Below are 72089 nucleotides of genomic sequence, written 5' to 3' on the forward strand. Positions count from 1 at the left end.
GGGCACCAGGCATATGTATATTCTTTAGTGAGTTTTACTTCCAGATTGTGGTGATATTTTTCCTTGTTTGTTGGAGGAGGTTTGTATAATCTAAATATTATATTGATTGGAGAGTTCTGGTGGCGGTCCTTAGTTGATAGGCCCCAGAGTTTATGATTCACAAGTCAAGTACATCTGGCCATACCTCCTACATCAACTGACCAGGGAGTAGCAAGGTCAAAGTGACAATTGATGAAGGCTGAGTGTACTCACCATAGCAAACAGCACAGTGATGGCCTGACTCACACAAACCTTAGCACTGGCTAATCAATCTTGGTGTTCCCAGAAAGAAGATAGGGTGCCTATGACTCTTTCGCTTGATCTCTACAAGCAAAGGGACTCCAGACGATGGAAAGAAAGGTTACTTTGAATGACTAAAATAGAGAATCAAGGTCTCCTCAACTAATTTCCTATCTTGAGCCAGTTTAAAGACATAGAAGCCCCCAAATGAATGGGAGGCCAGGTCCCTTGAGGCAGAACCTCCTACAATATCTAAAAGTTTCCCTGTGACTGTTTTTCTTTCCTCCAGGGACATAGAGGTTTTTTTTACAAGAGTAACTTCATATTAGAGAAAAGGAAGTGATTGGACCTTCTCTGGCCCATGAGATACTGCCTCTGAATTGATGTTGATTTCAGAAGATCCCAGGCAACATTGTGCCCAAAGTCAAAAAGGCTTATGAAGGTCAGGTATTGATAGACTTTCAGCCAAAGACTGACTCAAGTGGGTCCAATGGGTCTCTAAACTTATCCTATGGTTATTTTCCTGTTCCAGAATGCATAATTGGGACAGTTATATTTAAACTTTGGCAGAATCCCCACATTGGTAACTCTACGGTTGGGAAGGCCAATTGCAAGTGAATAGAGCTTTCTCCATTGGGGAAAGTAGTGAAGCAAAACCAACATACAATGCCTGTGGGATGACAGAAATTTGTGCCACAATCAAGGACTTGAAATATGAGAGGGTGATGGTTCCCACCACATCTCTTACTTCTCCTGTGCAAAAGACAGATGGACCATGGAGAACGACAGTTGATTATTTACAAACTTAACTAAGCAGTGACTCCAATTGCAGCTGCTGTACCAGATGTGACTTCCTTCCTTCAGTAGACTAACATATCTCCTTGCACCTGATATGCAAATATTGGTCTAGCAAGTGTTTTTTTTTTTCCCCTTGACACCTTCCCACAAGACACACCAGAAGCGATTCTCTCAGCTAGCAAGGCCAGCACTGTACTTTCACTTTTTTTACTTCAGGAGTTCATTAATTCTCTAGCTCGGTGTCATAACTTAGTTTGCAACCATCTTGGTCACCTGTCTTTCCACAAGTAATCATACTGGTCCATTATATGGAGGGCATCAGGTCTATTGGACCAATAGAACAGGAAGTAGCAACCATTTTGGACTTGTTGGCAAAGCGTATGTGCATCAGACGATGGGAAAGAAATTGAACTAAAATTCAAGGATTTTCTATCTTCAGGAAGTTTCTAGGAGTCCAGGAGTATGGGGCAGGTAGAGATATCTCTTGTAAAGTGTATGATAAGTTGCTAAACTTCGCCCCTCCCACCATCTGAAGCATGCTGCCTAGTGGGCCTGTTTGGATTTGGAGGTAGCCTGTTCCTCAGTTAGATGTGTTACTCCAGCATATATATCAAATATCTCAAAAGGCTGCTGGTTTAGAATTGGGCCTGGAATAAGAGAAGGTTTTTCTATTGGTCCAGGCTGCTGTTCAGGTTGCTAGCCAATTGTGTCATATGATCCAACAGACCTGATGGTACTTGAGGTGTCAGTGGCAGATAGGGATGTTGTCTGAAGTCTTTGGCAAGCCTCTATAGGTGAATCCCAGTGGAGGTCTTTGGAATTTTGGAGGAAGACCCTACTGTCATCTGTAAACAGTTATTCTCTTTTTGAGAAGCAACTCTTGACCTGCTAGTATGCCTTAGTTAGTAGAAACTAAGCATTTGACAATGAGCCACAAAATTATCATTTGACATGAATTATCAGTCATGAACTGGGCAGTGATACCTGACCCACCAAACCATAACATTGGACATTCACAGAAACTATATATATAGTGATGGGATCTAATCATGTCCTCTGGCACAAATGAGTTATATGAAGAAGTTAACCAAAGCCTATGTACTACTATTATGTAGTAGTTTGAATGTAATTGGCCTCCATAAGTTCATAGGGTGTGACACTATTAGGAGGAATGGCCTTGTTGAAATAGATGTGGTTTCATTGGAGGAAGTGTGTTACTGTGGAAGTGGGCTTGGGGTCTTATATATGCTCAAGCCATGCCCAGTGTCTCAGTTCACTTCTTGTTGCCTGCAAAATGTAGCACTTTCAACTACTTCTCCAGCACCATATCTGCCTGCATGCAACCATGTCCCACCATGATGATAATGTACTAAACCTCTGAAAATGTAAGCTACCCCAATTAAATGTTTTTCCTTTATAAGAGTTGCCATGGTCATGGTGTCTCTTCACAGTACTAGAAACTCTAACTAAGACATATTACAATGCCTTCTGTCCCCAAGCATGTGTGTTAGCCTTTGTTGGATGTGCTCTATGACTGAATAAAAAAAGAGAAGATTAAGGCCTGGTTTACAGATGGTTTTGAATGCTATGCAGGTTCCACTCAGACAACCTTTCTGGAACAACCAAGAAGGACCCTGGTGAAGGGAAATCTTCACAGTGGGCAGGACTTCAGGGAGTGTACATGGTCATGATCATTTATTTTATTTGACATAAAAAATGACCAGAAGTGATAATATATGCTGATACATGAACTATAACTAATAGACTGGGAAGTATGATTGGAAAACTGGTGTGAAAGACATTTAGTGGAGGAGTATTGGGCAGACCACCCCAATGGTGAAGATTATTGTGTCTCATAGAGTTGTTCACCAAAACTTAACATCAGCAGAAGATTTTAATAACCAAGCATATAGGCTGTGAGTACTAATTGATTTCTTATTCCTGCCACCCTCATCATTGGCTCAATGGGCATGTGAACATAGTAGTCTTTGTGGCATAAATGCAAGGTATACATGAGTTCAACAACATGGACTTCTATTCACCAAGGCTGACCTGGTACAGCTGCTGCTCAGTGTTAAATCTGGCAACAACTGAGACTAACACTGTCCCTGGTATCACACCATTCCTACAGCATGAGCAGCCAGAAACCAGATGGACTACATCGGTCTACTTCATACTGGGAGAGGTACTTATTCTGGTTGTAGATTTACTTTTCCTGCAAGTAATACTTCAGATAAAACTACCATTTTTGGACTTACACAATGCTTCAATAGTATTTCACCTATTGTTTCTGACCAAATAACTCATTTCATAAATAAGAGAAGTATGATAGTAGTTGTAGTAATTATACTTTGAGTGCTGTGGTAAAATATCATGACCAAAAGTAAGTTAAGAAAGAAAGTTTATCTTGACTTATGGTTTAAGAGGGTGACATCCATGATGGTAGGGATGGTATGGCAATAGACAAGCATAGCAGCAGGAGCAGGAAGCTAAGAGCTCACATCTCAATCACACACAGGAAGCAGAGAGAGGATAGGAAGTTGGGTGTGTCTGTAAGCCCCCAGGTACTTCCTTGTGATGTACTTCCTTCAGTAGGGCTGTGCCCCCTAAACATTCTATGATTCCCCCAAACAGCACCACCAACTGTTGTCCATTGCTTAAATACACAGGACTGTGAGGAACATATCTTATCCAAACCATCATGTTCTCCAGCATCTTGAAGCAGCTGGCTTGAATAAATGGTAGTATGGCTTTTTAAAGACACAGTTTACAATGCAGGAAACTGGTTAGGACTAGAAAATGTTATGTCGAGGTAACTGGACCTCTGTTCTCTCTCCTAGGTGGATAGGTGGATCTTAGCATCTAACTATTTATTTATTTATGTGGTAGTAGCTGTGTCGATCTCAGGAAACTAGAAATGATTTCATGCAGAGGGGAAAGGGCATCTCTAGTGGAAGTAGAACGTCTGTAATATGAAAATGGACAGGGGAATGCCGGGAGTTGAGAGGTATAAGGAGGTGTGGCAGGACATAGGAGAAAGGAATCAGCCAAACATAAGGATACTTGAAAACACTACAAGGAAACATGATACTTGATAAGGCAACAAAAATAAAATTAATGGCTTGAATGGAGGTAATGTGTAGGCAGAAAATGCTGAGCCTGGAAGTCATGGGATATTTAACAAAAACCTGTGTCAGGGATAAGATAGCCCCCATGGGTTGTTTCTCAGCAAGTCCCATGGGAGGGGGCAAAACATGTCATGGCTATTGTTTGCTCACCAGTACTAGGTAGCAAGACCAGATTGCTGAAGACGCCCCATTCCTTGACCACAAGACACAGAAAATCAAGTAGAATGTGGCTAGAAATTTCTTCTGGAGTTGTTATCAACAATCTTACTTAGCTGTGGACACTGTGTGCAACAATATTGACTGGCCAGTACAATAACGGTAGGGGATAGGCAACAGCGAGCTGACTGGAAATTGATATCAACCAACAGGAAGGAATTCACAGTCAAGAGCCTGTGGTTAGGGAAACTGTATTTCCCAATAGGGAAGTACTGTCACTAAATGGACATGGTGTTCCCATCAAACTGCAGTGCTAAGCATAAGCAGCTCTGAAGAACTGTTTATGTCCGTAAGATAGTAGTTATCAATTTTATCAGTGGATTTTCTTTCTTTAGTGGTCAGTGGTGATTGAAGAAATACAACTGATCAAAGTTCAATAGTGACCACTGATTATTGTTCAGCAATAAATGCAGTGTCTATGTAGCCACGTACAGTGACTATCACAGAAAAGAGGGTGGAAAAAAACTAAGAGCTGGAGGGAGACGGATGATATGGAGTAATGACTTCTGGTTGTGACTCAACGGTCATATCAAGCACTCCTGGGCTCACGGTGGCAGCTAGGATTATTTATATAAGACATGGATGGCATTAGGCCTGTGCTGTCCACACTCTGCTCAGGGAAGGAGAGAGACTCGGGGAGTCCTACCCCTTCCTGAGTCTTTATTTACGGCAGTTAGTGGTTGATAGGGAAAGAAGACACATTTTCTTCAGGTATAGCCACTGATAAGGTGCCCATAATCCTGTAAAGAAATCCTAATGAAATTCCCTGGGTCACAAAATGAAAAAACTGAGATGTGGAAGTGGAAGAGGACCTAGCTTGGAAGAGAAAGCGTATTAGTGGGAGTGGAAGGAGGAGAGGATAAAGGGCTGAAGATGATCAAAATACATTATGTACATGCATGAAAATGTCATAATGAATTCCATCATTATATGTAATATAGGCTAATGAGAACTTATCCCCCCCCCCCCCCCCCCCCCGGAAAAGATGCAGTTGTTTAGCCAGCTAGGTGGCAGCAACCTGGAATGCTGAGGTTCTCCAGCAGGCTAAACATGCTCAGTTCAGTGCCCAATATATAGTTTCTCCCATTACTCAGGATTCACAGGTCCAGGATGGAGATGTGGAAATGGAAATGGTGCCTCATCCCCAGGGAGCCAACAGCTAAATCTTTTCTTTTTATTCCCACAATTTCATGCTCTGCTGGCCTAGAAGTCTTGGTTCCAGAAGAGGGAGTGCTTCTCCCAGGAGACACAGGAGACATCCCACTGAGCTGGAAGCTAAGACATCTCCCTAGCCACTTTGGATTTCTGATATCCTTGAGTCAACAGTCTAAAAAGAAGGAAAAACAGAGTTAAGAGGGGTGAGCGACCCAGACCAAAGGGAACTTGGATTGCTTCTCCACAATGGAAGTAAGGAAGAACATATCAAACTCAAGAGCTATTGTGATTAAAATCAATGGGAAGCTACGGCCCAATCCAGCAGGAAGATACACGACCCAGACCCTTCAAGAGTGGGTCCCTCCTCCAGATTAAGAACCAAGACTGGCTGAGGTGCTTACCAAAGGTGGAGGGGCTATGGAATGGGTTGTGGAAGATACTTATAAACTCCAGGTAAGGCCATAAGACCTGCTATAGAAATGAGAGTTGTTATTGCCAAGAATGGTTCTGTCCTAATTTTGTTAGGAATATGTTTGAATATATAGACACATATATTAAGCAAATACTTGTGTTTTCTTTCCATTTTTGTTCCTTTACTCTGTAATGTAATGACTGAGATAATATCAGTAATTAAATGTTATTTAATTTATATTGTCCTAGTTAAGCTATAGGCTACTAAAAGACTATGCATTCCTCAAGGGACCTTGCCATTTATTCTGAAGTAAGAATGGTGCATTTTCAGTGGTTCATGAAATAACTATATAAAGTTAGGAGAGTTATGACTTGTCATTGTCCTCATCTGAAAATGAAGAATGGCAAAGAAACACATTTCCAAGAGAGCCCCTCCCCTGGAGTGGGCGGTACTTAGCGTGGTAACCACCTAAGCAGAAGGAAGTCTGAGGTGGGACGTGCTGTTTGCTTGCCTGCCTTCATTTCCTGCGGGTGATAGCATTCATCTCTAGAACGGCTGTCTTTCTCCACTGACAGCTGGCTCCAGCTTCTCCAGGATCCCATGTGGACTGAAGATCAGTAGCTCTCCAGGAATCTTCCAGGCACCAGATTTGGAACTACTGAGGTATCTGGCTTTATAACTTGAGCAGCTCCCAGGTTCCAGCCATTGTCGGACTGGACTGTGCAGACCCATCCAGTGCATTGTAAGTCCTTCTAGAAAAGCCTCTTTTCTATACACACGTTTTATGGGTTCTATTCCTCAGAGAACCCTACCGAATGCAGTCTGTTTATCTCTCTTCTTTCCCCAGAAATTCCTGTCACCTGGGGCTTCCTCAGCTGTCATCTTTCCTTTCAGTATAGCTCAGTGGGGCCTGCTCCAGGAAAAAAGATAAAGAACATTACTAAATGACCCTTGATTTGAGGAACTAAATGGATTATAGTTCAACCCAGGTCCTGGGGCCCTGGGAGGGCCCAGCAACTCTTTCCAGTTCTTCCCTGCCCTTTATTTCTCCTCCGTCACGTTGCCTTTTCTTCTATAACCATTTACGACAAGAAGTCAAATTTTACTTCCATTATTTATTAGATTTATCTGCTCCCCATCTTTCCAGTTCTTACTCTGACTTTTTAGAGAAGTTTAGTCTTGTGTTTTCTGAGGGGATCTGGCCTTAAAAATTCTCCCTCGTCCCACAAGACAGAACGAGCAATCTGCCAGCCTTAGACTTGAGTTTCTTTTTCAGCTGAGGGTGACAGGAGATGGAGAAAGCAGAGAGAAGGGAGTCTGTTCCCCAGGCCTCCGTGGAGAATGGCATCGAGAACCCAGGGCTGGAACTCATGGTAATTCGGTGTTGTGGACTGTGGTATGGCTTTAGCTGCTCTGTCGATTGACTCTCTGACAGGCCTGCATGGCTGATCTCATGTTTACCTGTGTTTGTAGGAAAGAGGAGATCCTGAACAAAGCAAAAAGTTAGAAGTGACGCAGAGACATCGCCTGAAGGATGGCCTGGGGTAAGGATGGTCCAGAGTCCAGCTTAGTTAGCACCCAAAAGCCTGGGGGTCGGGGAAGAGAAGTGAGTGAGATGGATCAAAGCTGCTCATTCTCAGACTGCTGAACTCACAGACAAACCAGGATCACTGCACGCTCCCAACGTGTACATGTTTGTGTTGTAGAATGAGCCGAAGCGTCAGTCCAGGACAATGACAAGCCCATTAGTGTCAGCCTAGATGACATGAAAAAAAATAGCAGCAGCAATAATAATAGTAACAATGGCTTACGTGTTTTTTTTTTTTATGGCTAACATTTATTGAGTAGTACTATTATGTGTAATTTTGTGTAATTAATTTTCATGACAGGAAAGTGCTAATTTTAATACTTTTGTCTAAATTAGAGCATTGAGACTTAGGAATGAACCTACTCATATCAATTTAAACAAAACAAAATAAATCTCTCTGAGGCCAGGCCTTGTTGTGCACGCCTTTAATCCCAGCGCTTGGGAGGCAGAGGTAGACTGATCTCTATGAGTTTGAGGCCAGCCTGGTCTACATAGCAAGTTCTAGACCAGCTAAGGCTACATAGTGGGACCTTGTCTAAAACAAAACAAAACAAACAACCCCACCTCTATCATGATCAAAGAACTTTTCTAGAATACTCATATCTAGGAGTAGAAAAAAGAAAAACAGAGGCACAGAGACAAAGAACTTTCTGTGGAGGCTAACGAGAGATGGTGAGTAGGAAGCGAAGGGCAGGGCCTGCTGAGGGAGCTGCCGTCCACAGTGTGGTGTGCGCAGGAGCCGGGGAGGGGGAGTGACAGAAGGTATTTAATGAGTTTGAACACGGGCCTAACGTCAGAGCGAATGTCAAAGTCTGGGGAAAACTGCTCAACTCCATGGAAGCTGTGTTCTGTGGCATGAAAGGCCAGGAATTGAGAAGCATGCCAAGAACAGAATCCTGGAGAGTTGGTGAAGAGAGTGTAAGCCTATGTTCCAGAGATGCTCTAGAATGAAAGACTTTTTCCCTAAAATTTAATTAGCTCAGTAACATCTTCACCTTTTAATTGTCTTATGTTCTATATTCGCTACAATTTGTTTTATACACTTTTGTATTTATTTACTTATTTTGGAAACAGTCTCTTGTAGCCCAGATTCTCCTCAATGTCATTATGAAGCTGAGGCTGGCATTGACCTGTCAGTCCTCATTTCTACTTCAGAAGTGCTAGAGTTACAGACCTGCACCATCATACTCTGGTTATCTACAAATTTTTATATAAAATATCTATATCAATTGACACATGTTTTATATTTCAATGTATTTTTGTTGTTCTCCTTTTTTTTTAACTTTTTCTGAAGACAAGGCTGGCTTTGAACTCAGAGATCTGCCTGCCTCTGTCCCCTGAGTACTGGGATTAAAAGTGTATGTCACTACACCCACCTGCTTTTCTAATTCTAAAAATATTTATTTTTATTTTATGTTTATGAATGTTTTGTCTGGAAGTGTGTATGTCCATCACATGTGTGTAGTGCCCAAGGCAGCCAGAAGAGGGCACTGGATTCCCTGAACCTCTGTGTACTAGGATTAAAATCTGTGTCCTATGGAATTGCAACTAGTGCTCTTAACAGATGAGCATCTCTCCTACCCTCTACTTATTTGTTGTACTACCTAATTACTACTCTAACAATCAACTGTATTTTTTTGTAATCCCACAACATTTCATACTTTGGTTAGCTGTTTAGCAGTCAATAGTGGAAATTTTGCTTAGAACTGTATCTGAGCGCTATGCAGGAATGTACTGATTTCTTTTGTTTGGCTTATTTTTTCTTGTTTGGCTTTGGGTCTTTTTTTCTTTTTGTTTTTTGATAGAATATTACTATGTAGTCACAGCTGGTCTGGAACTCACTTGATAAACTAGGGTGGCCTTAGATTTACAGCTGTTCTCTTACCTCAACTTCCTGAAGGCTAGGATTATATGCAGGCCGTTAAATGCATAAGAGTGGAATTTCTGCTGATAGAGTGGTGCATGTCTATCAACCCATTACTTCAGAGGCTGAGGCAGGAGGGTGAGTTCTGGTCTTAATGAGTGTGAGAACAGTCTGGGCAGTATAGTAAGATCCTCTTTCTGGAAAAAAAATATTTTTCCCCCTTTGAGCACAGTTTAGACATGGGTGTTATAGATACATTTTCTTACCTACCAAGTAAGATTAGCAGTTGGTGTACTTTTTTGTGAAGGATAAAGTAATAGACAGTTTAGTTTGTAGGGTGCATAGTCTCTGTTGCATTTACTCAACTCTACCATTTTAGCAAGAAGCCACAGATAACAATAAACAAATGGGCATGGACATGTTCTAATAAAATTTTATTTGAAAGTATGTAAATGGACCTAGCCCATCCCACCACTACAGTTGACAGTCCTTAATGTAGAAGAGCTAATACAGCAAGCTCATATCTGTAGGATTGACATATAGTGTAAGTACTCCAATGGTTGATTGACATTACCAAAGGATGCCACTGAGGAAGAGGTGCACATTGGCTTGCTGTGATCTGATACCTCAACCATCACACACAGCAGGTGTGAAGAGCCCCAAGAGCTTGCCTTCTTTAAATTATAGTATAGCTTCTTGCTTCCCACTCTGGCTTATTCTCCTCTACTTCTAAACACAACCTGCTCATTATATCTATGTAGTGGACGTGGGACTTTTAACCTCATCCTCTCGTTCCTTAATTATTCAAACAGCACCTACAGTTTTGCTTGCAAAAGAAATATATACAGGGCCCCAACCTGAAATTGGCACGGGGCATAGTCATGAGATAGAGCAGCTTTCCTGGGAAGACTCCACTGCCTATCAAAATATCTCTCTCCAAGATGGAGATGAATTCTGGAAGGAAGAAGCTGAGGGCAGGTTGTATAGGTTCTTTGTATTTGTCTGTCTATTGGGGCATTCTTATTGTTTTAGTCAGGATGACCTCATACTGCTGTTTCCTGACAGATTTTCCCCTGGATTTCCAGTCCCTACTCAGCTCTCCACATTGTTTATTAACATCTGTTTGTTTTGGAGACGTGGTTTCCTGTATAACACTATCATCCATCTCTTAAGTTCAGAACCAGCTGTGTACATAACTTTGACTATGGAAAAGTGGTTCTTCAGATGATAGGTCTGTGGTTAGGAAGACCAGGACAAAATCTCTTGCTTGTGACTTATTTCTGCTATACCAGAGCATGTCTCCTGTTTTGCAGTAGCTTTTTCCATTGGTATTTAATTGGGTGTAAAATAAGTCTTTTGAAAGACTCTGGTCCCCTGTGCTAGGCGATCCTCAAACCATAAATTGATTCTGAGTTGACTCCTGTATTTCCTTTTTTCATTTTGTCCTTCAAGCTGGAGTAGCAAAGACTCAGGCAGGGCCACACTGTCTCCTGTCACTAGAGCTGGATTCTCTGAAATGAAGAGCTCCAGGTTGTAGCAGTTACCTCAGTTAGGAGAGTTCCTTCATCTTGCAAGTGGGTTACTATGAAAATTCATGAATGTCTTTGGTGCTGGAGCTGGTGATCACTAAAGTCATGTTTAGCTAGTACTTCTGACCATGTTCACTGATTTCTTTCCCACCTATCACTCAGTGATATAGTTATCTTTAGTCCATACCCAGAAAGCCTCCCATACGAACCCTTGGAGGGAGAGGCAAGGTGTCAGTGTTCACTCATCTAGCGATTAAATGTCTCAATTAAACTTCTGGTTATCGCACAGATACTAAGGCTCAAAGTGTACCATTGTGCAATGTAAAGAGCTTGTACTGTTAGTGAGATAATGGACACAGAGCTCACGGACTCTTGCTCATGTGCTTCTATGAACTGCTTGATTAGTATAAAAGGTTGAAAAGTCTTTTCTTATTTGTTTTGGAACATTTCTCTTTATAGCCCATTGTTTTGTTTGTTTGTTTATTTATTTTCTCCAAGACAGGGTTTCTTTGTATAGCCCTGGCTGTCCTGGAACTCACTCTGTAGACCAGGCTGGCCTCGAACTCACAGAGATCCATCTGCCTCTGCCTCCCAAGTGCTGGGACTAAAGGTGTGCACCACCATCATCTGGCTCATTTGTTTTCTGTTTGATACCAGAGGCTCAGTTCTAACCTGGTGTTAGATTCCATTGTTCATGGGTTTTGCGAAAAATTTTAAGCAATTTCTGAAGCACACACTGAAATTTAGTTCCTAGGAAATGGTGGGTTTGTGGGTGAAGAGGTAATGGCAGAAACCCTAAACCTGTGGTTTCTATCTACTCTTAAACCAGTATATGGACCCTCCTATTTTGCAGTGGCTTTTCTCAATTGTTATTTAATTGGGAATAATTTCAAGCCAGCTTCACCTTGTGTATTAGGAGACAGGAGGCATATTTAAACTAGAATAACCAGAAGGAAGTTCACTCATAAAGAGGCCATTATGTGCAAATAAAGTATAATGACACATGTATGAAAATACCATAATGAAACCCAATACTAACTGGAAAAAAATTAAGGAAAGAAAAGCAAGACAAAAAGAAAAATAAAAGAGTGGCTGGAGAGATGACTCAGAGGTTAAGAGCATGTACTGCTCTTCCAGAGAACCCAAGTTCAGTTCCTAGCACCCACATCTTGTGGCTTACAACAGCCTGTGACTCCAGCTTCATGAGACCTGATGTCCTCTTCTGGCCTCTGCATGTACAACCCCCAGCCCCCCAAATACACACATAACAACAAATAGACAATCAAAGACCAAGATGGATGTTTGAAAGTGGTATGAAGTAGAGCAGAACCATGGGGAAGGATGGTATAAGTCCTAAGGTTTGAAACAGTGAACACCATCTATTTCTTGACCAGAAGGGGTATGGTGCAAGAGAACCTAGTAGGATAGTCAGATCAAAATCCCTTCCTGCTTACTTGTGGACCTCAGCCATTCTGTACTGAGATCTCTTGTGAGGTCCCATTGGCATAACTCCACTAGATAAGCCAAAGGGTTTGTAGTCCAATGGTATAGCCCTCAGACTGAACTTCCAGGCCCCAAGCAGGGTAGTGTGAGGACTGGGAGAAGCAAACAAAGACCTGGCACTCCCGGAAGTCTAGAGTTAGTCAAGTGCATGGCTTGACGAACCTTGTGAATGATGTTCCAAAGATAATGATGCCTTCAGGTCCTGACTCTGAAAACGAACTTTCTGGCTCACCATTTTCTCCACTAATGGACAATGGCAGAGTTCTTGAGATCCCAAACACCCTCTGGAGGTGATGGGCTTAGGCAATCCATGGGTGATGAGGACAGTTTCCTTCCCTTTTTGACTTCTCTGTACCTGAGGATGTACCTTACCCTGCTCAGGTAAGCCAGGGTTGGACTCCCTGTAGAAGAAAAGGGGAGAGAGATAGGGGTGAAGAAGGATGAATATAGAGCAATGGGTATGACAGGTTCAATCTCAAGTAAGGTGGGAGAGGTAATAGGGAAGGAACTCAAAACTGTGTTGACCATTTAGTTAGTGGCTGGTCCCATTCCCAGCTAAGCACCACACCTTAGCACCATAGTCACACAGGACACTTCTAGCTGGGCTCATTTTCTTTGTTGAAAGTGGAATCTTTTTGCTCATATGGGTGCAATGTGTTAAGGACACTTAGGAGTGGCAAAGGGAGGTGATCCTGGGGTCAGGTAAGGCACAGCCTGGCAAGATAAAGGAAAGCTTAGGTTCAGAACAGGCTACTCAGATTCGAGATTTACTCCTTCCAACCTCTGTGACCTTAGGACATTTACTCAACTCCCCTGGCCTTCAGGTTGCAATAACAACCTCCAGTGGTCTTAGAAAAGCCCTGTTAGTATTTGCCAAGTTCTTTGAGCTCAAAGTCATGGAAAACACTATACAAAGAATCTTGAATAGTTCTTGCTGGGCATCTTCTCTCAGACCTGTCAACACAGAGATTCTTGATGCTGGTTTGTTTTCTCTCCTATCTGCCAATGTATGCACAACTCCTAAGACTTTGTGTGATTTTAGGATGCTATGGTAGAATTGTCTCTAAGAAGGACAAGCAGAATATGGAAGCTGAGCAGCATCTGTCCTTAGGAAAAACACAAAGAGTAAGACCCTGGAGTGTTTAAGTGTCCACCACTTCTGTGGTAGGAAATTATTGAAGAGGTAGCTACTCTAGGCTGAGTAGGGCCATTCTGACCTGATGCCCAGACACAAGGTTTGAGCTGGGCTTTGGGGCCTTGCTGGAACACTATCGAATATCTGCCAGCTGAGTAATTGTCTTCATTGACTGAGAGCAAACTCTGCCTTGGGCCATCTGAGCTCTAAGAGGTGTACAAACAGAATGAAGTAATTCTCCACGTTTTAATTTTGGTTTCTCATCAGGAGGAGTCTGCAGCCTTTCATCAAGGCGAGAAGTTTCTTCGAAAGACATGCTGTTTTATTCAAGAAGATCCTTCTCGGTCTCTTGTGTTTAGGTGAGATCATGAGAATTCATGGAAGGAGAAAACACAAACATTTTCAGAAATGTTAACTTGTGTCAAGATTATTGCTGGGTAAAAAGTAGTATCACTCATAAATTAACCTATAGGCTGTTTGAGATATAGATCTTGACTGGCTGTAAGTAAGCCATAATTTATTGCCTCATATCCAGAAGGATAAGTAAAACTTAAAGATAAGCTATAGTTCAAAACTGTACTATTTGACAGGCTTAAAAGTTTAAGAATATATACATATATGTATATATTCTCTTTTTTAGTTCTGAGGTTTGACTCAGGGCACAAGTCTGTAGTCCTTATGAAAGATGCCTGTTATACACAACTTATTTACTGGTTTGTAATTAAAATCAGTGCAGCACATTATTTTTGAAAGTCAGAAAACCTTGTTTATAGTATGTTGTCAGTGACATGTGGGGTTTGATTAGATGCAGCTGGGACAGTGAGATCAAACATGGTTCTTGGAAGGGTGAATCTGGGAGCACTGAGAAAAAAGCACCCTGTGTCATTTGCTCTTAGGTGCAGCCTCCTTTACATGGCTCTGCTCAAGAGAAAAGTTTACTCATTTGACATTCCAATGTAGCAGGGGTAAAATTAAGATTCAAGAAGAGATGCCCGGTATCCAAAGAGTCTAACAGTGGATGCTGACCAAATCTAAGGGGAAGAGCAAGGACAGCAACTAACACACGGAAGGGATAAGAGAGGTGGTTCTGTTCTCCACAGAAGCTCAGCTCACACTCTTCTCCTTCTCCTTGTAGCTTACACTGCCTACTTCCTGGCAGCCTGCATCCTGAACTTCCAGAGGGCGCTGGCATTATTTGTCATCACATGCCTTGTAATCTTCATCCTGGCTTGCCACTTTCTGAAAAAATTCTTTGGTGAAAAATTAGTAAGCTGTCTGAAGCCCTTTAAAAACACCCGCCTGAGAATTTGGATGAAGTGGTAAGTGTGTCAATCAAAGAACAATGTGCAGGAGAAACTGTTCAGTGGCTTAGCCTACAGTCTCTTAGCCCCATCGATGTCGGCTGGTGATTGGGCAGAATATCAGGGTGGGGAGTGAACTGGTGAAGTAAAGCTGCTCATATCCTGGAGGCAAGGAGGCAAGGAGATCAGGAAGGCAAGGGACCTGGGACAAGGGCATGTCCCCAGTGACCAATTTCCTCCAGTTGGGCCCCACCTCCTACAGCTTCCACCACCTCCTAATTGTGCTTTGAATTGTGACTGTACCAATGAAAAAGCTCACTGACTGATGAGATGGAAGCCCTCCCTTGCTCCTTCTCCCTTTCTCTTTCTTTCTCTCCTTTTTCTTTTCTTTTTGTGGGACAAAGTCTCTAGTCCAGATGGTCTCAGAGCTCTCTATGTAGCCGAGGATGACTTTGAATTTCTGATCCTCCTGCCTCTACCTCTTGAGTGCTAGGATTACAGGCTTGTACTACCACACTCAGTTTATGGAGTGCCGGGGATTGAACCCAAGGCCTTTTGCACACTAGGCAAGCCATCTGCCAGCTGAGCATCATGGCTATCTCATTTCACATTTTAACATTTTGACAGTTCCTGAGAGGGCTCCAGGCTCTTACCTATACAAAGTGTAGAGACCACAGAGCAACCGGCCTTTGAGCCACAAAGCCCAGTCCAGTTCTTACAGCCTTGGGTCAATATTGCTGGTGTAGAGATGGGACTCTAGATCAGGGAAGAGTTTCCATCTGAAATCCCAAGAGCCTACGACAGAAGTGAGAAAGTCCATGCTTTTCTTTAATGGAGTGGTCAGAGCAGAAGCTTGCACTTACATGAAGCTACCAACCAAGTTGCTTCTTTCTTCTCTCTTTATCCTCCTCCTGTCTGGTCCTCCAGAGCCCCTCTACCTACTTTTGTTGTTCGCAACCTCTCAACCTTCCTAATACTGGGACCCTTTAATATAGTTCTTCATGCTGTGCTGACCCCCAACTACAAAAGTGATTTTTTTGTTACTTCAGACCTGTAATCTTACTACTGTTATGAGTTGTCCAATATGCCACCCCAAAGGGTCATTACCCACAGCTTGAGAACCATTATCTTAAAGTCTAGGAGCAAACTGGGTCATCAGCATAACTGAACTGGCTTCTGCAGCAGTTATAGCTAATTTAACGATTCCATGTCCACATGCATCGACTGTAGGCCACACTATGGAGAAAATTCCTCTTTTCCAATTATCCAACGAATGCACAGAAAATAGGTGTTCAATGGTGATAGTTTGGTGAAGTAACAGATAGCCATGGAAGTTTTGTAGCACTGATTTGACAGTGTGTGTGAGGAGAGGCCAGAGTGAGTTTATTCATGAAATACATTTTTGGAACTCAGAGTTTATTCACTTAGGGAGAGGTGTGTAGAAAAGAGCTGTGTATGAATTCCGCTCCAGTCCTGCAGTTCCCTTGCTGCATCGCTGTGGGGTTGTCTCAGTGGATGACGTGTTTCTTTTGGTATTGCTTTCATCTGTGATCTCCTTTCTACTTCTTTTCACTTAGATTTGAGAAAATTCCTCTATTGTCTTGTTTGGCTGTTTGTTTTTGAGAAAGGGTATGGAATGTATGGAATGAGCCAGCTTGGCTTCAAACTAACTGTGAAGCAGAGCATGACTTTAATCTCTGTTTCAGTTTTGCTTTATGTGTATGAGTATTTTGTCTGCGTGAGTGTATGTGCACCATGTGCATGCCTGGTGACCACTGTGTTCAGAAGAGGGCGTCAGATCCCTTGGGACTGGGGTTACAGATGGTTGGTGAGCCACCATGTGGGTGCTGGGAATTGAACTTGAGTCCTCTGCAAGAACAAGTGTTCTTAGCTGCTGAGCCAATTCTCTAATCCCAACATTAAAATCTTGGTCCACTTGCCTCCATTTCCTAAGGCTTGCACTACCATGACCAGCTCCTTATTTATTTTGGTAGGCTGGGAATTGGGCCATTCTAGGCAAGTGCTCTGCTAACCTATGTCCCAAGCCTCCAGTCTATGTATTGAAATATGTTTAGTGAATGTAAAGACCATACGTCCATAAATGACTTATTTAATTCTCATCCTTGGAGTGGTTAAAAATTGAGTAGCATTCCATATAGGACCAATGCATTCTCTTCTTGGGTTTTCAGTATTTTGTTTAGTCATTAGAAACACCTTCAGGGATGAATCTTTATATAGAATTTTATTGATATGGTTATATGAGAAAAGGGAAGCCATGTGATTTGTATTGTTGGATTAGGCACTTATTTCTGTAAATTGGGGGAGAGCAGAAGCTAGGGAACTATCAGATGATTCTTGAGGTCCATTTCTGTCTAATCAAGAATAAGCTGTTGAGTTATTAACTGACCCTAAGACTAAGCTGCCTATCCGAGGACTCTTGGTTGCTTGTTTGCTGAGTTGGTGACATAGCTCTGGAATTCCACCTTTAGGGTGTTCACAGGAGCCTCTGTGGTTGGCCTTATCCTGTGGCTGGCTCTCGACACAGCTCAAAGGCCAGAGCAGCTGATCTCCTTTGCAGGAATCTGTATGTTCATCCTCATCCTCTTTGCCTGTTCCAAACATCACAGCGCGGTGAGTTTGGGGTATTAAGTTGGGCATAGCAGCACACAGCCAGGGCTAAGTAGAAACTACAGAATGTATGTTTCTGGTATTCATGATAAAGACATAGAACTGAGTGACAACTCCTGGAACTTTCCTCTGACAGTTTTATTTCTAAGAGAAGTTGGAAAGTTTTTAGAGACTTTAGACCTGTCAGTTACTATTGCGGTATATATGAATCTAGACAGCACTAGAGAAAAAGAAAACATAAAGAAGGAAGGAAAGAAAGAAAACAGACTATGATGGAGAATCAGGTGGCACTGTGTAAAAATGACATTTGTGGAACGTATTTGTATTCATGTGTGATAATATCATGTAACTTATTTTAAAAATCTGTATGGACATACTTGTCTCTTTGAATAGTCACCCTATTTTTAATTATCAGTCTCCCTGTTCCCTATGCCATTGTCTTAGGGTACTATTTCAGTGATGGAACAACTTGACCAAAAGCAGCTTGGGAAGGAAAGGGTTTATTTGGCCTATTTATTCTTTCACATCACGGTTCATCACAGAAGGAAGTCAAGACAGGAACTCAAACAAGGCAGGAACCTGGAGGCAGGAGCTGATGCAGAGGCCACAGAGGGCTGCTGCTTACTGCCTTGCTCCTCATGGCTTGCTGTTTACTTTCTTAAAGAACCTAGGACCACCTGCCCAGGCATGGCACCACCCACAATGGGCTGGGCCCTCCCATGTCAATCTTTGTTTAAGAAAATGACCTACAGACTTGCCTACAGCCCAGTCTTATAGAGGCATTTTCACATTGAAGTTCCTTCCCCTTAGATGACTTTAGCTGGTGTCAGGTTGACATTCCCAAGCTAACCAGCATAGCCATGTTATCCCAGACTGACTGTTAACACCCTCACTGAGCTACATTCCCAGTATAAAGCTGAACCAGGCAATGACTGAGTAAGGTTTGGAACTCATACTGGCATATTTTCTTTTTGATCCTAGGTGTGTTGGAGGACAGTGTTTTGGGGCCTGGGCCTTCAGTTCGTCTTTGGTATTTTGGTCATCAGGACGGAACCTGGATTTAATGCATTTCAATGGTTGGGAGATCAGATCCAGGTACAGGGAATTGAATGCTTCATTCATCTGGAACCCCAGAGGATGTAGATTTGAGGGAAGCATGAGGCTTTGGGACCATGTCTTCGTGCTGGTATGGGGAATCTGGTTGGGTAAAGAGAGAAAGGAATGGGGTTCAGGTGAGAAGACAAGTGAAGGGAACTGATTTGCCGAGTCTGCCGTCTCATGACTGACTCTTGGGACACGGCCTGCCCACAGGTGGCCACATCTGAGGCAAATCACATCTTCCTCTGTGTCCTGCTTGTCCTAACTCTCATCCCTTATTCTCCCCACTTCAGATTTTTCTGGCTTATACTGTGGAAGGCTCCAGTTTTGTTTTTGGTGATGCACTGGTCCAAAATGTCTTTGCTTTTCAGGTAATTCCTATTTTGTGGGGAGGGATGACATTGTCAGTGAAAGGGTACAGGGATAAAGCAGAGGTTGATATGTGTGCTCAAGAGATCAGGTGTTCTCTAGAATTTGACCCTAGAAGGGAGTCCACTCTTTTCCCATGATCCTTACCATCATGAAATTGTTTGAAAGGCAGGTTCAAGGAGAGGCTTAGGAAATATCCTGTGGTTTAGTACTGATAGGCTTACAGGTTTGCAGTACATTTTGAGTTTATTCCTAAACTGCATTGTACCAGATATTCTGGGAATGCCCAGAGCTGGATTTAGCTGCCTACAAGAGCTTGCTTGTGGCACACACAGCACATGTAGTATAATAATCTCACCCCTTGCTGCCATTCTCATTGCAGGCCTTGCCAATCATTATCTTCTTTGGATGTGTGATGTCCATTCTCTACTACCTGGGCCTTGTGCAGTGGGTAGTTCAGAAGGTAAGTTCATGAAAGGCTCTTCAGCTTGGACCTGTCAGGGGAATGAAAGATGCTGAACCAATGAAAAGGCACCTACCTTTGAGCATCTTGATATCAAATGATTACCCAGGCCAGAGATAGGCTGGGACAGAACATAGGGAAAAGCTGGGCTGGACTGCACTTTCACACTGAGTGTGACATGCTCAGTCTACAAGTCCCAGGGCCCGAGTTCTGGCTGACCTGTTTGTGACTTGTTCTGTGACTCCGCCACACCATTTCCCTAGCTCTCAGTTTCCTTACGAGAAAAGGAAATAGGGGAGGGACTTTGCTGGACATTATCCAAGATTCCTGCTAATGTAGATGATTTAGTTGTCTGGATTCTTTTAGATTGCCTGGTTTCTGCAAATCACCATGGGTACCACTGCTGCAGAGACCTTGGCTGTGGCAGGAAACATCTTTGTGGGAATGGTAAGTACCGTGGGCCTTCTGTTTTTCTTCTCTCTCGAGAACTGAGAACTTGGCAGAAGACAAATTCAGAAAGAGGATTTTCCCTTCTTCCCTCCCCATCTCCTTCCATTCTTTCTTCTTTTTTCTTGAAAGAGAATCTCATGTAGTCCAGGCTGACCTCATACTCACTGTGTAGTTGAGGATGACCTTGAATTCCTGATCTCCCTGCCGCCATCTCCCAGGTGCTGAGAGTATACTCACACGTCACCACACAGCACAAAAGCCCATTTTTCTTATGAAAAGTCTGAGAAACGGTACTTAGCAACTGGTCCAGCTTCTTACACAGGAGTACAGGTGAAAGTCTTAGTCCAAACCTTATCCCCTTCAGGAGCTATGAAGGATGTTTGAGATGCTTTCTGGTTTCTTGGTGTGATGTCCTGTGATCCCTGTTTTCCGAGGTCTCTGAGGAGGCAATGGCTTGTCTTGCTCAAGACTAACAGGGCTCTTCTCCATAGACTTTCTTAGTGTGTCCTTCTGTGTGGAGTTGTAACAAGTCTTTCTCTGCACCATCAGCCCCAAATAACAACAAAGAGACTTATTATTAATTGTGAAAGCTTGGGCTTAGCTTAGACTTGTTTTTAACTAGCTCTTATAACTTAAATTAACCCATTTCTATTAATCTACGTTCTGTCACATGACACCCATCCTGTTTCTTCCATGTCTCCTCCTGTCTCTCTCGCATCTAGATTCCTCCTCCTTCCTCTCTCTCTGCTTGGAATTCCACCTATACATCCTGCCTAAAGTATTGGTTGTTCAGCTCTTTGTTAGACAGATCTCACCAAACACATCTTCACACAGTGTACAAATATGGTACAAACGTGAAATAAGAGTGGTGTTTGTGTGGAATAGGTGTCTTTCTCTATTGCTGTAATAAAATACCCTGAAAAAAGCATATTAAGAGAGAAATGGCTTATTTTTGACTCACAGTTTGAGAGTACAGCCATCATGTTGGGAAGGTCTTGGTGACAGGAACTTGAGGCAGCTGATTAAGTTGTATCCCATCAGGAAGCAGAGAATGATGCCTGTGCCCAGCTAGCTCTCTCTTTCATGCAATCCAGAACCCAAGCCTAGAGAATGGTACTACCCACAGTTAGAGTGGGTCTTTCCACCTCAATTAACCTAATCAAGATAACCCTCAAGGAATTTCTAGAGTCTTGTCTCCTAGAAAAGTTTATTAAATGTTGATATTCAGTATTAACAATTATAGTTTTAAATATATGCTACTGATTGACCAAATCAACATTAGGGACAATAGTTCTTCCAATAGACAAGAAGTTAACATTGGGGTCTTTTCCTCCCAAGGTCTTAGGCTGATTATCTGCTTTTGATATGTTTTCACAGTACTTCTGATTCTTCTATTATATCCCTCAAATTTTGCTAAAATATCAACAACAAATTATTTGCATTAATGGTGTTAGTGGCTAGATCCTTTTGTTGTCACTCATTAAAGTCAAATGACATCCTAGATCGAGCTAGGTAATTTCCTAGTTGAATCTTCCTAGTTAATGAACATTTTACAGACATTCCTTTAAAACGTTATTACATTTATTTAATGACTGTGTGTGTGTGTGTGTGTGTGTGTGTGTGTGTGTGTGTGTGTAAGCATTCCTGTGCCATGGCACTCATGTGGAGGTCAGAGGACAACTCGTGAAATCAAGTTCTCTCTTGTACTATGTGAGTTCTAGATATTGAACTCAGGTTCTCAGGATGAGCTTTCTTGACAGCCTGATATTGTTACTATTTCTTTATTATCTCATGAAGCGTGCTTAGATAAGTTATTTCCAGTTCATTTAATGCATGCTTTGTAGCTGTCTAGTGTGTGGTCAGCAAGTGCACTGTACTCCAGAATTCACATGGTAAACAGAATAAATGAATACTGGTTGTCTGCAGCATTTTATAACATGATATAGAAATAGGTGGAAACACAGTCAGCAAGGAGATGGTTTGGCAGGTCTGAAGCCTAAGGGCAAAGCTTTTTGTCCACTGGCTGGAAGGGCATGAATCTGATGGATCCCTTCCATGCAGATAAGCACTTCGAGATGGACTATGCTACTCCTGGTATGTGACTGGTTTTTTTGTTTTTTTGTTTGTTTGTTTGTTTGTTTTTAGACAGAGGCACCTCTGCTCATCCGTCCCTACCTTGCAGACATGACCCTCTCTGAAATACATGCAGTGATGACGGGAGGCTTTGCTACCATTGCAGGCACTGTGTTGGGAGCCTTTATATCCTTTGGGGTGAGGCACCATTCACATAATCACTCCTGTTGCACCCAAGTTGAGCCCTACAGTGGTGCTAATGCCCCATCTGGCCTTACAGATTGATGCCTCATCCTTGATTTCTGCCTCAGTGATGGCCGCCCCGTGTGCACTTGCCTTGTCCAAACTGGTATATCCAGAAGTAGAAGAGTCCAAATTCAAGAGCAAGGAGGGAATGAAACTGCCCCGTAGGTGAGTCAGGGGAATGTATAATTTGGGAGATGGTAAGGTGTGCTACCTAGAGAGGCTCTGTGGTGGTGGAGACTTCCAGTCTCCCTGAAGGAAGGACGTCATTCCATGTCTCCTTTTGCTAGCTCTGCATCTAGCTTGTCATTTTCATTTTGTTTTGATGTAACCTTCCTACCTGGCATTAACTCCTTAGACACTTCCTCCTGGTCCTTAGCATCAGACTGCCATGGCAATTACATCCAAATCACTTCAGAGTAATCTCCACTATGGAAATTACAAAGGGATCCCATCACTTCTCACACTTCAGGAGCAAGGGAGCTTCTCTTCTCTGAGGAGCTGAGGTAGCATATACTTTCTACCCAATAACCACAGGGACGAGAGGAATATCCTGGAAGCTGCGAGCAATGGCGCCACGGATGCCATAGGCCTTGTGGCTAATATCGCAGCCAACCTGGTTGCCTTCTTGGCTGTGTTGGCCTTCATCAATGCTACTCTTTCCTGGTTGGGGGAAATGGTGGATATACATGGGCTCACTTTCCAGGTAAGTCTTATTATACGTGTTGGCCACGTTTTCTGACCCACAGTAAGCTAAGAGAAAGCCCTAGCAAGAAGATAGAAGTGTAAGGAGAGGAGGGCTGAGTCTCCAGAGAGGCTCCTGGACCTGACCTTGTCTGCTCTTCTGTTCCCTGGGGTATTTCTCTTCTATCAGGTCATCTGCTCCTATGTCCTTCGGCCCATGGTTTTCATGATGGGTGTAGAGTGGGCAGACTGTCCACTAGTGGCTGAGATAGTGGGAGTCAAATTCTTCATAAATGAATTTGTGGCCTATCAACAACTGTCTCAATACAAGAACCAACGTCTCTCTGGAGTAGAAGAGTGGATCAATGGCGAGAAACAGTGGATTTCTGTAAGTGACAATCCAGAAAAATCACGAAGTGGGAGGTTTGGGCCATGGATATCTGAGGGAATGCACAGAGTTCCACACAGTTATTTCCCAGTGTCCCAGCCTAACCACAAGACAAGCAGAACCATGTGTCTCAGTAGTGAGCTTCTCTGCCCCAGGTCTGTGTGTTATTTCTCCTCTGTATTCTGGCCCAACTTTGATCTATAAGGTAACTGGAGCTTCCTTACATTGGCACAGTCCAAGGAACACATCTTTTGGATGTTCTGAAGTCCCTTTATTTACACTTTCAAATTGCTGTGAGTTGATTTTATTTATATCTGTCTTTGTGTTGCTGGGTAATTTTCTCCTTATCTTTAATAAGAACAGTGCTCTGGGCAAGGAGTCTTGTGGTATTACCATATCATGGCAGCTGTTGTAACTTAGGGGCCAGCTATTTTCTGAGGATCTTTTATGGTTCTTTAGAACACTGGAAGAATGAGTTGGTGTGCCCTGGAAAATCTATCATGGTTGTGAGACAGCAGGACTGAATTTATCTACTTGTTTTTTTCCCCCTAGGTGAAAGCTGAAATTATTACAACATTTTCACTCTGTGGATTTGCCAATCTTAGTTCCATAGGAATCACATTGGGAGGCCTGAGTGAGTTGTTCAATTCCCCCAGGTCCTCAATATGACAGACAGATCCCAACCTTTGCTCACTGCAAAGCTGAGGCTAGATAGAGAAGCTGGTGTGAAGTGGGCCTCTTAGGCCACAAGGAACTCATACAGTCAGGCTGACTGGGGTGAAGTCCTTGACAATCAAAGCTTTATTTGCCTTCGCCTTCTTACCAAGGCACAAAAAGGATTTATTTTTATTTTCCTTACAAGGGAGAAGTTACTAAAATGATATTTCTGTCTTTCCATTAAACTGCCCAAGATATATTCTGAAATTAAGCTGCTCAATAGTTTTGCTTTTTCATGAAAGCAGTATTTGTACAGGAATCAAAAAAAAAATATGAAAGGAGACAAAAAAAGCAAATAAATAGAGCAAGTGAGTAGTATACATTGCCGGGTTGAAAGCTGAGGGTCCTGGAGTACAGAGGACTTAGTATTTGAGACAGGCATTCAGATGGCCAGAGAGATTGCTGAGCGTGAGTTATGGCTGCAGGAACACCTGGAGAGGGGGAGTGGTCCAGGAGGACACAGTGGGGGAATGTCTATCAGAATCCCAAGCACTTGGAAAAGACAAGTTAGATATGGGTCTAGGAAGAAATAGAACATGAAAACAATGTGTGAAAAATGCCAGTTCTGGCAATCCTATTCTGGGGTGGAATTATTAAATTTATTTCATTGCTAGCCGATTATACAGTTAGAAGGCGAAACATTTCCTTCTGGTTTATCTTCCCACGTCTGTTAACCACCTGTCCATGTTGTTCTACTTCTGCTGCCTGGTAGCTGTGATTCTGGAGGCGGGGGTGAGGTGGATGCTGCCCTCTCTAGTCCGCTGGCTCACAGCGGTCCATCTAGCTCCAGTCTAGACTTAAGAGTGTAGATCTCAACTGGCAAACACCAGGCATGCACCTGCTTGGAGCAGCTCAGAGTCTTGCTTGACTCAGATATATCTTGAGTAGATTCCAGAACCACTGAGGTGAGGGTCAGCTATACAGTCCTCAACCCAGGAAAAGCACAAGTTATTTATCAAGACTAATGTATGCACACACCTCCTACATCAGTTTTAGAAGCACTATTCATCTGATGTGGGTTTTTTTTCCCACCTCTGTTCTTCTGAATGGGGACTCTCGGGCTACTCCTCCTTGCTATGTGGGAAAGACATCTCATTGTTCTCTTCTGTCGCCTCTAGCATCAATGATACCCCAGCGGAAGAGTGACTTGTGCAAGACTGTGGTCAGGGCCCTCTTCACGGGTGCTTGCGTTTCCTTTATCAGTGCCTGTATGGCAGGTAGGTGCCTAAACGCTGTCTCTGGTGGAGATTACAGCATCTCTCTCTGTCTCTCTCTGAGTATTCACGTAACTAACTATCCATCTCACAGACACCTAATCTACAGTGTTACCAACTCCCAACCAAACAATAAAGCACTTTGGGGACCATGTACCAAATATTCCTCCTCCATGTAATTCCTATCTCCTTCATGCAGGAATCCTCTATGTTCCCAGGGGAGCTGAAGCTGACTGTGTCTCATTCCTAAGTACAAGTTTCACCAACAGAACCTATGAGACCTACGTGTGTTGCACAGAGCTTTTCCACAGGTGGGTGAACACCATAGTTCCTGCTCCCTCCTCCTCTCTCCTCTCTTCCACGAAGGAAACTTCTGGATGTTGGGAGATGAGAGGTCTTGGGTTCAGTCCTGTGGAAGCTGTACGGAGTATATGAGACACAACATGAATGTTGGTGATGGCCTCCATCTGCATTCCTTTCTCTTGTTATCTTCAGTATTAGCCCTGCTGAATGTGACAGGTTCTGGTTAACTGTGGTGTGTGGGTGAAAGGAAGGAAGTGTGGTCCCTCTGTTATTGCGACTGAAATATAGTTCATAGGTGATGATTTTACAATAGTCCTACTTGGCAAAACTCGGAGGTTTTCTTTTTTGTTTTTTTCAGATAGAAATGAAGCAGACCATTAGACTTGGTGGCATGCCCCTTTAATCCCAGCACTCAGGAGGCAGAGGCAGGTGGATCTGTAGTTGGAGACCTTCTCTCCAGTCCCCGCCAAGCCCTGTTAGACAGCCCACTTATAAAATAAATACATAGACATTTATATTATTTAAACTGCTTGGCCATTAGCTCAGGCCTACCGTTGTCTAGCTCTTACTCTTATATTTAGCCCATTTCTATTAATCTATACTTTGCCATGTGGCTCATGGCTTACCAGTACCTTACATCTTGCTTCTCATGGCGGTGGCTTGCAATCTCTCTGCATCCCCTTCCTGTTCCCAGAATTCTCTTCTCTGCTTCTCCCACCTATACTTCCTGCCTGGCTACTGGCCAATCAGCATTTTATTTACACAGATCTCTGTGAGTTCAAGGCCAGCCTGGTCTACAAAAGTAGTTCTAGGACAGCCGGGGCTGTTACACAGAGAAACCCTGTCTCCAAAACCAAAACCAAAACAAAACAAGACCAAGAAGAGAGAAATTTAATTTTACAAGATAACCTCGATGTTCAGATAGTGTAAGATGATCTCACTCAGTACATTTTAGGATGTGAAAAGGACCTGTCATTGAGACAAAAGAACTAGTTTGGGGACACATAAAAGGAAGGTATGAGGAATTAGAATATTTGACATTGCCAAAGCTGAAGGTGTGTGCTGGTAGAGGTCTGCAGGGGACTGGGGAGAGCGTTAGAAGGCAAGGCTGAAAGATTATTGAAAGGCCTTGTATGAAAGCCTAGAGAAGTTAGATTTTGACCTGCAGGGTTCTGGACCCCGGCATAGCAACCACATGCTGTAGCAGTCTCAGCAAGAGATGATGAGGTACTTATAAGGGTTTAGGTATACTAGACCAAGCAGAATCAGTTAGGACTGGTTCTCAACTAGCCAGGAGGAGCAAGGCCCAGGGTGAGGAAGAGAAGGAGCTCCCTTTTCTGTCCTGAGCTATGTGTCCACCACAGTGAGGAGCAGGACTAGCAGAGGAGCAGGAGTAAAGGAGAAAGGCGTGGTCCCCTCCAGTCATGGATTTGTTAACTTGGAGGTTCCTGTGTGAACGCCACGTAAAAGTCACTCTCAAGTCAGGAGGGGGGCTCAGGAGAAAAACCAGAGCTGGAGTCTGCTTAGGAGGTGATGTGCATGCAAGTGATCTCCTCACTGTGGGGTATTCAGATGTTGGCTGCATAACAGGTCAAGAAATAAAGTAAAAGGAAATGAAACCAGGTGGTGGTGGTGCACACCTTTAATCCCAGCACTCGGGAGGCAGAGGCAGGCGGATCTCTATGAGTTCGAGGCCAGCCTGGGCTACAGAGTGAGATCCAGGAAAGGTTCCAAAGCTACACAGAGAAACTCTGTCTCAAAAAACCAAAAACAAATGAATCGTTAATTTTGTGTATTGTTAAAGGAGAATTTATAAACTGGATAGATCTTTAGTCTGGTCTGTATGTTCTCAGTGGATTTTCTAAAGCCATCTTCTAAGAGTCATTAGCAGCTAGAAGCTGAAAGAAATGTTTTGGGAGCTGGAGGAGATGGCTCAGCACTTAGCATGCTGCTCTTGCTGAGGACTCCAGTACTATTTCTAGCACGCACATTGGGTAGCTTCCAACCAGCTGGAACTCCAGCTTCAGAAGGATACCATGCTTAAGTCCTCCACAGGCACCTGCTCTCTCCTGCACATATCCACATCCACACGTAAACATAAAAAAAACTAACAGCTGGCTAACATATGTATGTAATGATAATAATTGAAGACAAAGAGGACATTAACTTGAGAGTGGAGGCGAGGAATGGTTTGAGGGGTGTAGCTGGGAGGGGTTGGGGAGGAAAGGGGTGGAGTGATGTAATTCTACTTCAATTGGAATAAAATGGAAATCAAAGAAATTTAAAAGAGAAATATCTTTGCCTAATTCATTTATACCAATTAAATGCAAGGAGTCTTTTGTCCTTAAGAGGAAAGTGGCCTTAGGTTATCAGCTTTTTTTTTTTTTATTAATTCAGTTCTAGATCTTTTTTTTTTGTTGTTTGTTTGTTTTTTTTTTTTTTTTCCTTTTTTTTTTTTTTGAGACAGGTTTTCTCTGTGTAGCTTTGCGCCTTTCCTGGATCTCGCTCGGTAGACCAGGCTGTCCTCGAACTCACAGAGATCCTCCTGCCTCTGTCTCTTGAGTGCTGGGATTAAAGGCATGTGCCACCACTGCCCAGCCATTTCTAGATAATTTTTAAGGCATTGATTTTGTCTCAGCTGTCTGGAACTGTTATTTCTAACTGGGCTGAGATTAGGAGCTGGCCACAGGGCAGGCACTGGACAGGGTTCTGTACCAGCATTAACTAAAACATGAGCAGCAAAATGCATTTAAGTGAATCCCATTTCATTGGTTGTGGCCAACAGACCCACCCACAGGTTTGGGGTTTTGTTCTCAGCTACTTGGTAAAACTTGTTGATATGTTGTGTTGCTTTCCTTGTGTCTGACCCCTGTGCATCTCCCTGGCTTTATCGTTTCAGTACGTCGCTGAACGGCACCAACGTGCCTTCTTTCTCGGGTCCCTGGGAAGATAAGGAGTTCAGCGCCCAGAGTCTCGCTAACTGCTGTGGCCTCTATAGCAGCCCTGTCTGTGCATGAGGCTGGGGGCAGTGGCTTTCAATGATAGTTCTTATAGAAGGGGTTTGTGTGGCCAAACATACACTGAAGCTTCCAATTCTACAAGAACCACACTAGCATCCACAAAGTGAAATTCTGGGCTCACTCTAGACCTGTGTGAAAATCAGCACCCACATTTCCCCTGTAGAGCTACACACCAGACAGGAATCTCCTCATAGGCCCTCCTGAGCCAAATTATGGTAGCAATGTAGCTAAGGGGGTTAATATCTGTGTATTATCAGATGCAGGCTCAATCCCTGGCCAGGCCCAGAATGGGGAGAATGAGGATATCAAAAGTAGATGTTTGTATTTAAATCTGAAATGGTGGCACACCCCTGTAATGTTGTAATGGTAAGCCCACAGCCAAGGAGGATTACCTCAAATTCAAGGCAAGCCTGGATTACAGTGTGAGATACTGTATCAAAAACACCAGAACCCAAGAATGTTTCATAAAAATGATATAGGACACGATGAGTCCTTGGGCAGAGATGGAGGTGAAGAACTATATTTCTAAAGTTATATATGAAATGCATATGAATATTTAATGATGACTTTTTTGTGTTGCCAAATATTTGTAAACTTGAAAACTCCTTATCATCTTCATACAGTAACAAAAATGTTCACTGTACATAAAATATTTTTTTTAATTGTGTGTCTGGGTCTGTGTGTGAGTATGTGTGTATGGGTGTAGAGGCCAGAGGTGTGAGGCCACCTGGAGCTGGAGTTAAAGGTAGCTGTGTCACCCAATGTGGGTACTTGGAAATGAACTCAGGTCCTCTGTGGGAACAGTATACAACTTAACTGCTGAGCTATCTCTCCTACATAAAGAATACCTACTTTTAAAGGCCTTTACTTTGACATTCTCCTTTAGTGCCAGCTGTCCTCAGGTTTACAGAGGATCCATCAAAAATAGTTTCGGGCCAGCAAGATGGCTCACACTGTAAAGATGCTTGCCTGATAGTCTGAGTTAGATCCTTTGAGAACTTCTCAGAGCAGAAATTGATTAGGGGCCCCTATACCAGGGCTGCTTAACAATTGCTCACAGCAACCTCATGGATCCCAGCTTCAACTCCTCAGTAAGGGGCCAAGTGTGGCGACACATGCCTTGGATCTCTGTGATTACAAGGCCAGATTGGTCCACATAGTGAGTTTCAGAACAGCCAGCGCTACATAGGGAGATCTTGCCTCAAATAACCAGAAGGAAAACCAAAACAAAACACAAAAGAGAGTCTGCTGTGCTTATTATGGTCTGGTGCTGGTGCTGTACTGCAGGATCCAGAAGCTGTCCAGGGTAGGTGAGTGGCAGAGGCAGAGCCATAAGCAACTATCAGTCAACAGAGGTCCACAGCTCAGCCACAGGGCCCAGAGGCGTTCCACAGCTCAGCCATGGGACACAGAGAGGAGTTCCACAGCTCAGCCACAGGGCCCAGAGAGGAGTTCCACAGCTCAGCCACAGGGCCCAGAGAGGAGTTCCACAGCTCAGCCACAGGGCCCAGAGAGGAGTTCCACAGCTCAGCCATGGGACACAGAGAGGAGTTCCACAGCTCAGCCATGGGACACAGAGAGGAGTTCCACAGCTCAGCCATGGGACACAGAGAGGAGTTCCACAGCTCAGCCATGGGACACAGAGAGGTTGGCTGTCCGAGAAACCTCAGCATGTTTGGGACATTTCTTTAAAAATTTAAAAGATAGTTGATGCACCAGTAGGCTAGAGGGCACACAGGGCATCTAGAGAGCCAGTCCTGTGTAAGGGTACTAGGGTTTGGATTCAGGGGTTCAGGTCTTCATCCATGCACAGTAAGCACTTTACCAAATGGCCCATCTCTTCATCCCAAGAGTACCTTTAAAGATTAATGTGTGTGTGTGTGTGTGTGTGTGTGTGTGTGTGTGTGTGTGTGTGTGTCTGTCTGTCTGTCTGTCTGTCTGTCTGCCTGTCCAGGCACAAATATGGAGTCAGAGGACAGGAGTCAGTTCTGTCCTGCCGTTCTGTGGAGTGGTCTGCAGGCTGGTCTCAGATCTTTAGCCTGCGTGCCACTGCCTCTACATATTGGTCCACCTTGCCAGCCCAAATCTATCTTCTGTCTCCTTACACTGCCTCATGCTACCTACTCACAGGCATGATCACTCAGTTGCACACAGAACTGCCGAGTTTCCTTAAACATGTTTCCCTGCCTCTGAAGTGACCCCCAAGGCACCCAACCTCCCAAATGAAAGCAACTGCAGCTTCATGAAAGGCTTGCTGGGAAGATGCAGCATCTTCACACTAACGTCATCACTGACGCGCAGAGCCGTATAATGAACATTAGTTCTCTTCGCCCGGCTTCGTTATGTTTCTTGTCTCCTGACCTCACGTTCGACACTGCTAGAATCTGAATGACTGGGCCTCACCTTCATTCATACGTTGAAATCTTGTCCCCAAAGGTGTTAGTATTAGAGGTGAGAACTTAAGGTGTGCTTAGGTCGTGAGGGTGCTTAGCTCTCATGAATGGGATCTGTGCCTTGAAAGAACTGAGAACACTTTCCCTTCTGTGTGTCATGGTGAGTGCTAGGCATGTATATGGAAGCGGGTCTTCAAACACCAAGACTCTACTGTTTTGATCTGGGTTTTCAGAAATGTGAGGAATAAATTTCTGTTGTTTAAAAGCCACTTGGTCCTAATGTGTTTTTTCTAATAGGTCAGGTAGATAGATGAAGGTAAATACTTTTTTGCATATATCTACCATAAGTGTATCATATTTCTTTCCAGGGGTACCTGGCACCATGGCCTGCATATGCCAACTCTTCTCCTAGCTAGACTTAGAAGGGCAGGATTAAAGGTCGGGTTAGGTTGGGCTGGAATTTCCTGAGGGGTACAGACAGGAAGCCACATGCTGCAGCTAAGGTACAAGTCTAAAGTTCAGAACTGATGGAGCCATATATGCTTTTACATATCAAAGATGGCCCAAGGACAGGGAGAAGCAGGCCAGTAAATGGTTCTGGTGCACACTGAAGTTGTTTGGAACAACCCATCCCAGCAGATGAGAGCTTGGCCACCGAAGGTCAAGGTGATGAAATATTTGAGAAAGAAACAGATATGTCCAGGATTGCACAAAGTACCATTTATTAGAGATACCTATGAGTAGACACCTGTACTGTCTGATAGCGAGACATGAGGGTTTGTGCACCCCAAAGCAGGAGGAAAGGTATACAGCAGTCAATCAGAATGTGACTGTCCTTTCTCAGAGACAATTCATGTGTCCAGTGTCAGTCAAGAAACAGTCTAGGGGCCAGCAGCATGGCTCACTGGGTAAAAGTGCTTACCCCAAAGGCCGGATGACCAGAGTTCAATTTCTGGAACCCATGTAAAGCTGAAAGGAGAGAACTGACTCCAAAAATGTGTCCTCTGGCCTCTGCACTCGTTCTGTGACATGTGTGTGCTCTCTTTCCTACACACACCATACACATGACAATAAATAAAGCACTGTAAAATAAAAAAACAAAGAGTCTTGACATCGTGCTGGCTTAGCATGCTCAGCCTTTTTGACTTTGTCTCATAGAGTTTGGAGTGTATGCCAGGGTCATCTGGCAGGAAAAATGGCAGTTCCTGCCAAGATGGCTACAGTCAAGCTGAATCTCTGCAAGCAGATGCTCACGCAGACATTTTTCTCAACAGGAGAGCAAATGTTAGGAGATTTGCTGGGAGCCATTTCCCCCACAGCTTATCTTTTCACTAGACCAAACAACTTTGATCAGTTTCTAGAAACGCAAAAGTTACATAGTTTTTACAAGGCTCAAAATTCTTTTTGTCCCTCTCTCAAGGCTGACATCTGTCACATCATCACCAGATTACCCTTGAGTACAAGAATCGTTCCCTTGTATTTGAAGCAACCCAGAATACTGAGGTAATTTTTAACAAGCACAGAGAACTGAGGTTTTTGCTGGAATCGTATTTCCTTATGTCAAGAGCTGTTGCTCCCTCAAGAGAGGTAAACATTATGTCTGTGCAACTGAGTGCCTCATAAAAAGCAATTGGCAAAGAGAGCTGCTCCCTTTCCATGGCAACATGACTTGGATTTGAATTATTCATCAAATGAAAGATACTTCCTTATGGCTAAGCAAACACAAAGGATAATGTAGCAAATTCCCCCAAGAAAATATCATTATTCTTATATTTGACGTTTGAGTTTCTCTCTGCATGGTTTCAGAAGCAAATCTATGAATCCTGTGGTTGGGCAAACTATCCTTTAGCTACATGGCTGTCATTTATAAAACAAAACTAATATGAAGTTATTTCCTTGGTGGCTTTTCAGAGACCAGTCAAATATTTAAAAGGTTTAAAAATGGATAGGCAATGTAATGTATCATTAGTAGCCACTCACTACCGCCTAGCTGTATACTATCTGGAAGGGGAATCATCATCATGTGGATTTACCAAAACCACTTACTGTGTGGCTGGCCCACGCTGACCATGTCTTACAGCATTGCTGAACTAGCCAGATCTCACAGGCTGTATATCTGATGGCTATTTTGGCACAAAGGTGCTTAACCAAGGCTTAGACAAGTAGGTGGTGCTCCAGCCAGTCATGTTATGCATGCGACAGCCATGCCACGAAACTCATGACTGTTAATGGTAATACTTACTATTTAATAAGTACCCTGCTGAAATGCCAGGCACTAGCTACTACTGTGGACCCCCACACCTCTATGTTGCCTCTTACAACCATAAATCCAAAGGGAGTGCTTCCAGGAAGGAAAGCTGAAGCTCCTGGCCAATAGCCACAATGGCCTTAAGAGAAGCCTCTTGGAGGCATGACAGACTGCAAGTGAACTCTTGGAGGCACCTTGGAAGATCAAGCCACTCACTTTGCCTGTGGTGAAGTGATGGCCTTCTTGGTTTCTGCTTCTTCCCTGCATCCCTCCCTCCCCACCCCTTCATATTTCTTCTTCCAAATACCAGCCTATAAATCACTATCATAAAAAAGTGAATGATTGTGTGAATTATACTCCCAGTGTGTGTGTGTGTGTGTGTGTGTGTGTGTGTGTGTGTGTGTGTGTGTGTTATCCTAGGCTAACAATACATGGATGCCAGAAGAGGCCTTTGGGAACAGATTTCAGAGTAGGATTTGGGGGTTGAATAACCCAGTAACTTTCTGTGGTGGTAGTATAGAAAAAGTCCAGGTCACACTTCAATCACTACAGCTTTTGAGATGAAGAGCAGGTAGAAGATGAAAGACTGAGAAGGTGAGGCTTGGAACTGACAGGAACCCTGGGAAGGTGAGGCTTGGGACTCAAGGGAATGTTGGCATGGCTTGATGATGAAGATGATGATAAGGACTAGAGAATAGACAGTATGCTTTTGAACAGCATATTAACACTGCAAAGAGAAAATGACATAAAAGTCCCAGAGCTTTCATAAGTGAAGTGCTTATCTTTTGCAACAGCAGATTAGACACTTGAAAATTTGAGGGACCCAGAGCATCTGCCCAAGCCTTCAAAGGCAAATCTTCAGTGGATCTCTCTTTTCAGTCTCTTCTAGATAGAAAATGTGTGAGACTTTAAAACCTGGACAAGAAATATTTAGGTGCATTAGCCTCAGAATCTTAAGATTCCAAATTGTCCACAGATGTTCCTGGCTGCCAGAAGCAGTTAAGTCTTGAAAAAGAAAAGCGAGCTCCCCTTGACTGAAGACCACACAGGAACGGAGTGAAGCCGGAAAATGGCAAGATGACTTCTTCTCAGCAGGATACACCTCCAGTATCGTCGCCTCTGGGGTGATAACCAGTGTCAGAGCTCTGCACAGCCCAAGAAGGAAAGTAGTTTCTGCTCTAGAAAGAACTAAGCTACTCTGGATGGGACTCGCAGGACCTGGGGAACACGCAGGAATCAGGATAAGGTGAGGCTAGATCTCAAAAGTGTGAACACTGGGGAGTAGGATGGTGTGTTAAACAGGATTTTGGAGAATAGGGTTCTTTGAGATGGGGGCATCTACACATGAACTTTTCTTTAGTGTTCTGACAGGTATGCTCTGGACATGCCCTGGCACATCAAGCCAGCGCCTCATTAGTTTTCTGTGATGGTTCCTTGAAATTGGACAGGAGGTGGAAATGTCAGGAAAACTATTTTGAGAAGGAAATCAAAAGTGAGGATTTTAAATAGAAAAATGATAATATTGGGATAAATTTTCTGTGTAAGACTTGTACGCTGCCACCTGACTGAACTTTAGTAGAACACAAGAAGCTTCCTTTCAATAAGAAACAGAACATGCCGAGGAAGGGCCTGACACCAGTGTCTTTTGTAAGTCAGTACCAGAGTGGAGGATGCTGCTATAAAACTGAGATCCTTAACATCAGAGGAGGTGATGGGATTCTAGATAACAGAGGCCAGGAAATAGCACTTACCGAGGAGTATACGCAGTCACTACAATGCACAACAGAGCCTAAGCAGCAATGAAGAGTCTTGACCTGCAAGGAAGTTTTGCAATGATCAGTAGATATGATACTTCTTTAAAAGTTTTTGTTTTGTTTTTTTGTTTTTTTTTGGTACATGTGTGCGTGTGCATGTGCACACACACACACACACACACACACACACACACACAACACGAGGCACATGTGAAGGCTTGAGCTGTAACAGATATACAGATGACATACCTTAATAAGCCATATCCCAAAGAGTGAGTGAGGTTTAGATTCATACATTTTAAAAGAGAAACCGTTCGTCTTTGTCTGAAAAATCAGGAAGAGAAAGTTTTATTTATTGAGTGTTTTATTCAACAGGGAGTACTGTGTAACATTGCTTAAGGGATGGGGGATATGGACATAAATAAAACACAATCACTGGCTTCAGAGTTCATAGACTATAGGACTGATTTACTCTTGAGTGACAACAGACAGACAGACATCTCAACCCCAAATCCTACCAGTCTTAACATCTTGTTACAAGACAAATAATAATAGAGCTGTACTGTAGCTCTGATAAATCACTAACCACATAAGGATATAATTATCGTCCATATAGTATCTGAAAGGAAGCTCTACAAAAGTACAGAGGGCAGAAAGTACTTCAAGATACGTTCTGACTGGGACTGACGTGGTGGCTCAGCAGTTAAAAGTGTTCGCTGCTCCTTTTCATTGTTGTTTTGTTTTTCAAGACAGAGTTTCTTTGTACAGCAGCCCTGGCTGTCCTGGAACTTTCTTTGTAGACCAGGCTGGTCTTGAACTCACAGAGATCCACCTGCCTCTGCCTCTGGAGTGCTGGGAGTAAAGGCGTGCGCCACCACCACCCAGCTCATGTTTGCAGCTCTTACAGAGGACCTGAGTTCAGTTCTCAACAGTCGCACTAATGGGCTCATACCTCCCTGGAACTATAGCTTCAAGAGACTGGATGCCTTCTTCTGCCTCCATGGGTATCTGCATACATGTACACATATAATCATACATAAAAAGTCTTTAACAAAGATAGTTACTGGTCAGCATAAAAAATAACTTGAGTATTTACTTTCCCAAAGTCAGGAACAGCAAGAAAAATTTCTTTCTGAGGACAGAGTGTCTGCGAGATCATCTTTTAAATGTAGTACATGTGCAAACATTGTGTGTGAGGAAGTGTGCATTTACAGGCATTATTTAAACAACTAAGCACTCCAAATAGTTGGCAGGTTTCAAGTAACTGGGCTCTTTCAGGGGGCCTACCATATTTCAAAGGAACTTGGGTTTTCTTGACACTCGGGCAGACTCCTCCATGAGAGCTGCTGCAGATGTAGCTTCAGGGCATTTCAGTAGCAGAAGTGTGGCTTCTCGATAAGCAGCTCCACTTCCTCCTGTGGGGCCTGGGTTTGGCAGCTCTTCCTGCTGTGAACTCACACTCAATCATACTCGACCTAGGAGAAGATGAAGGGTTCCCTGAAGAGAAAGAAAGAGGCAGCCTCCAAGCAAAAAAGTTGAAACTCATCAGGATCGGGCTCAGGGTAGGGATGGTAGTAGTGTAGAATTGGACCTGAATAGCTGAATAACTAAATCCTGAGATTTCATTTGTTTGTTTGTTCTTGAGACAGGGTTTCTCTATGTAGCCCTGGTGAGCCTGGAACTCATTATGTAGAGCAGGCTGGCCTCAGACTCACAGAAAGATCTTTCTGCCTCTGCCTCCAAAGTGCTGGGATTAGAGGTGTGTGTCACCACACCTGGTCCAGAGACTTTAAATCCTTTACCACTTACTTAGGAGGCAACAGCATCATCAGGTGGGGTGATTAATAACTAAAGCTGAGTGAGGTGCTTCCTGCCTGTAATCCTGGTACTTGAGAGACTGAAGAAGCAGAAAGGTCATGAGTTCAAGGCTAGCCTGGGCTAATAGGAAGACGCTATCTCATGATAAATAATAAATATTGTTTTAAATCTATATAGCACCTCACAGAAGATGCCAAACAAAAGATGATGCTATTTTAACTGTTGTAGAATTCATTCAGAAATGGGAGAATAGTCTCAAAGTTAATTTTTCTTATTTTCCAAGGCAACCATCTCTTTGCATTGATAGCTGTCATTGTCTTGGCCATCCAGTATAAAAACCTGTCATTAAATTTTCTGGTTTTTGTTTTGTTTTTACAACCGTATTTAACCAGTTGCTAGAACCTGTCCCTTTTCTCTCCTTCTGCCAATATTTTAGCCTTATATGTCAGAATCTCCAGCCAGGACAGCTGTCATTGTCTTCTAGCTGGCCTCAAATCTCACTTTATATTCATCTTGTTCCTTGGTGCCCAAATCCTCCATGGGCCCATATGAACCATGGAGAAAATTCCTCAGCATATATCACATCTCTCTGCAATCTGGTCCTATAGACGCCAGATTTAGCAAATTAAAAATGCAGAATGCTCAGTTAACTTTGAATTTTAGCTAAGCCAAAAAAACGTTAGTGTAAGTAGTTTGCATGCAGTGTTTGGGACACATTTCAACTGGTAAATTATTCACCATCTATGTGAAATTCTATTTTAACTGAGTGTCTTGTTTCTCTTCTGGCAAATCCATGTGGCCTTTACCTCCCCCTCTGGTGCTGTGACTCAACACTCTCCCTGCTCTCACAGACACAAAGTCTGTTCCAGGTCTCCTGTTGCTCTCTGCTCTTGCCTTGAGGTGTCTAAGGAGAAAAAGCACAGCCTTGGAATCAAGTCCCTGGGGCTGCAGCACCCTCTTCTGGCCCCCACAGGCACCAGGCACACATGTGGTGCATAGACATACATATAGGCAAAACACTCTCCCAACACAAATTTAAAAGGAAAAAAAAATGAAGCTAAAGAAATAAATGGGGAAGAGGTAGAATTCTTTACAGCTAAAAACAACTAATAAATGTAGCAGGAATGGTGGAAATAGAGAATCAGCTATTGCTGCTCTTCACAGCAGTGATTTATTCAGATGAACTGGTCAGTGAAAGGTTTTGTCGTACCTGGAGGGTTGATCATGTCTTTGGAGCACATTCCCCCTGGCCACTAATCAGTTACAAGACAATAACTGAATTGTCGATACTACCAGATGGTTATGGTCCATACCCTCACTGGTGGGATAGATCAACACTGTGTGTCTGTCTCCATCCAGAGCTTTACACAGTAGCATCTCTGAGGTTTTCTTGTCAGGAAAGAACAGCCTGAGTCTGGTGGGGAAGCTATGGTGGGTGCTCTCTGCACATACTATCAACGTCTAAACATGGACTGGAGGAAGACTCCACCAGCCCTCCAAGCCTCACCCCCAACCTTAGTAAGGAGGGATGGGGTACTTGGTTGTTTTCCCATTGATATGAGGCTAGGGTCCTTGACATGCTAGCTCATGTCAACAACACACAGCCAGTCAGGCCTTCACATACTCAGAGCTTCTTCCTTTGCTCCCCACAGGGCAGAAGTGTAAAAGCAAGAGAATGAGGTGCTCAATGTTGCCCAAGCAAGAGTGAGCATGTGTGTGTGTGTGTGTGTGTGTGATGATTTATACCCCAGTCCTTCTGGATAATTTTAGGGCTGTATCATGAAAGGTTGATGTGAAATGTTTAAGTGTTTAGGTTTTACACACACACACACACACACACACACACACACACACACACACACACACACACGTTTTTAGAGATAGTGTTTCTCTGTGTAGCCCTGGCTGTCCTGGAACTCTCTCTGTAGACCAGGCTGGCCTCAAACTCAGAGATGACCTGCCTCTGCCTCCAGGTGCTAGAATAAAAGGCGTACACCACCACCCAGCTTCTCTGTACTTCTGAAGAGTTGCACTGTTACTAGATTTTCCTTTTGGAAAAGTCATCTTAGCTACAGATGAATTAGAGGTGGTTGAGGCTAGAAGCAGCAGCTACTGCCGAAGGTGAGAAATAGTGGGGCAGATATGCTTGAAGCAAAAAGCATCTCCATTTATAGCTTTCCGTGATTCAGCTAGCATTCCTTGACATTAACTCCCTGAACAGTTCACACTGATTTATCAGCACCCCCTGCCTGAGTCTGATGGATTCCCCTCTCTAAACCACTCTTAGCCAGGTTTATGGTGAGAAAGAGCAGAAAGATGTGGAAAATGTGAAGTTTAGCCGGGAAAGAACATTCAATCCCGGGGAAAGCTGTGGATGAGGTACCAGAGGCACAGGAGCCACAGCAAAGAAATGAACTCGGCACATGAGCAGCAGCCTCGCACTCAGGACAATAACAGTAAAGGTGTGCTGAGGGCCAGGGCCTACCTACCAAAGGCCTGAGGGTGTAAAAGTGAAAATTCACTTGAAAGAAAATACTTACACAAATGCTGTGGATATCACTCTGTCTAAATAAAATGCTGATTGGCCAGTAGCCAGGCAGGAAGTATAGGTGGGACAGGCAGAGAAGAGAATTCTGGGAAGTGGAAGGCTGAGGCAGGGAGACACCGCCAGCTGCCACCATGACAAGAAAGATGTAAGGTACTGGTAAGCCACGAGCCACGTGGCAAGTTATAGATTAATAGAAATTAATATATGGGCTAAATATAAGAGTAAGAGCTAGACAATGGTAGGCCTGAGCGAATGGCCAAGCAGTTTAAATAATATAAATGTCTGTGTGTTTATTTTATAAGTGGGTTGTTGGACTAATAGGGCTTGGTGGGGGCTGGAGAGAAGGTCTCCAGCTACACACAAAAAGTACCCCTGCAAGGGTTTCCTAATCCAAAACAGTTTCCTAGGGAAGAGTGCTCAGCTGCCCAGGAACACAGGGCCACTATGTTGTGAAGGAGGCCAGGGTAGATCTTGTGCTGGCTGCAGAACTTGATGTCACTGTTCACGTGGTACTAGTTTTTCAGATATGCATGGTACAAGAGTTATGAGGAGGCCTATACCAAGGTTCCAGGGCTGCCCAAGTCTAGTGGAGCCCAGATGATGTCACCAGGAATTCTGGATGGTGGACATGGAGCTGCAGCATTTGATGTTGTGGGGAGGGAGGATATTGTTGTTGTTGTTTGAGACAGGGTTTCTCTGTGTAATAGCCCTGGCTGTCCTGGAACTCACTTTGTAGACTGGGCTGGGCTTGAACTCACAGAGATCTGCCTGCTTCTGCCTCCCAAGTACTTGGATTAAAGGCGTACACCACCATGCCTGGCCATATTCTGTGCCATTTTATGTTGGAATTGAGTAATTTGGTTTCTGATTTATAGGTACCCATAGTTAAGAGATCATTTTGAGTCTCAGAAGAGACTTTGGACCTTTAGATGGTGTTGGAGCTTTAAGACCTTCAAGACTTTGGGACTGGATTTGAATGCATTTTTGCATTGTGAGATGGCCATGAACCTGTGGAGGCCAGGGATAGGAAGCTACGGTTTCAATGTGAAATGTCTCCCAGAGGGCTCATTTTAAATAAACACTTGTTTCTAGCTGATGCTGGTTCAGAAGGTTGTAAAGCCTTTTGGACATGGGGCCTAGATAGCTAATCTAGGGGCACAGGGAAGGGTCAGATCTGGCTTCCAGTCCAGCCTGAGCTCTCTGCTTCCCTGAAAGCACTAAGCTGTGAGCAAGCTGTTATCCCTCCCACTGCTACAGACAGGGCTGTCCCTGCTGCTGTGAAAGCTGCCATGCTCTTCTCACCATGAAACGGATGGAAACAAATGCCTCTGCCCCTAGGTTGCCTCCATCAGGCACTTCGTCCCATCACCAAGAAAAACGTTCTTTATTAAAAAAAAAAAAAAAAAGGTCAAGGTCATGAAAGGTAATGAAAAATGGAAGAAACTGTCACAGATTAGAAGGGACTAGGCAGAAATGATGTCCATGTCCTGTGAATGCTCCTAGAGCAGAGAACAAATGTAAGTGGAAACATCACTGATGTTCAGATAAATTTTGTGCTTTAAATAATAGCATTATTCTAAGGTTGATCTCCTGTTCTTGATAATGATGATAATGCTTTGGTTATGCAAGATGCCAGCATTAGACAAAGCTATGTGAAAGATATGTGAGGATGATAAATTGTTTCTGTAACATTCCCTTAAGCTCAAAATTAGTTAAAACTAAATTGACTTTTGGTTGAGACAAAGTCTCCTTTGTAGCCCGTGCTAGCCTCAAACTCAAGATCTTCCTGCCTCAGCCTCCGCAGTGATGGGGTTATATGTGTATGGACCACCATATCTGACTTCAAAGATCAATCTTAAAGTCACAAAACTAAAACAATTAATATTATGTGCTTCATTATGGGGTGTAGAAAGAGTACTGTCTAGGAGGAACGTGTGCGCGTGTGTGAGCGCGTGCGTGTGTGCACATGCATGGATGTACAATTGTGTGCACCTGTATGTGCAGGTGCCGAGGCAAAAGGAGGTCAAGTGTCCTGCTCTATCTCTCTGCCCCATGTCCTTAAGAAAGGACCACTCACTGAACCTGGTGCTTGCTGTTTTACCACTAGATTCTGGCTGGCTAGTGAAAAAACTAGGTTATTCATGCTCCTGGCCACACCATCTGGGGATCTGAACTTAGGTCCTCATGTCTGAATACCAAGTACTCTTATGCATGGGAGCATCATAATTAGAAGGGTCTGGAGAGTTGGCTCCATGTTTAAGAGCACTTGTTACTCCTGCAGAGGACTCAGGTGTGATTCCCAGCACCCACATGTTAAGGAGGACATAACCTTCCTTTCTGTACCTCCAGTCCCAGGGTGTCAGTGAGCACAGACATGGTGTGTTGCACAGACATATATGCAGGAAAAACACTCATACACATAAAATAATTTTTAATTGCTTTACCTCTAGTACAAAGGAAATGTTGACTATAAAGAACATAACACATGGATAAGTACACATCTAATACCAGGAGAGGGTCTTGCTGTTGGAATCCTGCTCTGTCAATGAATCAATTCAAACACAAGGAAAAGGGGAGGGATGCTGTACATCTGAGAGATGCATAAACTTCAAAGACTTAAAAGAATCTCAAGAGACACAACTAAATTAAGTGAATAACTTTTTGTTTTTACTCTATAGGACAATTACAGGTTTTTTTTTTTATATATAATAGATATTGCATGGTATTAAGGCATTAAGGATAAGATAATGGCATTGTGCTTATGCAGAATACTCTTTGCATATCTCTTCCTTTGTTTTGGGAAAAGGTCCCTTTATGTAGGTTGACTTTGATTCAGTGGTCCTTCTGCATTGGCCTCTCAAGTACTGCCACCACAGCCCACTTATTTAGATTTTTTTGAGTTGCATACTAAATTATTTAGAGATTACAGGTGTGACATGATGCCTGAGATTGCTTTAAAATTCTCTAGCCATATGACATAAAAAGCAGAAGAACAAGATGAGACCAATACATGCAAAGAGACTGGGAAGTGGACACTTGGAGTCTCCTTTTGCATTTGTTTGGAAAGTTTTACAATAAAGAAATACTTAAATGAGCTGGGTGGTGGTCGCCCATGCCTTTAATCCCAGCCCTCAGTAGGCAGAAGCAGGTGGACCTCTGTGAGGGGAGTCTGGTCTATAGAGTGAGTTCTAGGACAGCCAGCTCTACACAGAGAAACCCTGTTTTGGAAAACAAAAACAACAAATTCTTAAATGTGACCCATCCTGCAGGCCAGGTTATTAGGTCGGACCCGAGGAGGCACCACCTGAAAGACCAATGGGGGTGAGAAAGGAAGGAGACCAGGCGCATAGAGAAAGACAGAGTCAGTCTGAGTCGCGTCAAAGTCTCGTTTATTGCAAGGGGAAGCAAGCTTATATACTGGTGGATATGAGGGGAAGGGAGGGAGATGAAAAATTGTTAGAAAAGGGTCAGGATGAAGTCTCCTTGGTCCAATGCTTGAACAACCGATCAATCAATTAGAAAAGGGTTAGGGTGAGGTCTCTTTGGTCCAATGCTTGAACAACTGATCAATCAAACATACTCCAGGAAGTTAATCTAAAAGTACATTTTGTGATTTTTTTCTGGGAATGATTGTTTTGCAAGTCAATGGGTACAGTTATGCCAGATCATCCAAGCAAGAAAAGTCAAGGCGCAGCCATCCAATTTTTGGTTCCCAACAATTCCCCCTTTTTTCTTTAAAATGGCCAAAGCAGGCTTTGGTCATGACTCGAGAGGGCCCCTGTCTTAGGCTATATGAGGTGCGTCCCATGTCTGGCAACATGCCATGTTGAGCCGGTCTCGACGACCTCTGTACATTGTGCCCCCAGCACAGGCCCCATACTAATCCCGTCATTGAGTACCCTCTAGCCTTTAGTTGTAAGGGGTTTTTAGGTTTGTAGAGTGCTGAACCTTAGCCTTTTACCTGTTCTGATAGTTTGATCTGGAATCTCTAAACAATGATAGTGTACTGAGATGGTTTTTGATAGAGCCGAATCAATCTGATTTTTTTTGAATTGCGTTAACTGTTGAAAAGCCCACGGACCAAAGGTGAGGAGGAGGAGGAAAATGATCAGGGGGGCCAGGAGGGTGGGGATCAGGGTAGAAAGCCAAGGGGAGGGCTGGAGTTGGTGTCAATGGCAGGCATCAGCGTGAGCCACATGATAAGGCAGGTAAAGGCAGAATTCCTCATTCTGTAGGAGGCTTCAACCACACCTGAAGAGAGAGAGAGAGAAATCTTTGTCTCAGGGTTAAGGCCTGGACATCATAAACAGTGATGATCATTAATCTTGGCCATCGATTTTAGATTGGGTTTTTGGGGTAGTATATGGCTTGACCAGTCTCTTGGGTAGCCGGCAGGCCCCATTTTCCTTGGAATCATAGATACATGCAGACCCTTTTCCCCAAATGATAACTGGATCAGGGCCACCCCACTTTCCGGTGATTGGGTCCTTCCAAAGGGCCTGAGCATATCCTTGTTTGGTCTCTGGGTGCCAGTGCCATTCGGCCGCAGATTTTCCAAAAATAGCCAATGTAAAAAAATTTAACACAAAAAGGGCATGAGAAAGCAGAGCCTTTTGGTTCCCCTTAAAGGGAAACAGTGTCTCTTATGAGCTGAGTTTACTAAGAGTATTTTTTAAAGTTTGGTGAGCTCTCTCCACGATACCCTGGCCTTGAGGGTTATAGGGTATTCCAGTGATGTGTTTAATTCATAATTGTAAACAAAACTGTTTAAATTTATTACTAGTATATCCCAGGCCATTATCAGTTTTTACACATTTTGGCTGGCCCAGCACTGTGAAGGCATGTAACATATGATTAATAACATCTCTGGTGGCTTCTCCACTGTGAGTGGAGGCACAAATAAATCCGGAGAAGGTATCTACAGTAACATGTATGAACATTAATTTACCAAAAGAGGGAACATGGGTGACATCCATCTGCCATATTTGTCCAGGTATAAGCCCTCTGGGGTTTACTTCATAATGGGGTTCAGGTAGGAGCATCAGGCAATTTTTACAGCTTTTTACAATTTCCCTAGCCTGCTCCCTGGTAATTGAGAACCTTTGTCTCAAAGTTTGAGCATTGAGATGATGAAGGTGGTGAGCCTCACGAGCAGCTGCTATCTGGTCATGTTCCAGATGAGAAATTAAGATAGAATGTCCAAGGGTCCAGGCAGGCCTGTGTGGGCACGAATATGGCCAACATAAAAGGGTAATGACCTCTGTCGGATTAATATTTGCAGTTCAGAAAACATTTGGAAGGTAGAAGTAATAGGTTGAATTACTGGGACCATTTCCAGAGTTTGTGAAGCTCCTACTACATATCGACTGTCTGAATATAAATTAAAGGAGCAATTTTTAAAATCTTTAAAGACAACAAGTGCAGCATATAACTCCACCAACTGAGCTGACTTGAAAGGAGTTGTCATAACATTCTTTTGGCCATTAAGTACATAGGCAGCCCTGCCATTTTTTGACCCATCTATGAAAAGCACAGGGGAATCTGGGATGGGCTCCATTCGGGTATTTTTGAGAAAAACAAAAGAAGTAAGGGAAAAGAATTGTAGGAGTTTATTACTGGGCATCTGTGTATCAAATTTCCCTATATAGGTACAAACAAGGATGGCCCAAATCAGGACTACGGGTGCACAGCCATTCAAGCTGTTCCTTATCATATGGCATAATAATAACATCAGGGTCTCGCCCAAAGTATCGTGTGGAAGTTTTTATCCCCAGCACGATCAATTGGCAAACCAAGGAGGGGTAGATGGGAAGGATTCTCCTCTTAGCAACAGGGAGGTGTACCCAGAGTAAGGGCACGGGTTCTTGCCAGAGCAGTCCCGTGGGGGCAAATTCTGTAGAAAAAAATGATCAAATATAAGGGTAAGGTCGGCTCAAAATATCCTGTGTGTTGTTGGGCGATGGCTGACTCAATTTTTTGTAGTGCCTTTTCTGCATCTACAGTAAGATATCTGGGGGACCGAGGATCAGAATCCACTTTGAGAATATCTTCGAGGAGACGTACCTCTCTCTTGGTCATTTTTAAATAAGGTCGTAGCCAATTGATATCCCCCAGAAGTTTCTGGAAGTCATTAAGACAACGGAGTTTGCCTCTCTTAATCTGAATTTTCTGGGTATAAAGTCTGGATGTAACTCAAATCCTAAAAATAAGAAGGGGTATTGGGTCTGTATCTTTTCTGGGGCTCTATAAAATCCTCGGCCTTGAAGTGTAGTAATCATCTTTTGGGCTATATATTGTGTTTTTTTCTTCAGACTCCCCTGCTATCAATAGATCATCCATATAGTGTATAATATAAGCATCAGGGTACTGGATCCTCACTGGATCAATGGATTGAGCTACATATTTTTGACACAATGTGGGTGAATTGGCCATACCTTGGGGCAATACTTTCCATTGAAATCGGGGGTTGGGTCCAACATGATTCACAACAGGTATAGAGAAGGCAAATCGTTTGCAATCCAGAGGATGCAGGGGGATAGAGAAAAAGCAATCTTTGATATCTATAACAATCTTCAAATATTTTTTAGGGGTGGCCACAGGAGATGGCAATCCAGGCTGTAACGCCCCCATGGGGACTATAGTCTTATTTACTTCCCTAAGATCCTGTAACAACCTCCATTGTCCAGTTTTTTTTTTTTATTACAAAGATGGGAGTGTTCCATGGAGATGTGGAAGGCTCAAGATGCCCTTGCTCTAATTGTTCCTGCACCATCTGGAGGACAGCTTGAACCTTTTCCTGAGGCATGGACCACTGGTCTATCCAAACCGGGTTGTCAGACTTCCAAGTTATGTTATCGGCTTGGTGTGCAGGAGGAGCAGAGGTCCTTAGGAAAAAAGGTCCATCCCTAATCCATTTTTGTCCATCTTGGGGATGGGCATTATGGGCTGAATTCGCCCCTGTTCAAACTTTCCTAACCCTTTGCCAGGCAGAAAGCCTGTCTTTAGCATCATTTGGGTCACTTTATCATTGGGACTCATCATGATGATCCCCATCTGTGTTAATATATCTCTTCCCCACAGGTTTATTGGCAACCCTTCAACCACAAAGGGCCTTACTGTTCCAGTATTTCCCCCAGGGTCCTCCCATTTTAGGAATCTAGAGCTTTGTAGCGTATTTTGGATTTGGTCTATCCCCTTTAAATGTGTGGCAGTGGGCTCCAGTGGCCATGAGTCAGGCCAATATTTTTTGGCTATGACAGTGGCATCAGTGCCTGTGTCCAAAAGGCCCAGAAATTGTTTTCCCTCCAGAGAAAGTTTAATTGTAGGCTGGCTCTCCGTGTTGGAGACTGACCCAGGACTGTTTGACCCAGAACTGTTATGTCTTGAGTTTTTCTGCTTCCTGGAGTCTTGCAAAAACAGGGCGTCCTTGGCCTAACCACAAAATGTACATTTAGATAAGCCACCTGGAATAAACTGTAATCAGCCAGCTGCAAGAGCCTGGGGCCAAAAACACCCCCACCCTGACCACCCTGACTTCTTCTCAAAATTTTACACTCTCCTTTCCCTGCTCCCCCTCCCTGCCTGAAATCCTGCTTATAAGCTGCAACATCTTGCCAATAAATGAGACCTTGACGCGACTCAGACTGACTCTGTCTTTCTTTATGCGCCTGGTCTCCTTCTCCTCTCGGCCCCATTGGCTTTCAGGTGGTTCCCTCCTCGAGACCCTCGAATAACCTGACCTGCTGGACGGGTCATCTCCGTTAATTGTTGGACCCAGAATATGTCTGATGATCCTGGTTCTGAAAGGCCACGAGTTGGACCCTTATGGGGAAATTGTCCAACCATTGGGAGAGGGAGAGCCTGAGCGATGTGTTGGCCCATGGGGATGGTGATAGGACCCCAAGAGGCTAGGGCCAGGATTTTTATCTCTCCCTGATAATCGGAATCAACTATGGAAGGAATGATAGAGAATCCTTGCAGCGAGCTGTAAGCTTGGCCTATAATGAGAAAGAACATTATAGGGGGGGGGCAAGGATCCCGGTCTCTATAATCACAGTGCCCTCTTCCGGGGTTACAATCCGGGTGGTGGAGGAACAGAGGTCCAGTCCTGTGCTTCCTGGTGTGGCTCGGGATAGGCTCGAGCAAGTTGGGCCAAGGCTGTCTGGGGCAGTGGGGTTCCCTGTTCTTGATTGTTGTTGAAGGGGTTGTTGGGAGTTATACGGGGCTGTGATGGATGGGTGGGGCCCCGAAACGGGGCCCGCAGCCCGTTTCCCGAGACCGCAGATAACGGCTGGCCGTTAACATCAGTCTTGGAGCGACAGTCTCTGGCCCAATGCCGTCCCCTTTTGCATCTAGGGCAGAGCCCTGGGGGTGGGTTTCTCAGATTATCATTAAAGGTGGGGGATCTCTCACCCTGGGCACCAGGGCATTCCCTGGCAAAATGTCCTGGGTGCCCGCATTTGAAACAGTTTTTGGTTCCATTGTTAGGCCCTCTAGCAGGCATCTGGAGCATGGCACCTATTGCCATACTGATGGACTTGGAAATTTTATGATCAAATGAGTCTACATCGCTATACAGCTTAATCATGCCATTGAGGTCCATACCTTAGTTTTGCCCCTCAGGGCCGCCCTGCAGGCTGCATTGGCATTCTCTATGGCTAATTGCTTGACCACAATATTTTCTAAACCATCTTCTCCCAGGATTCTTTCAGCCGTTTCTAGCAGCCTGGCAACGAACTGGGCGTAAGGTTCGCTGTTGCCTTGGACTATCTTAGACAGGGAGGTGGTGGCTGCTGGGAGTTTCCATTGTTTTTCCTCTGTGGCATATTTGCCTCTCCCTGTAATCTTGTCAGAAGACCATGAAGCCATCTGAGGACTTTTCTTATTTATGATGGCCTGTGTTTCAGCTCTGTCTATAAACTCGGCCTTCCAGGTTAAAAATTGGCTCCGAGTTAGCACTGACTGAACCACCTTATTCCATTCATGAGGCAACAGATTACCCCCCTGCCCCAGCCCTTCAAGAATTGAAATTGTGAAGGGCGCATTAATACCATAATTTTTGACTGCTGAGTGTAAATCCCTTTAGATGTTTTATTTTTAGTTCTTTAGATATAACCTGGCCAGTGCCATCACCCTCTTGCTCCTCCACCGGGTCCTCCACCTCTCCCTCGGAGGCCGAGGACCCCCGGTTTGCATCCCCGGTATCTCCATCAGCACCCTGAGTGGTATCTGCCTGTCCCCCTGCGTTCTGGGATTGAGCGCCAGAGCGGGTCATTACTGGGAAAGAGAGGGACACTGCAGTCAGTGCCCTTTTGGTCTTGCCTACTTTTGGTTTGATCTGTGTCTTTGGCGGGGAGTCTGTGTGAGGGGAATTACCAAAGGTGGTGGGAAGGGTGATGTTGGCTTCTCCTGTAAGGTTGGCCTGTAATTCCTGTATCTGTTGGGTAAGATCTCTCAATTCTCTTTTCATAGAGAGGACATCCTTTAAATTGGTGATCTGGTTTAGAAGGGATTCCTTGGTCTCTAAGAGACCCTGCATTCCAGATATACCTGGGCCCATTTGTCCTGTCGTTGTTTCCCTAGAAATGGGGGCGCTCGGGGCATTGGGAGTGGGAGTGACATAGGGAGGCGGAGAGTGCCAGTGAAGGCTCCTTTCACCTATTTGGCGGCTAGAAAAAGGAGGGGGATCATATCTCCCCCTTTCGTAACATGCTGCCGCTTCTTCCAGGCTGATTTCTGAAGAAGGATCAAGCCAGTCATCGCCTGCTGCATTTTTATGAATAACAGGATAAATCTTTTTATAGGATTTGACCGGGGTGGGAGGCTTTAACAAAGGAGGGATTAATTCAGCGGCAGGGATAGGCTCATCAATAAGGGAGGGGGCACGTGAGGCCGGGGCAGCCGCAGGAATGCCTGTGATCTCAACATCCCCATTAGTCTCAGTCAGAGGCAAAGCGGCTGTCGCCGGTTTACTTTCACTTTTAGGGGGAGCGACTGCCGGGGCTCCGGACTCATTATCGGCGTCGGGCAGGAGTCTGAGAGAAAATCCTCCGCAAGAGCTAATAGATGTGAAACACGCCCGTCTCCCTCTGCCTCTTTTAAAATATCTCTGATCACACCATAAAAACTAAAGAAAGCATCAGGAACATTTTCCCCCTGTTTAAGTAATTTGTTGATGTCTTTTCCAACTTTATTCCAAGTTGGTGGGTGAATCCCTGGACCATTAACTACCAGCCAAGGGCACTTCTCCTCCACAAAACAGAAGAATTCTACCAGATCCTTTTTTTTTTTAAAACTCTTATTCCTCTCTCCCTAAGATTGCCTTTCATTTCTTTAATAAAAAGAACCTCTTTTGATAAACCTTTGCCCATGGTTATGGGACGACTATGCTTACCTCAAGACTTCCCGAGTTGCAGGGCTGATGCAGTCCGGGCGTCTCTACCCTTCGTGGTCCGGAGCTCCGTCGTTATCCATCGTCCGGTGGGTCACCGTGCCTTGGGCCCCACATTAGGGCGCCACTTGACCCGTCCTGCAGGCCAGGTTATTAGGTCGGACCTGAGGAGGCACCACCTGAAAGACCAATGGGGGCGAGAGAGGAAGGAGACCAGGCGCATAGAGAAAGACAGAGTCAGTCTGAGTCACGTCAAGGTCTCGTTTATTGCAAGGGGAAGCAAGCTTATATACTGGTGGATATGAGGGGAAGGAAGGGAGATGGAAAATTGTTAGAAAAGGATCAGGATGAGGTCTCCTTGGTCCAATGCTTGAACAACCGATCAATCAATTAGAAAAGGATCAGGATGAGGTCTCCTTGGTCCAATGCTTGAACAACCGATCAATCAATTAGAAAAGGGTTAGGGTGAGGTCTCTTTGGTCCAATGCTTGAACAACTGATCAATCAAACATACTCTAGGAAGTTAATCTAAAAGTATATTTTGTGGTTTTTCTGTTTTGCAAGTTGCAATGATTGTTTTGCAAGTCAATGGGTGCAGTTATGCCAGATCATCCAAGCAAGAAAAGTCAAGGCACAGCCATCCAATTTTTGGTTCCCAACATAAATGGTTTTAAAAAGAATTTTAGCTAGGTGGCAGCAGCGGTGGTGGCGCATGCCATTAATTCCAGTACTTGGGAGGCAGAGCCAGGCAGATCTTTGTGAGTTTGAGGCCAGCCTGGTCTATAGAGCAAGATCCAGGAAAGGCACAAAGCTATACAGAGAAACCCTGTCTCAAAAAACAAACAAACAAAACAACAGCAACAACAAAAAATTTTAAACTAAGTTTATTACTATGCTAATAGGGTTTAACTTTTAGGAGTAAAGAGAACCATTAGAGGTAAAAGAATACAGGAATAGCAGGTGAATAGTTTGGAAGAGCATCCCTGTGGTGGGTATTGTGTTCCCTGAAATATTGTGTGTTCCCCGAAATAAACATATCTGGGTCAGAGAACAGACAGCCACTAGAACAGAGCCAGAAATGGTGGCTAGAAAATGGGAAGAGTAAGCCGTAACAGAAGTTGGGCAGAGGTGGTACACACCTTTAATCCCAGCACTTGGGAGGCAGAGCTAGCCAGATCTCTGAGTTCAAGGACACTTTAGAAACAGCTAAGCATGGTGACCCACGCCTTTAATCCCAGGGAGTGGGGGCAGAAAGAAAAAGGTATATAAGGCGTGAGGACAAGGAACTAAAGAAGAAAAAGCATGTAGTTAGTTAAGCTTTGGAGCAACACAGTTCAGCTGAGATTCATGTGGAGGAGGACTCAGAAGCTTCCAGCCTGAGGAAACAGGATCACCTGAGGAACTAGCAAGGTGAGATAGCTGTGGCTTGTTCTGCTTCTCTGATCTTCCAGCAATCACCCCAATAACTGGCCTCGGGTTTGGTTTCATTAATAAGAACTTTTAAGATTCCTACTACACATCCCTCTTACTGACAGTTAGCTCTTCTAGCAGAATGAGGGACTGGCCCACTGCACAGAGTGATGGAGTCTGCCCTTTGCTGCCTGCAGGGCTGGCAAGCAGGAAAGTGCAGGCTGGGGTTGTGGAAGTGTCTCACAGAGGTGCTGAAGAACCCACAGGAGATGCCCTGTGGGATGCTGCATGCTGATGAAACTTCATGGCAGGCAGCACCTCCTAGTGTGCCCTAACTGAAAGGAAGGAGGAAGGCCCTCCGGGTTATTTACGAACAGTTCATCTTGTGACACCCAGGTCTTCTAAGACAGTCTGAGTGAGTCATCTTCCAGATGACATAGAATGTCATGTGTTTCAGCATCATGCATACCTATTCTGACACTCTCAGAAAGAAATGAAGCAGAGGGGTTGTCTTTGGGGACATTTGTGTTCTGGCCTGCCCCGGCCAGTGGGGTCTCAAGGGGGGGGACCCACCTGTGGGAGGGTATGAAAGGAACAGGGGACACGAGAGACGACAGCAAGACAGGATTCTGATCAAGCTGCAAATTTTATTTTCCTCAGCAAAGCTTATATATCACAGGAGGGGAAGGGGCAGGAAGGAGGGAAGGGGAAAGGGCATGCAGAACATGGAAGGGGTGCAAGATGTGGGAGACAGATCGTGCAACTGCGAGGCTAGGGTCACTGGTCAGGGACCATTTATTCTGTTGCTAGGCTACCTGACCATGGAATACTCTTTACGTTTGGTTGTCATGGCACCTGACTGTGGAATGTCTTCTTATCTTTGGGGGGCCTCTCGTTAGTAAACAGGTGTTACTGCTCTGGGAAAGGGCAGTGGGCTTCTGACTTGTTCTCTGGCCTAGCTAGTACTTTCCATGGTTCATGTTTGGTTCCTGACATCTTGGTCCCTAACACTGGCCAATAGTCACAGAGTTGAAAAGCAGGCAGTGTCGATGAGACACATGAACTACACAGCCCCTTTCGGTCACCAGCATAAGTTCTTCTATATTCCTTTTTCTCACAGAGCCTGAGCATCAACACTGCTGCTTCTGACAGTGACCATCCCACACAATCACTCTGAAGTTTTGCCAAATGAAAAATGCACCCAACCATCAAGGAGCTAAGGTGTCAAGTGGGGAATGATAGTGTGCAGCAATGAAGAAATGAATCTCTGAAAAGGAAGCAGAAGTATTGACCACTTCCCCTGGGAAAGAAGTGGCAGTCTAGTGCTCACAAGACCGGTCCTCCACAAGTCTTTCTCACATGCAGTGACACGTTCTAGGGCTTTAGAGAAAGTAGGTAAGAGGTTTTTATACATGACATCATTGGTTTTCCAATCTTTCTGGATTTGCAGGGGGGTGAAAGGAAGGATGTTACTAACTATATAATACATAGAAGTTTCCAGAATAAAGCTCCATTGATGGTTGATCTCTCTCTCTCTCTCTCTCTCTCTCTCTCTCTCTCTCTCTCTCACACACACACACACACACACACACACACACACCATGAAGAGTTAATCTCTTCCATGAACCTTCTCTTAGACTGAATCTTCCTTTTTTCTCGTCATGAGATTTCCAAGATGTAACACCTCCAATATCTCATTCAATTATCCACTCATCCTTTCCTTGCTTAAAATACATTTTCAGTAACAACCCGGAGTTGCAGGTGTCCTAGGTAAATGTGGTTAAACGAGGGCATTCATTTGTCTCTGCTGCTGTCCCTGAACGTCAAATGACAAATATGGTCAAAATGCATAAACCCACAGGGACTGAGACACTGGATACAATGAGCAGTGACCACATTTTGCAAAGCAGATGCAAGACTGGAAGCTGTCTCCACAGAGAGGTAACCGCTGGACTCCCAGTGAGGGAAACGCAGAGCCAGTTCTCCAAACCCCCAAAAAGCTTACATGATGAGGGACTAGGGGTCTCTGAAAGGGGGAAAGTATCTCAGACAAAAGTCAAGGCACAGCCGAGTATGGGGTTGCTGTATTCGCAGTTGAGAATTCCGTGAAAGCCGGCATGAAACATTGATGTCTGCCCTCCCACCTCCTACCCTGTTCTGAGAATGCTGCAGGCCAGGCTAACCTCTGCAGCCTGCACATGACTGGAACATTCCCCACTGGGAAACTTGTTGGCCTGAAGCAGGAGAGCCCTCCAAGTTCACCAGACTCATCAGACCCTGACCAGTCTAACTTCCTACCCTGAGTCATCGCTGATGTGGGTCCCACTGGTCTTTTCATGATTATATTTTATGGTAGTAAGATTACTCAGGGTGAAATGTATCCACACTAAGTTTAAAAATTGTTATTGTAAGACAGTTTCGTATGTAAACATAATGAATTTTAGTCATTTTAATCCCCGTTCCTCTCTCTCATCATCTGCTTCCCTCTCTAGCTGAACCTGTCTTCTCAGTAAGTCTCCATTTTACTTTCATGTCTTTCTGTGTGAGACCCACCAGTTTAGTTAGTTTATTATTGCCTGAGCATGGGTGGGAGGCTATTTACTGGAACAAGGGCAACTTATCGGTGGTGAGACCACAGAATAAAATGCCATTCCTCCACAAGAACTGATAACTGGGAATAGTCTATAAGGGATGATAGGCTCCTGATGAAATGTCAAGGGTTCTGATCTTGTGTGGATAACCACAACTGAGGTCATGAGTACAGTGGCTATGTCATGCTATTTCATTCGGGGCTAAGCGCTCCATCATGTATTTTAGGCTCTTTGGTGAGTTATTTCTGCATTTAATGTCATCCACTGTAACAAGAAACTTCACTGATGACGACTGGGTGTGACACTAATATGTATGTACATGTATGTATGTATACAGTATTTAGAAGGCTTTTTTGTTTTTTGGTTTTTGTTTTGTTTTTTTCCAGACAGAGTTTCTCTGTATAGCTTTGGAGCCTGTACTGGATTTCACTCTGTAGACCAGGCTGGCCTCGAACTCACAGAGATCTGCCTGCCTCTGCCTCCCAAGTGCTGGGATTAAAGGCGTGTGCCACCGCCGCCTGTCTAGCAGGCTTTTTGACAGCTAACCATTTTGTAAAACAATGGTACTAGGCCCCCTTTAGGGTCTATAACTCCCTTAGCCATAGGATTGTCACCAATTTTATAGAACCAGATGTGAGTTCTTTCCTGAAAGCAAATAACGAACTCCTTTATTCAATAACAGGGAAGGCCTTATATACCCTCCTCCCAGCACCTCGTCTGTGTGGTTGTACCTCATTGGCTGGGCATGATCAGGAACTCTGACAGCTCCTGTTGCTAGGCCCTCAGGCAGACTCCAGGTTGGCTCTTAAGGAGTAGTTATGTGCATGCCTTGGCTACTGGTCTGAACCAATTTCCTCGACCCTATGGGCCTGTCCTACTACAGTGTTCAATACTCTGGCTTCAGTCTATGGCATCAAAAAGTAAACAAACATGTAGTTAGAGTTTTCTTGCCTGGCCCCCAGTCAGGACAAATCTCTCTTACCCGCCAGTCCCACAGTCGCTCAGACCCAACCAAGAAAGCACACAGAAACTTATATTGCTTACAAACTGTATGGCCATGGCAGGCTGCTTGTTATCTACCTTTTCTATCTTAAATTAACCCATTTCTGTTAGTCTATACTTTGCCACATGGCTTGTGGCTTACCAGTGTCTTTACATGTTGCTTCTCATGGCGGCAGCTGGCAGTGTCTCCCTCCAGCCTTCTACTTCCCAGAATTCTCTTCTCTCTTGTCCCGCCTATACTTCCTGCCTGGCCACTGGCCAATCAGAACTTTATTTACACAGAGCGATATCCACAGCACTTCCCCTTTTCTTTTTTTTTTTAAAGGAAGGTTTTAACTTTTACATAGTACAATTACATATAACAAAACAACCATCAAACAAGAATTACAGTTACAATATTAAAGAAGATATCCTATCTATCTTATATTTGTGAGTCTAAGGTTTTATATCTAACTTATCTTTTATCATAACTGAGGAAATTATAACTATCTAGTCTTCAACCACATCAAAGACCTCAGAAGGATATAATATTACCTGAGAACCGGGAGAAGGATGTAAGCATTTTTCAGAAGTCTTGCAAGAGTAGACAAAGACAGCTGGCAGCCTGGACAGTCACCTAATGTTCCTTTGTAAAGTTGGGGCATTTGTCTTCAGCCCACAGGGCTAGAGTCCCTCGGTCACTTCTCTCAGTGTCCTGTAGAATGTTTGGCAGTTTCTTCTGCGAAGCAGGAACCTGAAGGACCATTTTGTCAAGCAAAGTTTAGTGGTCACCTTTCTATGGGTCCTGCATATCCAGTTGCTCAAGCAGTCCAGGCAAGAACAGTTTCTTGTCCAAATGGCTATTTTTGTCAAGGTGAAGATAAGATATGAAGTGTTTTCAATGCCCATCTTCCTCTCTGAAGCAAATCAGTGCTGCCAGGAGCAGACATGTCTCACTGTCCAGAAAGTCTAAATTTTAAAAATATTTTAAATGCCATATTCTGTAGGTCTTTGAAGTATTTGAAGATTACCTATCTATCTGAAATATCTCTATGTATACCTAGAAGACTTAACTAACATGGCTACGAGTATGATTATCATAGATGACTAATTATCAATCTATTTTTAATTATCCATTACAATTTTAAATGAGCTATATAAACATAATACCTTAAACAAGAGTAGAAATATACACACAATATAACAAAATTAACTAAGTTTGTATCAATAGATTAAAATCTAAACCAATGTAAAACATTTTAAACAAGTTGTTGCTCTTTAGAAGTAAGTTCCTGAATCTACCCTTTTATCCTATTATATCTATATCATATCCTCTTTTCTTCTTTAGAAAGAGATCACATTTATAATCAACCTGCTTTAAAGAAAAATATTGGTTTTTCTCTGTCCCACACCAGAGGGCTCTTCTGATTTAGGACACAAGAATCTCTTAACCATTGCTTTTAGCAATATGTCTGGGTTTAGAGAAGGAGTGAGCCAATTCCATCTCCAAAGCCAGCTTGATAATTTTGGGAATGTGGGCGTAGTTTCTCTTACTACTTCCTGCTGGAGGGGGGTGCTGTATCTTATGGGGATACAAAGAAAATTTTAGGATTATAGAGTAGTCCATTAGGGTGAACCTCTGAGCCAGTTGCCTTGAAACCATTCTGGATGTCAGATCATCTGGGCCATGGTGTCATCGGAGACCTTTCAGGTGGTCTTGGCTGATCAACCCTGATATATCTTAATCTGGAACAAATCCACAGCCTCTGGCTTTCTGTGGAAACAAAAGCAGAGACTCTTTTCCAAAGCAACATATCCTTATATCCAAATTTTGAAGTCAAGGTACCTTTAAAATTTACATATTTGTTTAACTCAACAGTTTTTACGATCAAATCTTTTTCTGTAGTTAAAAATCCCAAAGACAAGACAAAGCAGATTCTCTGTGTAATATCCATCTTTGTAAGACTGAAACGCTGCTGTGGCTGCTGGCTCCACCCACCTCAGTTTCCCAACATGGTGGTGGTACAGTTTACCGCCAGCTCTGGGTCTAGAAGCAGTTCTATCAAAGCAGTACATAGCCCAGAAACTTTTTTTTTTTAACTAGCAAAGGCTAAATCCACCATGCAGCAGAGTAAAGTGTCGCTTGTAGACTCCTCATTCCCGCCACACTGCAGGTCAGATGCACACGCCAGGAACCCGCCATAGTAGCTCAAACCGGCAGGCTGCGGCTAACTTAAGAAAGACAACTAGGAAGCTGGTTTTAGCTCCGTTTTAGAATCTTTTTTCTCAGGTTTTAGGTGGAAATTCTTGCCAACACGTTTGGCCCCCAGTCAGGACAAATCTCTCTTACCCACCAGTCCCACAGTCGCTCAGACCCAACCAAGAAAGCACACAGAAACTTATATTGCTTACAAACTGTATGGCCATGGCAGGCTGCTTGTTATCTACCTTTTCTATCTTAAATTAACCCATTTCTGTTAGTCTATACTTTGCCACATGGCTTGTGGCTTACCAGTGTCTTTACATGTTGCTTCTCATGGCGGCAGCTGGCAGTGTCTCCCTCCAGCCTTGTACTTCCCAGAATTCTCTTCTCTCTTGTCCCGCCTATACTTCCTGCCTGGCCACTGGCCAATCAGAACTTTATTTACACAGAGCGATATCCACAGCACAAACAAAATTAACCAACCAATCAACTAAGCAACCAACTAACTAAACAATACCAACCAACCAGCTAAACAATATGTTGGAGCCCATTTGGTTTTCCTAGTGGCTTTATCCAGCAGGTCTGCATAAAGAGGATGATTGGACCACGGGCCTGAGTAGCAGGTGCTTGCAAGGGTCTATACTTGGCTGTATCTCAAAAGGGGGAGGTCTCTGCTCTTCCCCTTGGCATTGTCATAAAAAGCCCTTTGTAATAAAGTTCTTGGTGGGTTTTGACCCAGGCCCTCCCGAGGCTATCTTGTATTTCTATCTTTCCTCTCGTCATCTAGGTCTCTCTTTCTAGCTAATATTTTTCACTTCTTCCTACTCAAGAGTTCCCTGGGTTGTGAAAATGGCAGTTGGTCCATCCCAACAATATCAACTAACCAGCTAATTTAACAAAAACAACATCCTCCCTCACACCTTCAAAAACAGAAGGTAGATAGGCAGGGAAACTTCTAAGCTTTGAAACAGTCCATGCCCACAGTTTACAGTTTATATTTACAATACTGAATTTTCCCATTTCATCACTGAGATACCTGGACAGGGAACTTTCCCATAGGGCAATAGGAGAAATTCTTTACTCTGGGAATTATTTCCCCCTTAAACAACTCATTGAGATTGAACACTGAACTGTTCAATTAACTATCAAGCACTAGTTACTCCCAAGATGGAACCCTTGGTTGTGGTGATAGATTGTGTGGTGGGTATTGTGTTCCCCAAAATATTGTGTGTTCCCTGAAATAAACATATCTGGGGTCAGAGAACAGACAGCCACTAGAACAAAGCCAAAATTGGTGGCTAGAAAATGGGAAGAGTAAGCTATAGCAGAAGTTGGGCGGTGGTGGTACATACCTTTAATTCCAGCACTTGGGAGGCAGAGCTAGCTGGATCTCTGAGTTCAAGGCCACTTTAGAAACAGCTAAGCATGGTGACCCATGCCTTTAATCCCAGAAACACAACCTTTAATCCCAGGGAGTGGGGGCAGAAAGAGAAAAGTATGTAAGGCATGAGGACCAGGAATTAGGGGGAAAAAGCATGTAGTTAGTTAAGCATTTGGCTGGAAAAAAATTCAGGCTTTGGAGCAGCACAGTTCAGCTGAGATTCATGTGGAGGAGGACTCAGAAGCTTCCAGCCTGAGGAAACAGGATCATCTGAGGAACTAGCAAGGTGAGATTGCCGTGGCTTGTTCTGCTTCTCTGATCTTCCAGCATTCACCCCAATAACTGGCTTCGGGTTTGAGTTTTATTAACAAGTACCTTTAAAATTCCTACTACAAGATTGTGTACCCTAATAAAAATTATCTGAAGGTCAGAGAACAGAACAAGCCTCTAGCTGGAAACATAGTGGCCAGGCAGTGGTAGCACACACCTTTAATCCTAGCACTCGGGAGGCAGAGATGCGTCTGGATCTCTGTGAGTTCAAAGCCACCCTGGACTACATGAGATTGACTCAGTCTAGGAGAGAAATGGAGCCAGGTAGTGGTGGCACACACCTTTACTTCCAGTACTGGGAAGCACACACGCCTTTAATCCCAGGAAGTGATGGCTGGGCAGAGAAAGGTATATAAGGCGTGAGGAGACAGGAACTAAAGCTTTTTTGGCTGAGGAAGTTCATTCGGCTAGAGGCTTGTTGGCTGAGGCTTTTTCAGCTGGAAGCCCTTTCAGCTGGAGTTCTTTCAGGCTGAGGAGTTGGTGAGCTAAGAGGCGGTGGCTGGGGCTTGCTCTGCTTCTTTGATCTTTCATCTTTCACCCCAATATCAGGCTCTGGGTTTTTTATTAGAAGACCATTTAAGATTTGAGTGACACCTGGTCTCGAGACCCTTGCTTGCTGTGACCACCCTAACCATCATCCTTACCCAATCCTGACCAAGTCCGAGCATGTTAAGACTGCTCTTAAAGTAGATTTCAAAACTTCATAAACACCTCAACTTTCCCCTTCCTCCAAGACTACCAAGAAGGGTAAGTTAAGGTTTTGGAAACATAGCTTTGTTTATGCAGTAGGCTGTTTTGGTACTCTTTTGATGGCTCTAAAAATCATTACCATTCAAAAAGTAGGCGGGTCTGGGAGGGTAGGAGGAAGAAAACCAAGGAAAGTAAAAGATCAATTCTGGATCTCCGATAAAACTTCCAGCAAGAACAAAATGATGGGAGAAAAATATCAAAGAATTCCAGAAAAAAAAATCTTAGTACTTAAGGCCCAATACATCGAGGAAGATCCACCCAGGAATACAAACACAAAATTTCATGAAAAATGAGACCAGGTAGGCAGTGTTGATTTTCTGTAGATAGAATGTTGGCCACTAGGGGACAGGACTGCATCAAAAGCGCCAATTAAAACAAAGCCTGGGTTAGCTACTCTTCCCAAGGCTTTATTAGAGAGCTTGGCTTAGCTGGGAGTTCTAACTAGAGGGCTTTTAGGGTAGGGTAGGGTTGGGGTAGGAGTTTAAAGAACGAATTCTAAAGTGTAATTGTTGTGGTGGACACAAGGTTTCTCTCATGCAAGCATTCATTCTTAGGTTTTGGGGGTTTTTTTAGGTTTATTTATGTGTATGAGTGTTTTACCCATATGTATGCGTGTGCACCACGTGGGTCTCGATGGATTCCCTGGAACTGGAGTTCCAGTTGGTTGTGACCTACCATGTGGGTGCTGGGAATTGAACCCCGGGTCCACTGCAAAAACAGCCAGTGTTCTTAACCACTACACCATCTTTCTAGCTCTTGATGGAATGTCTTCTGCTTCTATTTGCTTTAATTTTATTAATTTTTTTGTCAATTCTTTGAGAATTCCATACTCTGTGTGTTTTTCAACTATTTCGTTTATATTTTGAGATAATTATATCATTTTCCTTTTCCCTTTCCTCCCTCCAAACCCTCCCATCTATAACCTGCCCCTCAAATTCATGGTCTCCTTTTTACATTATATAACCGCTTTGGTATTCTATAGTTCTCCTTTGTACATATATAAGACTACATATATACATCAGAGGTTATAAGACACGTAAGTACAACCTGCTCTCTCTGTATACTGTTACTTGCATGCATGTCTTCAGGGCTGACCGTTTGGTATGGATAGTCAATTGCTGCGCTCTTCCCGGGAAGACTGTTTCTCCCACTCTCAGCATCCCCTGGCTGACTAAGTTCTTTCTGTAGGTTGAGGCCTCTGGGGCTCCCCACGACGACATTTTCACTCACTGCCTTGCTGAGATGATGTGGAGATGAGGCTCTGGAACAGCCAGAGACCTACATGCAGACTTTGTGTTGTGGGCTTTTATGGGGAATGGTGTCTAAGTGCCCTGTGCCCTGATGGAGCTTCCTGAGAGCCAGTGTTCCAAGAAACACCGGCAGGAACTGTACAGCCATTACAATCTAGTTGCATTGTGTCACTTTCGTATTCTGTTGCAGAGATCAGTGAGCTATAGCCGGAAACCAGGCGGAATCCTGCCTGCCCTGTTCCCGCTCCCCCACCCCCAACCCCAGCGCTGAGCCTGCTGGCCTCTTCCTGACATTGTTTTGCCATGCTGACTTCTTTGTCCCACCTCTCTCAGATTGCTGCTTTCGGGGTTTCTCACAAACTGGTGTTTTGAGGAAGAGCCCTCTTAAGACTTTCCAAAGGCCAAATAGATGAGTCTCGTTTTGTGAGAAGTGAAAAACCTAGCTGCTGTGGACGTCCAATAGGTTTCCTTTCGTATGAAACAGGTCTTTTATTTTAGCAATCAGTAGACAAGCACAACTTTGAAAGTTTATACACAAACATTGTTTCATGTTTCAAGTTTGGAGGAAACCTATGAAACTCACCAGGTCTCTTCATGTGGACATATAGAAATGCCTGTTGTTCTTGATAAGAGGATATAAAGTTCCAGTTTCCTCCATATATCCACCCTCAGCTTTGCATGCACTTTCAGTGAATACTAAAAGAAAGGCAGGAAGTATTCTTTTGGTACACAAGCGTCACTGGCACTTTTATCTGCCAGTGACATCGCCTTGGAAGTGAATGAATAGTAAGAAATAGGCCGCTGCCAGATTTGTTACCTAGTTCATTTTTTCTTCTGAGAAAAAAGAACTTTCTTTTGCCCTGGGCATTTGGCCCAAACTCTGAAGACTGATGATATACACAGCATCGTCAAAGACACGCTGAACAACCGTTTCCATTGTAATCACTGGGTTAGACTAGTCCCTTGGATTTGAACTCTTCACCTCTGATGTCATCAATTGCTTTTCTTCTCAAAGGATTTTGAACTTCCTGTTGAAGCTGTATTTTTGCAGCTTGATATGATGCAGGGGAAAATGTGCATCTTCCAAAGGATAGACAATATCACTGGCTGCAGGCCCATGATGTATGTGAGCGATCACTGGCAATATCCAAGAACACACCTAGGCCAGTATCTCCTGACCTCTGGTATGGCTAGCAGGACATCTCTTGGATTACCACATAGAACAGTCAGAGGGCATGGCAAAGAGGCAGTCCCATTAGAGGAAACTCTTTTGGATTCAAGGCACACATAATGATTCCTCTGTCACCAGGACTGATTTTGATGGTGTCGGTCACTTTTTACAGTTGGTGTGCTCCTTGACTGGAGTAATGAATCCATATCTTTGTAGGCCCAGAATGCCTCCTCTAGACACCATAAACTGGTCCCAGGTGTTCCTCCTGTTGTGTGGAAAATCCTTGGATGTCCAAAAAGTCTAGGGACCCATTGCTATGACAAATTCCACTCTCTTGGAAGGCAGTTCTTTGTGGATCCCTTGAGAAGTACAGCAACTCTTCTAAAATGCCCTTATAGAGTATTCATTTGGTTGTGAGTATTAGAAATCCATCTTTCAGGCGGTAATACACTTGAGTGTGGAAAACCAATAGAGTGCCAGTGCCCATACATCTCCTTCCTGAAGCCACAGAGCAGACTGTTCCACTTGTCCCTGGTACCGCAGCCACCCTCTTGCCAGTGACTCTGTGCCTTGCTGCCAAGGCACCCCAATAATTAAATGTTTTTTAAACTATTGTCAAGAGATGCAGTATGGTGCCAGAGAAGGTCCCTAGGATGTCTGGAAGGGAGTAAGCCATCCAAACCAAGGGGATGTTCAAGTGTTGAGTTGATGGTAAAATTAGCCAGTACAGTCTACAATCCAGAAATTGTAAAGGTCTGTTTGAGCTGTCTCCATCATAATGGAGAAGGCGGGACAAACCACCACCTTTTCCTAGACCCAGGACAGGAGTCAGATTCCCAGGAGAAGGCTGATAATAATTGTACTCAGCTGAGGTGTTGGCTGAGCCCTTAGGCTTGAGAGACCTGGACCAAAAATAACAGGACATTAAGGAGGCCTTAAGCAGACTGGTAGCTTACTATTAGTTGTGGAGCAGACATCTTTGATTTCATTATAATGGAGTAATATAGCAATTGATTCAACCTCTAGACAGTGGTCTGGAGAGAGGGTCTCTATGTGACCCCTGGGTGACGGATGATTGGCCAGGGAGCTAATGAAGGGTAATGAAACAGTTTCCTCTGAGCTCATTCAAGTAGCCATCCTGGACCTAGGAAACTAACAACAGCAAAAGGTTTGTGTGTATGTCTGCGTGCGTGTGCGTGTGCGTGCGTGTGCGTGTGCGCGTGCGCGTGCGCGTGCGTGTGTGTGTGTGTGTGTGTGTGTGTGTGTGTGTGTGTGTTTCCACATGACTGAAGCCAAAGCAAAGCTAGTGCCCACACTAGTAACTGGCCCATATCACATGAGCGTATTCCCAGGGTTTCATGCAAATAGAAAGAAAGACAAGACACCTTCGCTGTGTTTCTGTTTCATCTGGAACATAACCTGGGTGATGTGGTTTCTTCGGCGGTTGGGCACAGAAACTCTGCATATGTTAGGGAATGTTTTGTGCTCTAGTAAATAACATTCATATCTCTCTTTAGTTAACCTGGGTATTTTCACACTCAAATTTCTCAGTCCCCCAAACTCTTTGCTGGTTGATATAGATGGTTTTATCGATACCATTCTGAATATTCCTCTGCGAAGGAAACTTGTTCCTGCTGGCGGTCAGTTCACTTCAGGCTTTTTTGATGACCGGTCACCTGAATTGTCAAATTTCAAACTCAGGCACTTCCCTCACAACTAAAATACTTGGTGCCCCTGTTTCTGGGGCTGTTTTGTTAGCAGAGTAGCCAGGGCTGTTTAATTTGTCATAACTCCCATCCTGATGCTAATGATCTTTTTTTCTTTGTAGAAAGTGGTCCCTCCATCTACTGAGCATCCAAACAGGGTGGACCTATACTGCCTGGAATCCATGTTTTGATGGCTGGTGACTTTGCTCTCACTAAAAGACATATGAGGGGTACTGTATGTGTTGGGAGATAAGATTCTCTTGTTAAGTTTGGGCAAAGGCAAGAGAACCAGATACAGATGGATCCACTAATACAGCTGCAACCTTAGCTTAGTGTAGTTTAGCTTAATGCATGGTGGTAGTGCATGGTGGCTGGTGGCTTGCTCCTCCCTCAGGCAGCAGCTGGGAGATGCATATTTGTACTTTAGCCAGCATGAGAGACACAAGACTAGAAAGCTGTGTTTGGCTCCATTTTTGTGTGTTTAGTACATTTTTAAAGCTTTGTCAGGTCTTATGTGGATGTAGGTGCCAGACATTTGGGCGCCATTTGTAGGTGGAGTTTCTCTGTGTCTCGGCAGCCACTCTTAAATATCCATTCAGAGACATATTATTAAGTATAAATGCTCAGCTGATAGCTTAGGCTTGTCTCCAGCCAGCACTTACAACTTAAATTAACCCATTTCTATTAATCCATGTGTTGCCCTGAGGCTTGTGGCTTTTACCTCTCCTGCATGTCCAGCTTCCTTTCCACCTGGCTGGCAACTGTAGGCAGAAGTTTTTCTCCTGCCTGCCTATTCTGAAATACCCAGCAGCTGCTTCTTAAATAATTGACTCTGGGGCTTACTATTACTTATAAATGCTTGATTGGTAGCTCAAACTTATTACTAACTAGTTATTATACTTAAATTAACCCACAATTCTTATCTATGTTTAGCTATGTGGCTTGGTATTTTTTCTCAAAATGGCATTCTCATCTTGCTTCCTTTGTATCTGGCTGGTGACTCCTGACTCTGTCCTTCCTCTTCCCAGAATTCTCCTAGTCTAGTCACTGTAGCTAGAATTTTCCTGCCTGGCCCACAGTCAGGACAAATCTCTGTCACCCACCAGTCCCACAGTTGCTCAGACCCAACCAAGTAAACACACAGAGACTTATATTACTTATAAACTGTATGGCCATGGCAGGCTTCTTGTTATCTACTTCTTTTATCTTAAATTAACTCATTTCTACTAATCTATACCTTGCCATGTGGCTCATTGCTTACCAGTACCTTATATCTTTCTTGTCATGGCGGTGGCTGGCAGCGTCTCTCCTCCCCCAGCCTTCCACTTCCCAGAATTCTCTTCTCTCTTGTCCCACATCTACTTTCTGCCTGGCCACTGGCTAAACAGCATTTTATTTTACCCAATCAGAGCAACACATTTGACTATGGGCCTGGCGGGTGAGAGAGATTTGTCCTGACTGTGGGGCAGGCAGGAAAACTCTAGCTACAAGTCACCCCACCTATACTTCTTGCCTGGCTACTGGCCAATCAGCATTTTATTAAACTAATTCAAGTGACAAATCTTTACAATGTTCAAGAGCATTATCCCACAGCATTTCCCTCTTTTTTCTAATTAAAAAGGAAGGTTTTAACCCTAATATAGTAAAAAAACAGTTATTAACTAAGAATTATAGTAATAATATACAGTCCATTTGCATTTGATAAAATTAGAGAAAATATCTATTATCTTATCTTGGTGAGTCTAAAGTTTTGTATATAATTTATCTTTTATTATAATGAAAGAAAACTCTAACTGTCTAGTCTTCAACTCCATCAAAGACTCCAGAAGGGTGTAATGTTACCTAATGACAGGGAAATCAAGCTGCCTGGACAGTCACCTAAAGTTTCCCTGCAATGTTGGACTATCCATCTTTGGTCTACAGGCCTACCATATCTGACAGACTTTTCTGTGAAACATGTTTTTGAAGGACTGTCCCACCTTGTCTTGTCAAAGTTCTGCAGTCACATTCTTTTGTGTCCTACTTGTCCAGTTTGTATACCATACTGTCAGCAGTCTAGGCAAGGGCACTTTCTTTGCCCACATGGCTAGCTTTTGCCATAACGAAAGCAAACTCCACATAGAGTTTCTTCTATGCCCATCATCCTCTTTGAAGTAATTGGTGCTGCCAGGAGCAGACATGTCTCATTGTCAAGACAAGTCTAAGTTCTTAAAATATTTTAAATGCCATAGGTCTTTGTAGGTCTTTGAAGAGTTTAAAGATTGCCTATCTATCTGAAATATATCTCTGTATGGCCTTGAAAACATACCTAGTATAACTATAAGTTTGCTATTATAGATGACTATTAATCTGTATTTCTTAATTATAAATTATATTTTTAAATGAGCTGCATAAACATAATAACCTAAACAAGAGTAAAAATATACATACAGTATAACAAAATTAACGTTAAATTTGTATCAATAAACTACAATCCATTCTGATGTAAAATATGTAAGGTTAACAGTTATTTTTTTTAATTAAAGTAGATTTAATAATCTACCCTTTTCCCCCATCATTTCTATATCATATCCCCCTTTCTTCTTTTAGAAAGAGATTGACTATGATCAATAACAATTTGTAACTAAACCCCCCTAAACAAAGACAAACATCCATAATCCATTTTTGGGGGGGATGTGGGCATAGTTTTCTAGGCTGTTTCCTATTGATTGGGAGTGCTGTTAATCTTATGGGGCCCCTGAGAAAATTTAGGAATATGGTCAAGCCCTGACTGGAGTAGTCTGTAAGGCTGGATTATCTCAGCCAGCAGCCTTGAAGCCTTTCTGGATGCAGAATTCAGAAGAAACTGCAACAGAGGTGCTCTGAAACATTGGATCATCTGAGTCATCTGTTCCCACTGGGGATTTTTCAGGGGGTCTTCACAGAATGAATCCACATCCTCTCTTCCAAAGTGACATATCTTTTGACTTACATTTTGAAGTCAAGGCATTTTCAAAATAAATAGGTTGGATTAATCCAGCAACATTTATATTCAAATGTCTCTCAGCAGCTGTTGCTTTTTCCTCAGCTGTCAAACAATTCAAAGACAACACAGTAACATACAGTATCCAGACTGTGTATTTTCCATCCTTATGTAGCTTTTATATTACTTTACTCCCCTTTTAAGGACTTTATTATTTTAAACCTATGTATTTCTTTTTTATGACTGTCTATGCCTTCTTTTTACTCTCCCAAGCCTACATATATTTTTAAACACACTGTAACCCACTGATAGGTTTTTTTTTTTTAAATCTATCTTTACTGCATATCTCTTTCTTTTTCTGATCACATGAGAATTTAAGCTGCTAAGTGGGAATGGCTAGTACTAAAGCTTTGGTGCTGGCTCTGCCCCAATGTTTGGTTCCTAGAGAAGCTAGTCTCAGGTGGAGGCATGTTTATCTCCAGCTCTGAAAGCCATGTTTCCCACTCCAACTCTGAGAAGTTTCTAGGTCCACACTGCCACCAAGTAGTATGCCACCTGCTGCTCATAAATTTCATTTAAGTGTTTAGTAGCAGGGCCTCTTAAAAGAGCTACAAGGTCTTTGCCACTAATGCTGAGTCAGGAAGCCATCTCTTAAAGGAGCTGTGCCTCTGCTCACCACTGGCAAACAGAGCCAACAGGAGAAAAGACAGTTACAAGAAGCTGCATTTGGCTCTGTTTTTGTGTGTTTGGAATCCTTTTTTTAAGCTTTCTCAGGTTTTTAATGTGGAAATGCTTGCCAAATGTTTGGGTGCCACATGTAGGCAGAACCTGACTCTGCCCTTCCTCTTCCCAGAATTCTCCTAGTTTGGCTGCCCCGCCTATGCTTCCTGCCTGGCTACTGGCCAATCAGCATTTTATTAAACCAATTCGAGTGACAAATCTTTACAGTGTAGAAGAGCGTTATCCCACAGCAGGCGACTCCTCTCACTCTGCTTTTCTTCTTCCAGCATTCTCTCTGCCCCAACAATCTTGCCTGGCTATTGGCCAATCAGCTTTTTTACTAACAATGAGAGCAATACATATTTACAGTGTATAAAGATTGTTCCACAGCACACCACATTAGGAATGATATGGCTACATTTAGATGAGGCTACAGAGAACTTCAAGAAATCTTAGTGAAATCACATCACTTCACATTTATTAATCAAAACACATTTTATCGTTTTCTTCTTTCATATTTACTGAATGCAGTCCCAACTTATTTCAGAAGTCATCCCAGATATAATCTTGAGTAGCGCAGCAACTGCACTGAACTGGACTTTTAGCACAATAAACCAAACCTTATCACATTTGAGACAGTGAACTGATAGGAAATAAGAAGGAGTCACAAGAAGGAATGCCCCTCCAGTTTTGATTTCTGTCTCTTGCCCGAAATGTCAGCATAATTAACCAGGCCAAGTAGCTTAAGAGTCCCCATGCCACTGTGTAGCTACTGCCCAGTCAAATAGGAGTGTTTCTCTCCCAACCTCCAGGCTTGCCTCCCTTTAGTGGGTCAGATCTTTCTGCTTAGTCAACATGCTCACCAACTTTTTTCTACTGACTCATCCAGAATCCTTTTCTGTGGTGGATGTCAAGGGCCTGAGCAGAGGCCCCAGGAGGCTCCCAGGGACTCCTCAAGCTGCCGTGCTGGCAGTGGACACTGCTGAGTCTCACTTTCTGCTGCCAGCGACACACTGACCTTGGCAGGGCGTCTCACACGGGCTGCTGCCTTTAAATGGATGGCAGTACTTGGAGCTTTTCAAAATAGCTTTACCCAGAATCAGAGGAGTCCAAATCAACTCAAAATCAGGCGAACAGAATGGAGTCAGGCAGCTACTGGATCTCACTTTACATTTACGTCACCTTATAACAAAAATGTCATGGCATAGCCCTTCCAACATGTTACCATGTTCATCTTTATGATAAATTAGCTTTTCTGATATTCCAAGGAAAATCTTAATCATTTCCCAAAGTAAGAAACTATGGAAAAGTAGCTCTGAATTCTACTTTTTTTTTTTTTTTAAATCCAGGACATTTAAAAAAGCACATTAGAATCTTATGAGTTTTCAGGAAATGCTTCATAAGATTAATTTTTAGTGCTAACAACAGGGATACCCAGAGCCTTGTTGATCCTGGAGCTGTGCAGCATTGACCTTTTCCCTACAGTAGCTGAGGTCTTGGGGATTAACCATCTCTGACTTTCGTGGTGTATCAGCAGCTGTGCACATGTAAAAATAAACATCTCTCTCTCTGAAACAGGAGATCAGACAGGAAAAGAATATTGGCGTCTATCTATAAACCATCTGGTCTATCCACAGGGGCAGAGTTACATCTTCATCAATCTGTGTGGAGTAAAGAAAGAAGAGGGTTGTTGGGGCCCTCCCCAGGGATGCAGCCAAGCCCCACAGGGATGGGGAGACGGGAAGACAGCTCTACACCAGAGGCAATGCTTCTGGAAGGCAGTGGTGTTAAAACTAGCTTTCGGTTTCCTTGATTTCAAGGTGGCTCTTGATGGGCATTTTTAGGAGTTTTGGTGGGCTAACGGTGAAGGGAATCAAGTGTGGACAGGATGATCAGGGGGAACATAGTGGAAAAACTGGTTTGGACTTTTGCTGTCCCACCAGAGTTGTTTCGCCTAGGTCTGCAAAGTTTGCATTCTAGAAATTGCTTCATTTTAACCTAGGTATTAATTAAGCTGCCGTTGGGTGTCATTCTCAAAGACAGATTAACTGAGTCAAAGATTGCTCATGCTTTTTATTTAAAAAAAAATCATAGTACTACTAAAGGATCTAAGTATAAATATTATCCTAAATTATCCCTAAGTTCAAAGAACTTGAACTCTATTAGATAGTTCAAAAAATAAACACCTAGGTATAATAAATTATGCTTCATACTGTGTTGAATATTATTATTCACTGCTTATTTTAATGTCCTATGGACTTCATTTTTATCCACACCATAGGTTAAGACAAAACAACAACAACAATAATAATTTTATAATAATAAAAATAATTATTTGAGTAAGGGTCTAGTTATATAACCCAGTTTGGCCTTGAACACATGGCAGTACTCCTGCCTCAGGCTTTCAAGTACTGGGATTACAGTCATCTGTGCTAACATATTCAGTTCAGAAATGAATTTTCCAAATTAATCCTATATGATTCTTTTTTTTACACTTAAAAATTTTATTTAATTTTATTACTTAATTTTTTTGTTGTTGCAAACTCCATATTTTATCTTTTACTTTATGGGTCAAAGTAATAAATAGGTATCGATGGTAACTGGAAGATGATTATATAAAATGATCAAAATATTGCTGTCTTATGTCGCTGCTTTTTTCTTCTTCCTTGAACTTGATCTTTGAGGGCTGGACTCATAGTTCTCGAATCTTTAGCAGCAGTGTCAGATATAAAAGCCAAGTTTCTCTTGTTGAGGGTTTAACAGCATTAGAGTAGTGTCTGTTGATCTCAAATAAACCTTAGCTTATCTTTCCCGAGCCCCTACTTACGTCCTAGAATCTCAGAGTTGGTTTTCTTCCTCAGTGGGGAATCAGTGGTAATCGAGGAAGAATATCCCTCCATTACCTTTTGATGAGCGAGTTTATGCATCAACATGGCTAGGCTGCCATGCACAGCAGGTCAAATACCAGTGCAGATGTTACAGCATACAGGAGGGCTATTATAAGTGTGGCTAGCCTTTAGATGAGGAGCGACTTCAGCTAATCAGCTGAGGACTAATGAGTCAAGACTGACAGTGTCTGAAGGAGAAAGAATTCTCAAGACTGCAACTAGTGAGAAGCTTTACAGCTCAGGAGAGAAAATTCAGCCTGTCCTGAAGGGTTGGTAGTGGGAGCTCCCACTTCTGCTGGGAGCCATGGGTTAAGAAAAGGAGGCTAAGAAAATCTGCATGTAGTTTCAGTAATGGGTAATCTATTTTATTTTTCACTTTTAAAGGTTTACTTATTTAATTATTTCATATGTACAAGTGTTTGGCCTGCATGTATATGGGCACCATGTATGTGCCTGGATCCTGCAGAGGTCAGAAGAATGCTTCAGAGCCCCGGAACTGGAGTTACAGAGATTGTGAGCTGCCATGTGGGTGCTGGGAACTGAACCCAGGTCCTCTGTAAGAGCAGCCAGTGCTCTTAACCCTGAAGCCAATCTCCAGCTCCAGCAATGGAAAGATCAGTATGGCCATGATGCTGGCAGGAAATGTCAGGAAAACCTCTTCACAGTGCTCTGTGCCCAGCACTTGGCATCCAATACTCCATGCAGCAGTAGTGTGATGATGCCATTTACAAAAATCCTCGGGGGCTGGAGAGATGGCTCAATGGATTAAGTACTTGCCCCACAAGCATAAGGACCTGATTTTAGATTCTCTGTGTCCATTTACAAGCTGGGAACAGCAGCACACACCTATGATCCCAGTGCTGACGAGGCAGAGGCAAGGAGAATCCTGGGGTCTTTCTGGCCAGCCAGTCTAGCTGAATTGGTGAGCTCTGGGTTCAGTGAGAGACTCTGTCTAGAAAAATATGGGCTGTGGAGATGGCTCAGTGGATAAGGGCACTTGCTGTGCAGACATGAGGGCCTGAGCTCAGATTCCTAACAACCCATGTGAAGAGCTGGACATGGCTGTGTGCTCCTGCAACCCCAAGCTGGAGGTATGGTGGTGCAGGGGCAGAGATAGGAGATGCATTGGGGCATTCTGGCTGCCAGACTGGCCTCCAAATGAAGAACTCCAAGTTCAGTGGGAGAACCTGTCTCAAGAGAGAATAAGGCAGAGAGCAAAGAAGAAGGCACATGATATCCCTCTCTGGCTTCCACATTGCAAGCACATGGCACACCCACCCACATCCACACATATGCAAATGTGCACCCCCACACACATACACAAATACATAGTACTGGTAAAATGTCGAGTATTTGGGGAAGATATCCAGTGTCCTCTCTTGGCTTCTGCATGCAAACACATGGATGCAAGCATCTCATATTCCATATATACACATCACACACAAAAAAATGATTAAATTGAGAGTGATAGAGTAATACACTCTGTCAACCTATGACCACCATACCTGCACATAAATATCCACACACCCATCTACATACATACATGCATACATAATACATACGTACATGTACACACACACACACACACACACACACACACACACACACACCTTGTTGTGTTGGAGGCTCAGCAGCCTGAGACCCCTCGTGAACCCCAGGGCAAGGGTCATATGGCTGTACATTGAAACTTGGTCCCCAGAACATTGCTAGATAGAGAAGGAACTTTGAACCAGAATCGTGCAGTATTCAGCAAGCTGGAAACTGGTCAAAGACAGAGTCTACTAGGAACTTAGAGACAGATTTCAAGCAACATGCCAGACGTTCAGGGTGGTACAGAAATATGGTCAACATTTGCAAACCAGTTCCTGGGAGGTTGCCCAGAGGTACAACCGACACCTAAGATTCAGTCTGTGAAGACTGCATGTGGGCCCAGACAGGATCTAGAGCCTGATTTCCTCAAGGAAGGTGTGACAGTGAGAGGGACACACTGGTATGACCAGCACCGTGTCTGTCTTAGGGTTCTATTGCTGTGATGAA

At 43.6% G+C, this 72089-nt stretch overlaps 1 protein-coding gene across 2 annotated transcripts; it reads left to right on the top strand.

The window, feature by feature from the left end:
- The first annotated feature begins 7280 nt into the window (after positions 1–7280).
- Slc28a2 (solute carrier family 28 member 2) lies at positions 7281–28806 on the top strand. Of its 2 annotated transcripts, none has more exons than XM_036185648.1 (19): positions 7281–7361; positions 7462–7532; positions 8666–8677; positions 12957–12965; positions 13875–13966; positions 14743–14926; positions 17398–17539; positions 18518–18631; positions 18928–19005; positions 19386–19466; positions 19833–19913; positions 22062–22187; positions 22270–22400; positions 22770–22938; positions 23107–23304; positions 23857–23938; positions 25140–25238; positions 25435–25546; positions 28438–28806. In XM_036185648.1, the coding sequence occupies exons 1-19, from the start codon at positions 7281–7283 to the stop codon at positions 28553–28555; spliced, it is 1980 nt and encodes a 659-aa protein (XP_036041541.1). In that variant the 3' UTR covers positions 28556–28806. The 2 variants fall into 2 exon arrangements, with proteins under 2 accessions (XP_036041541.1, XP_036041542.1); XM_036185649.1 differs by lacking the exons at positions 8666–8677; positions 12957–12965 and adding exons at positions 8714–8741; positions 11016–11018 and having other exon boundaries at positions 13888–13966.
- Positions 28807–72089: the final 43283 nt, after the last annotated feature.

The sequence above is a fragment of the Onychomys torridus genome, chromosome 4, assembly GCF_903995425.1.
Source record: "Onychomys torridus chromosome 4, mOncTor1.1, whole genome shotgun sequence".
Lineage (NCBI taxonomy): Eukaryota > Metazoa > Chordata > Mammalia > Rodentia > Cricetidae > Onychomys > Onychomys torridus.

Excerpts from the sequence above, each read along its gene's own strand:
- Slc28a2 (XM_036185648.1), top strand. The coding sequence starts at position 7,281 with ATGGAGAAAGCAGAGAGAAGGGAGTCTGTTCCCCAGGCCTCCGTGGAG. Across the intron at positions 23,305-23,856 it reads GCGAGAAACAGTGGATTTCT|GTGAAAGCTGAAATTATTAC; the intron begins GTAAGTGACAAT and ends TTTTCCCCCTAG. Across the intron at positions 25,239-25,434 it reads TATCAGTGCCTGTATGGCAG|GAATCCTCTATGTTCCCAGG; the intron begins GTAGGTGCCTAA and ends TCCTTCATGCAG.